Here is a 72,089-nt window from a genome sequence, read left to right on the forward strand (position 1 = left end):
GGGAGGGGGCCGGGCAATTGACGAAGCAGGAGTGTTGATCGAGCATGAGCAGGAGTACTGACTGGACAGGAGCAGTGAAAGGGCAGGAGCAGGCATTTCCCAGGGCAACTGGAAGGGTAGGGGGCTAGTTTAGTTTGGGGGGACGGGTTTTGTACAAGTGCAGGAGTTTTAAAAACACTTCGTATATTCAGCAGGTTTCGGTCAACAATACAAGTGCCAAAATAACTTTGGTGATCAATCTACCTGCTGGAGAGAGATGGGAGTATGTTTTGTCTAGTGGCTGTTTTACTCATCTAAGGTAGCGCAGAGGGGTAATATGCCTGCTGCAAAGAACATGTACCATGTATATCAAAGAGCAATATTTTATGTGCATAGTTCAGTGGGTACTGCTTTGTGTTCACTTCCCGAATGAAAAGACACTTGAATACATATGGCCTGGCAGTTCGGGCTGGACTGTTCACATTGGATGCAGGATCAAGACTGATTTGCATATGGCTGGGATCAAAGTGGAATTGCATGGTTTTAGGCCCAGATCTTTGTACTGGGGTGAATGTATGACATTTTTCAGAATTTTGTCCATCAGTTGTTCTATTTGCTTTTGTCACCTAGAGTGGGACGGGTATGCCCAGACGTCGGTCCCGTGCTCTCCATGTCACTGGAATCAAGCTATCCTGGCTGATGAGGGCTGAAAGCCCGAAACCGGTCCCAGGATTCTTGTTTCCAGTCCAGGGAGGACCTGGCCTGGCAGTTCGGGCTGGACTGTTCCCATTGGGCGTGGGATCAAGACTGATTTCCATTTGGCTGGGGCCAGACTGGAATGGCGAGCAAAGAAACGATGGAGTTAGGCCCAGATCTCTGTACTGGGGTGAATGTATGACATTGTTCTGCATTGTGTCCACTAATTATTCTTTTTGCTATATTATGATTGAGCTGCTACTTGGCTGACATGAATGTGAAGGAACCTTTGTTGGTTTCCGTGAGTCTAGATTCTCCTGAAGAGTCCCTTTCTCTTCTGAGCCCTGCTTAACACATGTGTACAGGAGGAGCCCTGTATACATGACCTCAATGTTTGAGACAAAAAATAATCATGAATTTCTGAACAATGAGAGTAAAAGCATTAAGGTAACATGTTGTTCCTGCTTATATTTCGCACGCTTTACATAAACCTGTATTCCCTATGAGTGTTTGCTTTTTCCTGAATTAAACCTCAAATAAACATGTTTATCCATTGTTTGAATTAAATAATGTTATAAGCTGTAACTGGTCAGTGAAATGCTAAACGTACTAAAAATTGGCATGTTTTGCTTTTTCTAGCCACACCTCTGACTCCGCCCACTGATTCAATCTTCGGTTATTCCCGCCCCCTGGTTCTCCACCCACAGTTCCCCTACTTTTTTTTCCCACTACGACCACTGCTGTTACGTCATAGAGCTGCATCCGCATGATACCGAGGGCATGCTGGGAATGGACTTCCGGCTTCGGCATTTCATTTCCCTTCTAGTTGAGGAATCTGACCCGTTCATTTGTATTGAGGAGGTTCAGAAGTGAAATAAATATAGACACATAATGTTGTTTAAAGTTTTGCTAGTTCACTCTTTTGATTCTGCTTTTTTTATCACCATAATGTTTTAGGTGCTGGGTACCTTGTTTTTACATATAATGGACAATAAAGTATTTTTGTAGAAAAATAGAAATATTTTACTGTATGTTTTTGTGTTTCCTTTTTTTTATTTCTCTCCACTTGCATCGTTCCCAAATAGGGGTGAAGTTATCTCATCCAATTTTGACTATGAGTATGTGGTCATGTTTTCATTGACATATATGGTGGGTATTTGTAGTGCATAGTTTATATTCTTTTTTCTGGTCATTTGAGAATGTAAGAGATATACTTTCAGCTGCGGGAATCCTATGATATTCCTGAGTATTACACAGGCCCGTTTAGTTGTATCCGTGGTGGGACATATATTTTGCTGGATTCTTGTTCATTATGTCCCGCGTAATCAAACGAGTCTGGTATCCTGGACGTCTGTAAATATAACGTTCCTACGGGAGATGGAAGGTATATTTCTAGGTGCAATAGACACCCAACAGGTGAGGTCTATGCCAGAGATGTTCATGGGATTTTCTCATTTTATCCCCTTGTGGTACTTCACAGACGGTAAATCCATTTCTGTTCTAGCTTTAGAACTGTTCTTGCAGTGGCTGGTAATTTCTCAATCATTGTCCATGTAAAATAATTTTCTGTATATCCTGCCGTTTGAAAATGACGCATCAGATTAATAAAAGTTTTCTCACATCTAAATGTGTTCCTGTGTTCGTTGATACATGTTTTGATTTCACGTGTGGTCATGCTCACGTATCTTAATTGCCATTTACATGTGATGACAGACCCAACTTTGCTACTGTTACAATTTGTATGTTTTTACAATACCATGGGGTATGTAGTCCAATCTCGTATTCTTTGCTTGCCTTTGTCAGGGAACAGATATTGCAATTTCCACAAGGGTAGTGACCTATCTCCTCGGGTAAGTTGAACTTGGTTTGCCATGTGCGGTCTCCATTGGTAATCTGTCTGGGTCGGGTGTGTACTACGAGGTCTCTGAGTGACCTGTCTTGCTTGAAAGCGAACATAGGTCTATCCATTCTAAGGGAAGCAGAATTCAGAGTCTTCCAGTGTCGCAGTGTTAATATTTTCACTGTGTTTGCTTCTGTACAATAAGCAGTGATGCACATCTGTTATTTTGGGGCTTTGTTTGTGTCTCCAAGAGTGAGTCTCTTGGGTTGTGTCTTGCCCTTTTTATGGCTCTCTTGACTAGCCTCTCAGGGTAAGATTTCTCAACCAGTTTAATTGCGAATATTTCTACGTGATCTTCAAACGTCTTTCTGTGCAGTTCCTTCGTAGTCTGAGGAACTGGCCCACCGGCAGATTGGGCTTTCGGATGAAAACTATAATAGCAGAGTAGGTTATTTACGTCAGTTGGTTTGTAAAAACACTCGGTTTTCAACTCCTCATTCTCAGGCCATATTCTCAGATCATGAATTGCAATGGGCTTTTTGCTCATAGTCTTAGTGAAATTCAGAAACTTGTCATGTGTGTTCATCCATTCAACAAATGTTGCTTCTGTTTCCGATCCCCTCCATATTATAAAGATATTGTCTTAAAATCTTCTCCATTTCACTAGGCCCGCTTCATAGGGATTGTGGTTGTTATAGATGTTTCTCATTTCAAAGTCATGTAGATACAGGCAGGCTATGCTTGGGGCGAAAGTACTCCCCATGGATGTTCCGCGGATCTGTAGAAAGAAGTCACCTTCAAACTGGAAGAAGTTCCTTGTAAAAGTCATATGTGCACAGTCCAGGATGAACGTTTTTTGGTGTAATGGAGTCCAGCCCGAACTGCCAAGCCACATCCTCCCTGGACCGGAAACAAGCATCCAGGGACCGGTTTCTGAGCCTCACCCCTCATCAGCCAGGCTAGCTTGAATCGAGTGGCACGGGGACACAGAACTCACATCTGGGCATACCCTTCCAACTTAGGGCAACAAACAGAACAAAGGATGGACACAATGCTGAAGAATGTAAACATTCACTCCCAGTCACAAAGATCTGGATTTAATCCATCGTTCTTTTGAGCACCACACCATCCCAGTTTGAGCCCAGCTGTATGCAAATCAGTCTTGACCATGCTCCTCATCAGAATAGTTCAGCACAAACTGGCAAGCCAGGTCCTCGGTGGAACGGAAACAAGCATTCTAGGACTGGTTTCAACGCATCACCTCTCATCAGCCAGGTTAGCTTGAATCCAGTAGCACAGTGAACACGGGACCCACGTCTAGAAATACCCTTCCCACTTAGGGTGACAAAGGAACAAAGGATGGATGGAATGCTGAAAAATGCAAACATTAATACCAAGTCACAAAGATCTGGATTTAATCCATCATTGTTTTCCTCATCACTCCACCCCAGTTTAAACCCAGCCATATACAAAGACCCAGTCTTGACCCTGCTCCTCATGGGAACAGCTTGCTGTGTTTACTATGTTCGCCCTAATTGGCCAAGAGTATGCCCAGACATGGGGTTCTTGCTTGCTGTGCCAGCCTGGCAGATATGGAGTGATATCCCGAAACAGGTCCCAGGATGTTTGTTTCCGGTCCAGGGAGGGGCTGACCTGGCAGTTCGGGCTAGACCATTCCCATGAGGAGCAGGATCAAGACTGATTTGCATATGGCTGAATCCAAATCTGGGTGGCATAGTGAGCAAAAGAACAATGGATTATACCCAGATCTCTTGACTGGGGTGAGTGACTGAAAAGTTTCAGCACTCCGTCCATTACATTATTGTGTTTGCTATGTTCGCCAAGGGTATGCCCAGATGTGGGTCCCTTGCTCGCTGTGCCACTGGATTCAAGCTAGCCTGGCTGATGAGGGGTGATACAGCAAACCTGTACCAGGATGTTTATTTCTGGTCCAGGAAGAACCTGGCCTGGCAGTGCAGGCTGGACTGTACCCATGAGGAGCAGGAACAAGACTGATTTGCATATGGCTGGGTCCAAACTGGGTGGCATAATGAGCAAAAGAACGATGAATGAAACCCAGATCGCTTAACTGGGGGTGGTGGCTGGAAAGTGTCAGCACTCCATCCATCACCTAGTTGTGTTATCTAAAAAAAAAAACTATGCCCAAAGGATGCATAAATGGTTTCATAAATCATGCTCACGTGACCATAGCAGCCTTGCACAAGCTCTTAAAACCTTGCCTGGTGCTTTTCCTGAAATTTGAAACTGTTGGAGGCTATAAAAAGCAGTAATCAAGATACAAAAAGAGGATATGTGGAGGGAGGCCAGGGAACAGTTGTCTATTACATGTGCTAGAAATGATGCATCCCAATTCTGGAAGGTTATCAATGCAACGGATGTATGACGTTACAACGCATACTTTTAGCACGCATACCTTTACAGCGTAATTTTTACAACGCAGGATCCATTACAACGAACTACCATTACAACGCATTTTTTTACATCGCAGATGCCTTTACAACGCATACCATTACAATGTAAGTATTGGTAAGTATGTATTATTTTTAAAAATGTAAGTAATTAAAATTAATATAATTTAATTTATTTTTAATTTATTTTATTTAAAACCCAAACCTAGCCTTGAACCCTAAAAATACCCCTGTACCCCAAAAGCCAAACCTAGCCCTGAACCCTAAAAATACCCATGTACCCAAAAACCCAAACCTAGCCCTGAACCCTAAAAATACCCCTTTACCCAAAAACCCAAACCTAGCCCTGAACCATAAAAATACCCCTGTACCCAAAAACCCAAACCTAGCCCTGAACCCTAAAAATACCCCTTTACTCAAAAACCCAAACCTAGCCCTGAACCCTAAAAATACCCCTTTACCCAAAAACCCAAACATAACCCTGAACCCTAAAAATACCCCTTTACACAAAAACCCAAACCTAGCCCTGAACCCTAAAAATACCCCTCTACCCCAAAACCCAAACCTAACCCTGAACCCTAAAAATACCCCTTTACCCAAAAACCCAAACCTAGCCCTGAACCCTAAAAATACCCCTTTACCCAAAAACCCAAACCTAGCCCTGAACCCTAAAAATACCCCTTTACCCAAAAACCCAAACCTAGCCCTGAACCCTAAAAATACCCCTTTACCCAAAAACCCAAACCTAGCCCTGAACCCTAAAAATACCCCTTTACCCAAAGACCCAAACCTAGCACTGAACCCTAAAAATACCCCTTTACCCAAAAACCCAAACCTAGCCCTGAACCCTAAAAATACCCCTTTACCCAAAAACCCAAACCTAGCCCTGAACCCTAAAAATACCCCTTTACCCAAAAACCCAAACCTAGCTCTCAACCCTAAAAATACCCCTTTACCCGAAAACCCAAACCTAGCCCTGAACCCTAAAAATACCCCTTTTCCCAAAAACCCAAACCTAGCCCTAAAACCTAAAAATACCCCTTTACCCAAAAACCCAAACCTAGCCCTGAAACCTAAAAATACCCCTTTACCCAAAAACCCAAACTTATAAAATGTTTAATATAATTATATACTTACCAATACTTACGTTGTAATGGCATGCGTTGTAAAGGCATCTGCGATGTAAAAAAATGCGTTGTAATAGTAGTTCGTTGTAATGGATCCTGCGTTGTAAAAGTTGCATTGTAAAAGTAGTCCGTTGTAATAGTTGCGTTGTAACAGTTGTTTACCCAATGCAACCTTTCTTCTTAAACAACTCCCCCAGCAGCATAGATGCTCTGATACCCGCGCATGCCTGGGTAAAGCACTTCACAAATTTATAGGACCTTAATAAATTGGTGTCCACTGAGTGTAGTAGCATCACTAAGGTTTTACTCAGCCCAGAAGTCAAAGGAGAGATAAGCTAGGGATATGAGGGATGTCATTTTGGCCCTGAATAGATGCCCAAGCAATGAAACACTGGGACATGACGGGGTCCCTGTTTATGTTTTCAAGGACAATCTAGTATTCTGGGCCCCTATACATGTAAATGAGCTTCAGAGCATGAGCCGGTTATGCCCTCCTAGATCCTGGCCTAGGGCCATCAACGTTCCAATTTTTAAAAAAGGGGGAACAAGAGTGGCCTCTATTGCTACCGGTCAATATCACTAATTGATTCCACTGCTAAGGTTTTGGGTTGAGTTTTATTGGGCCAATTGGAGGACTGGGCTGGTGAGAAATATATCCTAACTTCTGCCCAGTAAGGCTTTAGACAAAGACTAGGGAGGCTAGATCAGTTTGTGAATTTACATCTAATAGAGAGCAAATACGTGGCTGCCAAAGAAGCATGTCTCTTTTTGGTGTTCATGGACCTAGGTGCAGCCTTTGAAACTAGAGTAAAGGGGAATGTGTGGAGTATGCTAATAAGTAAGGGTGCCAACCCCAATATTGACCACCTACTATCCCAGTTGCATGTGGACATATTGGATAGCATTAGGTTTTGGCCAAATGGGGAATGCAACCTCTAACTAAAGATATGATAATGGGCCAGGCAAGGCAACCTTCCTTTTTAGTTTATATATTAGTGACCTAGATGATTGTTTGATTGGGACAGCAGCTGATCCTCCTAGGCTAGGGGTTCATCAGCTACCTACACTCATGCATGCAGATGATTGTGTGCTCCTGACCAGAATGGGGAGGGGTATACAAAGGCTTCTAGATAGCTTTGTGACTTTTAAGTCTAAATTAGCATCGCTAAGAAAAAAGCAAAAATGTTCGCCATGGTGTACGGCTGCCCCTGGAGTAGCTAACTTCCTTACATATTCGTGGCACCTCATTCACCTATCTGGGAGTTACTTTGGACGATTTAAGCACCTGAAAGCACGCATGTTTTTACATCGCAGATGCCTTTACAACGCATACCATTACAACGTAAGTATTGGTAAGTATATATTATTTTGAAAAATGTAAGTAATTAAAATTAATATAATTTAATTTATTTTTAATTTAATTGTATTCAAAACCCAAACCTAGCCTTGAACCCTAAAAATACCCCTGTACCCCAAAACCCAAACCTAGCCCTGAACCCTAAAAATACCCATGTACCCAAAAACCCAAACCTAGCCCTGAACCCTAAAAATACCCCTTTACCCAAAAACCCAAACCTAGCCCTGAACCTTAAAAATACCCCTGTACCCAAAAACCCAAACCTAACCCTGAACCCTAAAAATACCCCTTTACCCAAAAACCCAAACCTAGCCCTGAACCCTAAAAATACCCCTCTACCCAAAAACCCAAACCTAGCCCCGAACCCTAAAAATACCCCTTTACGCAAAAACCCAAACCTAACCCTGAACCCTAAAAATACCCCTTTACCCAAAAACCCAAACCTAGCCCTGAACCCTAAAAATACCCCTTTACCCAAAAACCCAATCCTAGCCCTGAACCCTAAAAATACCTCTTTACCCAAAAACCCAAACCTAGCCCTGAACCCTAAAAATACCCCTTTACCCAAAAACCCAAACCTACCTCTGAACCCTAAAAATACCCCTTTACCCAAAAACCCAAACCTAGCCCTGAACCCTAAAAATACCCCTTTACCCAAAAACCCAAACCTAGCCCTGAACCCTAAAAATACCCCTCTACCCAAAAACCCAAACCTAGCCCCGAACCCTAAAAATACCCCTTTACGCAAAAACCCAAACCTAACCCTGAACCCTAAAAATACCCCTTTACCCAAAAACCCAAACCTAGCCCTGAACCCTAAAAATACCCCTTTACCCAAAAACCCAATCCTAGCCCTGAACCCTAAAAATACCCCTTTACCCAAAAACCCAAACTTAACCCTGAACCCTAAAAATACCCCTTTACCCAAAAACCCAAACCTAGCCCTGAACCCTAAAAATACCCCTTTACCCAAAAACCCAAACCTAGCTCTGAACCCTAAAAATACCCCTTTACCCAAAAACCCAAACCTAGCCCTGAACCCTAAAAATACCCCTTTACCCAAAAACCCAAACCTAGCTCTGAACCCTAAAAATTCCCCTTTACCCAAAAACACAAACCTAACCCTGAACCCTAAAAATACCCCTTTACCCAAAAACCCAAACCTAGCCCTGAACACTAAAAATACCCCTTTACCCAAAAACCCAAACCTAGCCCTGAACCCTAAAAATACCCCTTTACCCAAAAAACCCAAACCTAGCTCTCAACCCTAAAAATACCCCTTTACCCAAAAACCCAAACCTAGCCCTGAACCCTAAAAATACCCCTTTACCCAAAAACCCAAACCTAGCCCTGAAACCTAAAAATACCCCTTTACCCAAAAACCCAAACCTAGCCCTGAAACCTAAAAATACCCCTTTACCCAAAAACCCAAACTTATAAAAATTTTAATATAATTATATACTTACCAATACTTACGTTGTAATGGCATGCGTTGTAAAGGCATCTGCGATGTAAAAAAATGCATTGTAATAGTAGTTCGTTGTAATGGATCCTGCGTTGTAAAAGTTGCGTTGTAAAAGTAGTCCGTTGTAATAGTTGCGTTGTAACGGTTGTTTACCCAATGCAACCTTTCTTCTCAAACAACTCCCCCAGCAGCATAGATGCTCTGATACCCGCGCATGCCTGGGTAAAGCACTTCACAAATTTATATGACCTTAATAAATTGGTGTCCACTGAGTGTAGTAGCATCACTAAGGTTTCACTCAGCCCAGAAGTCAAAGGAGAGATAAGCTAGGGATATGAGGGATGTCATTTCGGCCCTGAATAGATGCCCAAGCAATGAAACACTGGGACATGACGGGGTCCCTGTTTATGTTTTCAAGGACAATCTGGTGTTCTGGGCCCCTATACATGTAAATGAGCTTCAGAGCATGAGCCGGTTATGCCCTCCTAGATCCTGGCCTAGGGCCATCAACGTTCCAATTTTTAAAAAAGGGGGAACAAGAGTGGCCTCTATTGCTAGCGGTCAATATCACTAATTGATTCCACTGCTAAGGTTTTGGGTTGAGTTTTATTGGACCAATTGGAGAACTGGGCTGGTGAGAAATATATCCTAACTTCTGCCCAGTAAGGCTTTAGACAAAGACTAGGGAGGGTAGATCAGTGTGTGAATTTACATCTAATAGAGAGCAAATACGTGGCTGCCAAAGAAGCATGTCTCTTTTTGGTGTTCATGGACCTAGGTGCAGCCTTTGAAACTGTAGTAAAGGGGAATGCGTGGAGTATGCTAATAAGTAAGGGTGCCAACCCCAATATTGACCACCTACTATCCCAGTTGCATGTGGACATATTGGATAGCATTAGGTTTTGGCCAAATGCGGAATGCAACCTCTAACTAAAGATATGATAATGGGCCAGGCAAGGCTGTGTGTTGGCAACCTTCCTTTTTAGTTTATATATTAGTGACCTAGATGATTGTTTGATTGGGACAGCAGCTGATCCTCCTAGGCTAGGGGTTCATCAGCTACCTACACTCATGTATGCAGATGATTGTGTGCTCCTGACCAGAATGGGGAGGGGTATACAAAGGCTTCTAGATAGCTTTGTGACTTTTAAGTCTAAATTAGCATTGCTAAGAACAAAGCAAAAATGTTCGCCATGGTGTACGGCTGCCCCTGAAGTAGCTAACTTCCTTACATATTCGTGGCACCTCATTCACCTATCTGGGAGTTACTTTGGACGATTTGAGCACCTGAAAGCACCTGAATAATGTAAGGCTAACACAGTTGCTTCAAAGGTAGGTCTATGCCCTTAGATGCTGCTCTAACAACATATAAAGCTTGACCAATATCAATTGCCACCTATGGAGCAGGAGTTTGGGGGAACACCAAGGGGCATACTTACAAGAATTGCCTCTTAGCAGTTTTCACGCTGTTTAGTGGCAATGTTTTACTGCTGCCGATCACCAAATTCTAACGCCATGTTTGTGACGTATTTACAATATGTTGCTATGTGGCTTAGGATCAGCTAGTGGGCATGAAAAAATATGCTAACTCTAGCGTCTCGGTGATAAAAAAAATTCATATTAGCATGAAAAATTGACCGCTGGACAAATAGTGGTAAAAAGGTTCATGCTAGTCAGCCCTACGTAACTTTTCAGCATCTAACAGCAAAATGAGCTTAGAAATATGCCGCTAAGGAACTGATTTATTTTTTAATTACCTGAATGCAGATTTGAATAGCCAGGACCAATTTCAGCACAGGACAACAACACCCCCAACAGCAGGGATGACCAGCCAGAGTCCCAGGAGACAAGATAGAGAAAACTCTGATTCAGTCAGGAAGAGAATGAGATCTTGATTGTGGAGTTGATGGAGCATCGACACCAGCCCTTAATCACATCCAAGGTGTCATTGGGGACCAAAAAGGTTTTATGTGGCAGTCCATTGTCAACAAGGTGAACTCCATCACAGAAGTCAGGAGGACAGTGATGGACTGCAAGAAACGCTGGCATGATGCCAAGCACAAAACTAAGCAGAAACTGCTGAGCAATCGACAGGCAGCCTTGCAGACTGGAGGTGGCAGTCCAGTGTAGTTTGTATGAATGTTTGCACCGCAAACGGTTAAGAGTTGAATTTCCATTGACAACTCATGTAGTTTGCTATTTTTTTTATTTTGGCTATGGAAATTTAATGCTAACGTGTAATGTGCTTAATAAATTAACACTAAGTGGTATTTGACCAGTATTTGTACCATTTGTGTTAGCTGTTGAATGCCTGCCAACAGTCTATGACTTTGGCATGTGACATATGTTGTGTATGTGGCTGTGATTGGTCAGATGTCTTTGGTTCAAAATGTATCTGGGCTCTCAACATGCAAACCTTCACAGATGCATGCTGCGCCATACTTCACAATGTTTGATTGGCAATGCATGCAATGGTACAAGTGACACTGTTTTCCAAATGTTGTATGTGTGACTAAATATGTGGATAGTACTTACTCCATTCCAGTAAAGTGTCTACCACTGTCACAGGGTTAAAACACATGCATGTGTCAACCAAGTATGTACTACTTGTGTCAAAGATTTGGGGAGCTGAATTCAAGGCACAAATGCCAATGGGACAGCACAATTGTTTATGTTCTTGTGGTGTTGAAAACATCCCCATATTTACAGGGTTGCACAAAGCCAGTTAACGTTGATGTACGCCACCTTGTTCGTATTTGCCTTGCCACAGCAGTCCACTACATCAAATGGGTGGGCAATTGGTGTTGGGTTGGATGTTCCACCACAACATCTATAGCTTTTGATGCTGCTCCAGATTCACATACCAGGGCTGAGTCAAATTTGACAGCTCTGAAAATGAGACATCAGACAGGCAAGACTAGCAGACTTGTATTTGGTCTTGAGTGTTTCAGCTCATTCCATGTGTGATGCATGCTACAGCACACATGGATGAGGCAAATCCCCTTTCTAGATTATTAATGTGCTCTAAGGTGTCCCTTCATGCACAGAATAAATCACCATGCAGGCTAGTCACCCTTGCTACAAGGCACAAGTGTGCCGGCACTGGCACTGCCCAGATTTCTTGGCACCAGCGCAAGGGGACACACCATGAATGTGGTACATATGTCTCATCCCTGTGTGTTGGGATAAAACAAAGCAGCCTGCGACCAATGTTTGCACAACACCAGCCTCAGACCTTTCATCATGGATTACCCCTAACAATTCTGGGAATTTACTGTTTCTATGTGTGAGACATGGACATGAAAGTGGATGTATGGGACCCTGTGAGATGTTTTATGACACATGGCGGTGCAGTGTCCACTGTAGGGACACTACAGAGAAGTTAGTAGATGTGTTGTGAGGGGGAAACAACCAATATAATGTGGCTGTAACCATGCAGAACCTTTACCACGCATTCATAAAAATGCATGCACTTTTACTATGCAGTCATTACCACGCATTTTTTTACTACGTGTATGCATTTACCATGCATGTGTTGCATGGGTGATAATGGCTATGTGAGTAACTGACTGGTGCTATCGGCATCGTTGTGGTTGTTGTGGTAAAGGTACTGGTGTGGTGGTGTCATCAGAGGAAATGGAGAGCGTTCCTCTTACTCCTAACGATCTGTGCCATGTCTGAGAAGAGGAGCCTCTTCATCCTGTAAGGGGGATTGGGCCTCGATACAGGGCTTTAGACTGGGGGTGTTTTGAGTTCTAAAAGTACCTGGGTGGTTTTAGGGCTCAGGGCAGGTGTCGGGTGTTTTTAAAAATTGCCCGGAGGAGTGGTGGGGTCGTGCTGGGGCCTAGTATTAGGGCTTAGGGAAGGGGTTGGGTAACTATTAAAAAGAGCTTGAGGACGGGTCATTGTGGTGGGGTTCAGTCTTAGGGCTTAGGGCAGGGATCGGATCAGGTATTTTTATGTAGGCCTTTTGGCATTGTGGGGGAGGTGCGCTGGGATGTACTGTTAGGGCTCAGGGCAGGGGTTGAATATTTTAGCAAAGGGTGGGAGCTGGTGGTGGGGGGGCAACGGGGACTGATTTAAACAAGGGTGGGAGAGAAAATGTTTATCACGCATAGGGCTTTACCATAGATGCCTTTACAACAGAAATTGTTGTAAAGGCGTGTGTGGTAATAAAAGAAATGCAAGGTAAAAGTTATGAATGGTACAGGTGTTCGAGTTGTAACGCATGCGTGGTAAAGGCATGCATTGCAAAGGAATGCACTGTACTGTCATACAACCGTTGTGAGGTTGCACAGAATGATTGAACAAGTATCCTACATACACTGTAATGCAAGACACCTTGGGGCCAGGCAGGCAGTAGCTTTAACTGTAATTGGTATCCATTCATTGTGTGTCAGCACTGGCAATAGCAGTGCAGATTTCCTCTGTGACAGTCACAATATGCCCTTTGAGACATCATTGTTAGCTGTTAGGCATCCAGGACAGTGGGAGGAACCTGGAAAAGGATGTCTGTGATACTCCTGCCACTCTGGCGGTGGTATGTTGAAATGTTTCTGACACCAGCATGTTGAGGTCAGTGAGTAGCTTGGTCTGTGGATAGATGTTGGTGCAGTGCTGGGATGTGTGCTGCAGGCTGGGCGCTATCTGGTTCAGGAGGCGGACAATGGAACCCTTCTTAAGCATATAATGGGTTATGACCTCCCTTTGCAAAAGGTCAATGAGGGTGATCCTCTGACAGTAGATTATCTCCCTTTTATGGCACTACCGTGGTGGCGGTTGTCATGACCCTGCTTGCCGCTGTCCTTGCACATTGTGCGCATTCACGCTTGTCTAATGTGGAGTGTAAATAGTGCTAGTATTATGGAACTGTCCCCCATGTTGGTAGTTCAACTGTCCCAATGTATCATGTGTGCTACTGATCTGAGTAATCCCTGGTGGCAGTGGTTGCTACATCAATTACATGTTTGTGCACTCTGGATATGTCCAACAATGATTGTACACTTCAGGAGCATTAGTTACGTGAAAGACATTAGGAATGTTTCATTTGCAAACATGGCACGTCACGACACAACCGTAGACACGTTGTCATCACACCTCTACATGTGGCAGCTCTAGCACTAGGCTATAAAAGACGCTCAAACTATCTGCACGAGCTAGCCCTTGTCAATGATACCTTAACTGAGCACCTCCTGTCTTCAGCAACAATCTTGCCAGTTGGGTGTCTCTGCTCCCCAGGTGTTTCTGTTTGTGCGTCTCTCATTCTTTCATAGTTCCCGTCGGCATTAGAGAGTCTCTGGCTTTCCACGGTTCCCTGTTCCAGCTTTCTGTTGCTGATGCTCTGACCTTCCTAGGTCAACAGAAAAAAGAAAGACAAATAACAGTCTCAGGTAATCTCGACGCCGCATCTTGCGGTTGTCGTTTTGAGCTTCCTACAACATTGAGGTATTTTGAAAAATATTGACATAGAACTGTTTTGTTTATTTTGAACATTTATTCTTTTGTGGAACATTATTTTATTTGAACAGTGCACTTCTGTATGTGAATAGTATGTGTGATATGATCTTCTGAGGCACATGACTGCCTTTCTGTAGCACATGACAGAAGTTTCCTCCAACACAAAGTGCACACATTGCACAATGCAACTAGTAAAAGACATTTCCCTGTATTACTAAAAAGCAGATATTAAGGACAGAATTGCTTAATTTATTTTCTTTTTTAATTGGCTATTGTGAATCTCCTGGCATCCTCGTTCTTTATGGAAAGCAGTAGACATAGGTGTGTGTTGTTCTGGAAATTCAGACTTCAGTCAATACAGATCACATTGATTCTCCACAATAGGGGCTTTCAAGATTTGTAAAAAGTGCTACATGAAAATCTAGATTTATAACTAATGCTATGAAGAACCTTGCTTGGTATGTTTGTTTCTTGTATACATGTACAGAATATTTCACTGCACTTTGACTTCAGGGGTACTAGCCATTTCTTATTCTACTACACATTAGATTCCACCAACAAAGGAGGGCCAGTCAGAAGACCACCCCACCCTGATCCAGTGCGTCCTTGATCCAGCACCTGTCCACACGTAGATCCTGAGACCTGGATTACCTTTTTTGGATTCCTTCCCATTCACCCTTCCCTTTCCTTTGAGAACTTCCAATGGTGCTGTGTTACTATTATCACTACTACCGAGGTCATCACTTAGAGGGGATCAGGTCCAGTTGTCACCCAAAGTGAATGAAGCAGGTGTTCGGGTGAGTGACACATGACAGTGGCGATGGTGGGCTCCTTGGTGTTCCTAGCTGCAATGGCAGGAGGTCCATGGTGTTGTAGTGCATGCCAAGGATGTATTGGGCGTCCTAGCGGCACTTTTTCACCACCAAAATGTCACTTTTTAGACGTTCCGATGGCGCAATGTGCCACAGCATATTTATAAGGCCATGTATGTTTACGTGGCTTTTCATGGCCTTGTAAATATGTGCCCCTTTCACACAGAACACTGGTTTAAAGAGTCATTCCATGGGTGTTGCTGTGGATGTTGCCACATAAGATTTACAAGAAATTGTAAACCTGGTAATGTGGCAGAATCTAATGCCACATCCTTTTTCTATTGTGCAGCATTCTGCGGCATATATAGAAAGAGGAAATCACCTTTTGTGATTGAATTTGTGCGGGAAGGTGTCCCTTGCTGCACAAAATCAATGAGCCCCACAACTCAGGCACCCTGGTCCTGGCGTTGGCGCATGGCAGCCCATTGTGTGCCAGCGCTGGGGAAAAGGGCAGGAATGTTTTATAGATACAGGTCATTGCTGGCCTTTTCTTGTGATGCAGGGCAGCCCAGAAAGATTCCTTGTGGCACTGCCCTGCATCAAAACCTCATAATGGAGGCCGCTCTTATACAAGTTTGTTAGAGTCATTTTTAAGACCAAGTAATTCCTAGCGGTAAGAAATTGCCACTAATGTGACTTAGCAGCAGTTTTTTATTTTCAGCGACATACCAGGAAATCCTTGTAAATATGTCATTGTGTGTTTGCTGGAGTTTTTACGTGGGAACTCCTACCTTGTATCTCATTTTCTGTAAGACACGCTAACGGAATTGGCTCTGTGGGAAATTCTGAGAAATTGCCGCAAAACTGTGAAACTGTTGCAACAGGTCTTTGAGGCAACTTCGAAATATGCGATAAAAAAACCCGCTGTTGAGTAAAAAAAATTACGCTACGGTGGTGTTAAATCCTTTTAAATATACCAGAGTGTCCACAACTGTAAATGATTGAAAAACTGTTTTTGAGGAGACTTTGGTCACTACCCTGCAGTGTCCCTTCCATAATAGTGCATGAGGAAGTGGGATTATTTTACAATTAAGAGGCAGTAATATTGACAATTATTCTGTTATGGTTATCAATCTGGAATTGGTCAAAAGTAGCACTCACAAACATAGTGAACACATCTTTCTAAATCAGTTATGGGCGCATAAAACTAATTGGCTTATGTATGTGAAAGAGGGTCTTTGAGCAATGAATAGTTTGGTCTTGTTTGAGAATATGATATGTATAGATTCATTAGCTTAATTCCTGGTTAAAACCGAATTCTAAGGGTTATTAGCTGTAAAGAGACTCAAGGTCAAATTGAGATAGAAGATGACCATGAAATATCACCCACTCTACACAACGAGCCATACCTACTTAAGGTGTCACACCAGCAGATATTTTACCTGATTAGATTTAGGCTTGACTTGGCCCACTTTTTGGTCTCCTATCCCTCTAATGTGTAGACCAAGAAAATTTTTATATTATGGTCTTGTAACTCTGCAGTACCTCAAACCCAACTGCACATGTTTTTCTTTTGTGAACTGTGCAAAAAGCAGAGAATTTGTTTATCGAGACCTCTTTTGCGGAACCTAAATATCAGGAAATGTAAAGATGCATTGGAGCATTTACAGCTACTCCAAACTGATGTGATTTGTGTTTATAGATACCTCTGTGGTCAAGCACAGGAGAATAGTTGGGAAATAGTGGACAATTAGTGGGCGGTTTTACAATGTTACTTTATGCTTTATTTTCAAATTGTTTTTTAACTTTTGATTCCTTGTTAATGAATTGAACAGTTTTTTTCTCACTTATCTATGCACTTGGTTACTTTATCTAAGAAATGTTCTACAATCATTGATATATATATTGCGGTTGGTGGAAATGATGGATATTGTTTTAGAGGCATTTTAATGTTTTTAACTGATTTGTATTTTATATGTGCTTTTATGTTTTGTATTAAACTGAATAAAGGAGCTGATTATGATTAAGGTGGGATCCCACCGACAGCCCTTCGGTGGCGGTCCCACCGCCATTGGGACCATGTTATCCACCCGCCATATTACCATGGCGGGTGGATACCTACATGTGCGGCTGGATCGGACTGTAGGTTCCCCATCGTTACTGCCACTTATTAAGACTATCGACTACCTACGTCGTACACATTTCGACCACAATCCCCAATTATTTGCAGCTAAGCTGGGAGGCCGGCCCACCTGTGGCTCCTACCTGGTATCTCCAACCGGCGGTGCTGGAGGACCCCATGTTTCTCTCCTCACTGGAAGCAGCCCCAAAGCACTTCTTTGAGGACAACACTGGCTCCCCACACAGCACATCTTCCAAGTGGGAAGCATTCAAAGTGGTCATCAGGGGACACAGCATGGGGCTGATCTGGAATATGTGCAAGCAACTCACCCGGGAAATAGGGATATTAGAACAGCATCTTTTACCCTACGAAATCCAAGTGGCATTAGATGCGAAAGAACACAGCAACTGCACAAGAAACAAAGTGAACACATTAGCCTGTTAGAACAGCTGCGATGCCTCAAGTACAAAGCACACTATGAGTGCACACATGCATTATCAGACATGCCTGGTAGGCTGTTGGCCTGGCTGTTGTGACAGGAGCAACCTAGACTCCCCATACACGCCATACAACCTGCAGGCAGCAATTTCATACTCAGAGATGACCAAACACTGCACAGCCCTCCACAAGGCTGCCACCCAATCGGACCGAGACAGAACAAGAGTAAAGTGAGACGATGTGTGTGCCCCAAATGAACAGGAAGGGATCAGAGAATTTATAGCAGCATTAGCAACAGGGAAATCCCCTGGCTCGGGTGGGCTCCTATCAGAATTGTATACAGTGTACACAACAGCGGTGGCACAGTGCCACCAGGCAGTCTATGCCACAGCAATACAGGATTTCACCCTCCCACAAACACTGAACAAAGCGAGATTGGTCTTGCTACTCAAGCCGGATAGAAACCCTATGGAGGTGGGATCGAATAGACCTTTGGCTCTATTACACACTGATTATAGAATTTTGGCGAAACTGTTAACGGACCGGCTGGTGCCACCGGTTTAATCACTTGTACACAAAGACCAAAGCAGGTTTGTCCCAACATGAAGCACCTCTTTGAACCTCTGTGTGTTCTTCAGGGTCACCAAATATGTGCCGTATTAATTACCCCATGCAGGATGCCCGATTTTAGACCTAGAGAAGGTATTCAACACCCTAGATTGGGACTTCCTCTTTGCGGTGCTGCCACTATACGGGATTGGGGAGACATTAATTAGGATGGTCCGGCTTTTAAAAAGAGATCCAGTAGTGAGTGTACGGACAGGCCCGTGCATATCTGCTCCGGTCAAAGTACGAAGGGGCACCAGGCAAGGACATCCGTTATCCCCATTACTGTTCTCACTCGCTTTAGACTAGAGCCGCCAGCTGCGATGTTTCCGGTGAAGAGCGTGGATTGGGGGATCCCTATGGGAGGTAATATGCACATTATCTCTTTATACGCAGATAACCTCCTCCTATATCTGAGAGATGTGCTTTCAATCCCAGGGGAGGTCAAACACATTCTAGGAGAATTTGCTGCAGTGTCTGGACTTGTCGTCAATGCATCCAAGTCTTGTCTTTACCCATTTGATGAGGCATCTCCCAACCCACACTATGTACTCAACGGCACGAACATTGAGTGGCAAACACAAGCTTTCCAGTACCTTGGGATCCAGGTATTCCATCGCCCCGAGGACATACTTGCTGGAAATCTGCCACGACTGCTATATTACCTTGCTAACCTTCCCATATATCTCCCACCAGCCCTTTTCAAAACCTTAGAAGGGATGGTAAGAGGGCACATCTGGGGGTCCTACTACAACAGAGTAGCTCTCTGGAAGCTCTACGTACTGATAGGCGAAGGGGGGCTTGCACTACCCAATCTAGAGCTCTACTACCTAGCAGCCTAACTACAAGGCGTGGCTGGATGGCTCTCAGAGCAGAGTGTGGCATACATGGCAATGGGTCTTCCGGTCTCGACCCACCAAGTCCTTCTTTCCCTATCTCACCTGTGCAGCAAATAGAAACCACTGCCACAACTATTACTAAACATAGCATGTAGATGCTATCGTAGAAGCTTGCGCTTGACATGTGGCATTGAGCCATAAGCCCCCACATTCATGCTAACATGTATGCTGTCGAGCTATGGCCCCATCACCACCCGAGAGATACGATGCCTAATGGAAAGCAGAATCTAAGATGTGGGAGACCTATACCATGAAGGAAACCTAATGTCGTTTGCCTACTCTTCTCTGGGGTAGCATCAGGGCAATTCCTCATGCACTGAACAATCATAGCTGTGCTGCACAAACACTTGGGAGAAATGATAAGGGAACCCCCAACACATTTAACCATCCAATACTTACACATAATGGGCCAGGGTAGGCACCGTATTAAGTGGTTCACTGCCTCCCTTAGGTTTCATACAGCGACACCATTACTCTCTCTACGGGCGTGATGGAAGGGCGACCCGTAGAGCCCTTTTACAGATGTCGAATGGAGCAAGGTGTTGGAAGGACCGACTAACGTCCGGCGAAACATGCAATTCCTCCCCACACAGTATTTTGTCACCCAGAGGGCATCTTACCCCTGCGAAAATGAACAAATTCTATGTTGGCGCAGCCTGTACACGCAGCCGGGCTGCAGATGCAGACCTATTGCACATGATATGGAGCTGCCCGAGACTAGGAGAGTATTGGGAGTCGGTAGTGTCCACACTGAGCCTCTGTACAGATTGAATAATACCTCTGAATTGGGAGACCTGCATTCTACATCTCTACACAAACGCCAAAGCCTGAGAGTCACCTCCCGGTTCATGGCGTTTGGGCTGATTGTTGCAAAGAGACTGATCACAAAAAGATGGCTCTCACCCGAGCCCCCAGATGCATGCACCTGGGAGCGCTCCCTGCAGGTGTAGGGCAAGGCAGAAACCATAGCACTACGCAAGGACATCACATTGGGCCTACGTATAATCTTGATTGTAGAATGTTGGGATGCAATACTGCAGGAACTCCCGGGTAGGAACGAGACTCTGGAGCCTGAAACAGAACCAAAAGCAAGTTGATAGCAACAGGGCCCCCCATGCACACCTTGAAATAGTCTTTCACATACATGACACCCATACAATGCGCCTATGAAGGAAAATACTGAACATGCAATGAGTAGAACCTGCATGCCACACAAAGAATACGCGCCGGCCCCAGTAAACATTACAACTCAGCGACTATCACTTTGGTGGCTTGGAGGTGCCCCGCCAACCTAAACCCCAGCCCAGTTATTCTTAGTTATCCCTGATTTTTGAGCACCCCCCCCCCCCCACTATCATTATCACTGAACAGTAATATATGCACAATTCATCAATAGGTGAACCTTCTTTCGGTGATCAGCAACAAATTATGGGTCGCTTCCCGCCTGTTGTAAACCTGCGACCCTATTCGTTGCATGTAATAGCTGGGAAGTTAGGTTTGTACCTCAATATCCTGCATTATGTAATAGTAACAATTAGCACAGGAGATGTTATGTATTGTACTACTTATGTTGTATTTGCTTGTGATATAAGTAGTGGGGCCCTGCACACACTGCTATTACTGTGGTGCAAGCACCCTCACCATCTTCCCCGCTTATTACATACAACTCTGCAATGTTGGAGCTCAGTGCTACATTACACAAGCACATACCCTGCCTATGCAGCCAACATCCCCTTATTGGGTGTACCACTAGCAGCCGAGAGACTCACAAAACGTACTATAACGCCTTGGTACAAGAAGGAATCAGCACGGTATCTGGCTTATTTAATGATGAGCAGCTACTGGATCATGACAACTTCGTTTGGGAGACGGGGGCACTGGGACACTTGTATATGTTACATGCAGCATTAACCCACTATGTCAAAACAAATTGGACTCCACAATGGCAGGAACCCACTGAACACGAACTGATTAAAGCAGTATATTATATGGGCCATGGGAGACACCAGATAAAATGGCTATATGTAGGGATTCTGGCTCATACAGAGATCGCCCTTCTTCCATTACGTAATGCATGGTTAGATGACATAGGAAGGGCTATAGAGGACAAGGAATGGGAGGGATTCATAGAACACCCCTGGAAAACCTCACATAATGCCAAATGTAATTTTATTCGAACAATAATTTTACATAGGGCATATCTTACCCCACACAGATTGGATAGGATGTTCCCGCAGACCCAACATCACTGCCCGAGATGCCACTACGAGGGAGCTGACCTGGCCCATATGGTCTTGCCCGCACCTAGGAGAATTTTGGGATGCGGTTAGACGTTACACGCAGGAGGCCACGCATAGGAACATATCTAATTCTATGGAAGAGTGTATTCTGGGTCTCCATAAATCTTATACCAAACACTATCTTTGCTCCTGGCAACGCAGGCAATTACTACGCAATGGAAGTCCAAGAACCCCCCTTCAGCACGTGCGTGGTACAATGATCTGATTTGCTGAGGCAGTGCAGAAAGTGCGTAAATACGGAGGGAGGAGGCCAGGGGCCTGCGTAGAAATCCAATAGCGTTAGATTGGGATGTTATGTTAGAAGCCCTGAAAGCACAAGATTTGGACTCTAATACCAACCTCCCAGGACACGCAGTAAAGACAGATTGAAGAGCAAATTATAGTAACGCCCGAGCGATGTACATGCAAGTATGTGGTTATGTACCACAAACAGGTTTGAAATATATTTATAAGTTGAATGCAAAATAGTTATTTGTACAGTGCTGCTGTAAGCTAAAATTATGGATAATATGTGTACTTGGAAGATCTAAATGTAAACAAAAGGACTGTAGGGAGGGGGTTTGTTTCCTAGTTTTGTAGCAACCTGAAGTGTGAAGGGATGTGGAAGTAGATATGATCTGGAAGATGTGAGGCTTACAATCACAGATGTGATAGCTACTATAGGAGGTGTAGAACACTGAAAACGAGTATATATTGTTTTCAGCAAAGTCATCCGTTTACCTCTGTACTGATTAGCAGTATCTAATATACTTTTGTTCAAACAAGTATCATCCCACATGCTTCATGTAAAGTAACAGTTTATTAAGATAAAAGAAACTAATAAAAATGTGTTTAAAAAAATTTATTTGCTTGTTTATCAATTGAAATGATGATAAATACAATAAAAACAGATTTTTTTTTAAAACATGGAGGGCGGATAGTTGGCGGTCACAAAGACTGACCGCCACTTATCCGATGGGCTGTGGGAGGGGAATAATATTCCTAATAAGGATTATGATGTCCCTTTCCGCCTGCCTTTTCATGGCGGGCAACCCACCATGAAAAGACAGGCAGAAAGGGAATTTGGGGGCCAGTAGAAGGCCCCTGTACCCTCTGGCCCTAAGCTGTGGGTTTTAAGGGGCTCATATGGTTCCCCCTACATATCCCTGCACCATGTGGCAGACAGTGCATGGTGTCTGCCTTGTAGTGATATGTCAGGTGTTCTCTTTTTGCATTGCTGCATGTGTTGTAGCCAGCCGTGGTGACAGTCGCATTGTAATGCCTCTGTCAGGACCGGCGACAGCTTGTCGGGTGGTCCCGTTTCCGATAGGGTCCAACCAAAGTCTTTTGAAATGTACTGCGAGCATATGCAATAAAAAGGTAAAAATTAAAACATGCTGCTGCCTAAATGTGTCAGACATATTCTTGCAATAGAACTTTCCAAGGAAACAAAAACCTAATATGATTGCATATAATTTTAATAGAAGAGTGCATTGCAGCCAGGTTAGTACCTGGTACTTTTGGAGGGCACTTTAGTGACCATTTTGTAAGTGAAATAATTGTTGAACAGAGCATTGCTGTTCTGGTAGGATGTTAAATCGCAATAAAATGTTTCTACAAAAAAATAAGAGTACATTCCAAATCGGCAGTTGGACGGGTAAAGAAACCCATTTCAGTTTATTGTACTTCACAGAATCATATGACCTTTTTCGGCAAAAAAAAAAAGTGTCTATTGGGTTTGAAGTACTGTGACATGAAGGCCTAGTTTAAAAAACATGTGTGAATAAAAACAAACATAAAAGAAGGATAAAGAATGGAAAGAAACAAGCCCTGGAAGAGTAAAACATTGGCCCAGCAGCCCTTGGTACTGAATTGCACTTCTAGTACACTAACGTACACCACTGGTTATTGGAATTGTCAGGAAGGGTGTTAGCCATCCATGAAGCAAACAAGAAATCCTGCATCACTCTGGGCCTCATTTCAATTTGTTGATGCAGGGCAGCGCAATAAGCCACATTGCTGTGTCATATTTAAGAGATATGGCAAATTCCTGCCCCCTTCCACTGCACTGGTGCACAATTGACTGCCTTGCGCCAACACAGGCACCCTTGCACCAGAATACAGCACACAAGGAAAGTGGAAAAACGAGGAGAATAAAGCTATTTCTCCTTGTTACACCTCCCCTGGGGAGGTGCAGTCTTTTCACGCATTCCCTGGGAATGCGTCAAAATCCATGGGTGTTGCATGGAAACACCCACCGCGACGCTCATAAAACGCCTTTTTGACACAAAGAAAGGCAACGCAGTGACTTGCACTGCTGTGCCTTACTCCATATCTGCGAGGCCATGAAAAGCCATGTAAACTGGCTTTGTGTGGCCTTGTATGTATGGGTCAGCACTCTGCACCACCAGTGCATCGCCTAAAAAAGTGACACACCGGTGGCGCAATAGACTTGTGAATAAGCTTCTCAGTGTTTTATGAATAGCAATCCTTTTCCGAGACGAACAATGAATTGTGCTTAAAGATCCCACATGAGATGGCAAAGGGTTCATGTCACCAGTGGATCCCTGGAAAACTGGCTATATCCTCACCAGCTGTGGAGTCTAAGGCAACTGTTCTTGTGACAGAAGTTGTCCAAATGCCTTTTCGGGAAGGTCATAGAAGATATTTCACTGCCACTGAATTTTTTAGCAGTAAGCGCAGCCTGCAGTCCATATTTTTAATTTGTCTCAAGAGACTAAACCCACCCAAAACAACTCAGAATTGACCATATGCCACTCTGCCACACCACACCACATAAGTATTCAGAAATTGGGAACAATCAGCAGCTAATGTAACCCCTAAAGGTAAAATTTAGTCTTGGTAGAAAAACAAGACTAAGAGTTAACCTATGTTACTTCCCGTAGCTCCTGAAAGCTTTCCGCCATCAAATAGGAGACCATAAGGTCCATGCTACAATCCCATAATAGAGAGGCTCCTTAACTAGTTCACAGTGGCTTCTGTGCAAGTAGATCAAAGCTGTATTTACAGGTGCTTCAAAATGTTAAAAACACGGCCTTTCAGAATCTCATGTTACTCTGTCAAATATAAGAATCATGCCAATTCTGTTTTTTTGTATGGCTTTCCTATAATAAACAACAATCTCCAAGTACCAAAACGCTCTGCAATAATTCATTCCATGCTGAGATTCCAGCATCAAATAACAGTCATAACAATTAAATGACCGAGAAGAGCAAGCAAAATATAACATATTGAGGGTTTTTAGATTGTTGTTCTAATACATGAGGCAGACTAGAATAACTGTTGCATGCAAATGTTTTAAAAATTAACAAGGATTTCTCAGTCATACAATATACGTTGATTCACCAAAAGGCCAGGGGTAGCAGAAGTGATGTCACATGTCATGTGACCCACCCTGATGACCCACCCGATGATGTCACAGGAAGTGACATCACACAAACATTGACCTGATGACATCACAGAAAGTGACATCACCTGCTCTTCTTTGGACCCCCATGAAATCGAAGGAAGCCACATAGTATTACCTTTGACGTGGTTCTATCACAGGAAGTGATGTATCTCACTTTTGGTTACTTACACCACACACAGAGGCTGGAAAATCTCTACAGATACAAAAGAAGTACCCCATAAACAGAAATCCTCAATTAATATAATAATGCATTGATTAAGAACTTATCAAATAATATACAACAACGGAAAATATGCTAGTCAAGTTGAAATCAGCCATTATCAATATCAAATAACTGATAAAATGGGAAGGTTGAGGGGTCTATTATGTTAAAAACAAGTTCACTTTAGCACTTATTTTAGTTTTGGAATGTAGATAACAGTGCTATTTAATGCAGTTCAAGTTCTCCCAGCAGCCTTCCTTTTCATGACATGGTATACATACTTCTAAACCTGTGTAGTCATTGAATCTTTCCAGGTTTACTAACATTAAGTTGTTATACAGTAAAAATGCACATCATAGGGACAGTCCTTGCATTGATCAATAATATGCTTGTTCTGCATTAGCATGTTTAAAGAGTGTTAAGAAAATATGGGCAGATTTTACTCACTTGGACGAAGGTACTGGCTCTCATGTTGGTTCTGCACTACTGATTAAAAGAGAGACTGCTGTTCAGCTTCTTCGAAAAGATGAAGGTGCTGACTGGGTAGATAGAAAGAGGCTAACAGTTCACATGTCCACATCTATAATTCTATCTGTTGGTATGAGCAGCAGCCACTTATAGTGATGATTATGGCATGTTCCTATGTAGAGACTGACTTGAGGATAAGTTGTTGCTCAGCTAGTTTGAAATTCAGACTAGACTGACAGTGCCACAGATACTGTATACAGAACTCTGAATAGGATACTGGCTGGTACAAAAAATAGTTGCTGTACTGATAATTGTCAATCTTGATAAGAGAACAAATAGGTGCACTGCAAGTGCTTGGCTGCAGGAAATCAAAGTGGCTAACAATGTTTTGTAATACTGTTTTCATATTTCTACACATGACAAGATTATGTGATGAGGCTACATATCCATTGTGACTGAAAGAAACGAAATGGACAGCAAGTTGGTGCTTTGCCAATAGTGCTTTGAAGCATAGTGGCTGAATTGTTGTGGATGTTAGGTCCTCCTGCGAAGATGGGGTCGAGAGTGTGTCCTGCTCTGTGTGTGGAGGTGTTGACAAGCTGCTTCAGTCCGAGGTTGAAGAGGTTGTTGAGGAGGGTCGCTGTGGTTGTCAAGGTGGAGGTCGCTGCGGTTGTCTTTGTTTTGGATTTTGGGTCTTTCTAGTAGGGAAAGATATATTTTTATTTTTTCCTTTGTTTTTTTATTTTAACAGCCATTATGTTAATAAACAGTTTACAAGAGATGTTTTATTGCATATATTATTTTCTGTATGTTAACAATGTATTTAATTGTATTCACAACATTGAGAATCAAACTTTATTACAATAAATGAAATCACTATTTACCCAACTTGAGAGGGATTATTAAAGAAACAAGCTCAGCTATAGAAAATGCACGGGAAAGGCTTACAGTGGTTGGGATCGGGTGTTTGAGGATGATGGGTTGATTATGATGGACAGGGCTGGCATATGATAATCAAGGATGTGTATTCCATATGGCCAATACCAGTGTCAGTAAAAAGCTTCAGGGTTGCTCCAGTATGCCCTTCACAACATGTGGGATTGTGCAGCACCAACAACACTAGATATCTTTTGGGGAAAAGGAGTCTAATATGGGGGATTCCTAGAGGAGCATCAACTCTCTTCCATTCAGTGATGCAGGTAAAAACGACGTGTTGCTCTGAAAATTGACTCCTCTATTTTTTGTTTAACTCTTTTTATTATTTTTTAGCATTTGCACAGTTTTAGAAAAAATCCAGACAAAGTACAGTGTATGTGGCAGCGTTAGTCAATAGAACATGTACAAATGCGAAATCGATCAATGTATAACTTTTGAGGTACATGGTAGTCCATTGCAAGAGTCCAAAAACCACGCCCCCAGATAGAAGGAGGTATCTAGACCAAAAGACCGCATCACCAGAGTATATGAAGACAGATAGAACATGGTGCATTATGCATCAACCGTGGACATAGGGTACAACATAATGAGTACAACATAAGATAATGAGGAGTGGAAGGAGTCGTCTGTGACCTGTTTCTGCGCCTAGTAGAACCCATGGGTGTGGGGGTGGAGTGGGAGAAGAGGACTATGGTTTGCCAAACCCAGCGACACAAACAGGATGCAAGACACTTGGAAATCAGTGCTCTTCAGTCTATGTGAGGGCCAGAGTCGAGCCTTGGGTGCCAGCTTCCATCAGCTCGCACGAACCCCCTGCACCAGTGACCATCTCCTGGAGCTTCAGTTCCATCGCATCCCACTGATGTGCTATGGGGAGTTTGCGCAAGCCAAGGAGATCTTCCCCTTCGAGTGCCATCCCCTCCACCCGAGCCCAATTCAGTAGTGATCGTCACCAAACAATTGTGGGGGAGAGAGAGGGGACTTCCATCTCTTGGTTATGAGACGCTCCGCTGTTATTAGCCCCATGTCTAAAAACCTAGTAGTGGCCTTATGTTTCTTGTTTCTGCTGAATAGATGTAGGAGGTGGAACTCCCAGCGGGGGTGGATCACCCAAGCGATACAAGCCGCTAGGATAGTTGATATGTAGGACCAGTAGTCGTGCAGGATAGGGCAAGACCATAACATATGTAGAATGTCAGCGTCTATATGTTGGCAATGGGGCAGTTTGCGTCATTTCGACTGAAATACCGGTTGATTTGGGCGGGAGTGAGGTAAGCTTGGTGCAAAACAAAGAATTGTATCTGTTTAAACCATTGGTTGTGTGGCATATATGTGGGGGCTGCCCCGAACTGTGGTCCATTCTTTATCTGTGAAAGCCCTGCCCAAATCCTCCTCCCAGTGCTGCCTAAGCCGGGTGAGATCAGTTTCTGTGTGCTGTCTAATGGAAGATGTGAACCAACGTATCAGGTGTCGCCATATCCCCATCACATGAAGGTGTGTAGTGCATGGGAGGTACTTGCAAAAGGGTACCCCACGTAGATGCCAGGGAAGCAATAACTGCTAGATGTAGTAGGAACTGCCCAGGGCGTAGGTCCCCTTCTGATATGAGCTCCTGATAGGGGATGAGGGAGCCATCTAGAAAAAAGTCTCCTATGTCCACAATACCCTCCGAGGCCCAATGTTGGACCTCTGCTGTCGAGGTGTAGATGTCTCCCCGTGGAGGTCCCAGAAGTGGGATGGCAGGGGCATATGGAATAGTGGCCCTATTGATGAAAGGACATCTTCAGAAGCATCGGTATGCTACGTTGAGCAGGCGCACGCCAGGGGGTTTGAGTTTGGAGCAAGGATAGAAAATCCGTAACAGAGAGCTCTGGGACAGTGGGGGTTGCAGGGAAGCTGTGTCTAGGAGGCATTGAGATGACATCCATCTGGCAATCCACTGCAGCTGTGATGGTAGATAATAATGTTAAAAATAAGGGGCTGCCAGATCATCTAAGGCGGCAGGGAGGCAAAGCTTTCCCATGGATACTCTGTGACGCGACGCCCCCCATATGAAATCCCTCACTGTCCTTTCCCACTGCCTGAAGAAAGAGGGAGGGATGATAAGAGGTAAGGTGGTAAAGTAGTAAAGAAGACAAGGAAGGGCCACCATTTTTACAAGGTGTGAGTGTTTGATTGGTTCAGATGCTCCATCCATCACCACCCCCTTTTGTACCGCTTTGGCCGCCATAAGTGTGGCAGGGTATGCTCAGACGTGAGTCCCTTGCTCACTTTGCCACTGGATTCAAGCAAGCCGGGCTGGGGATGGCTGGAATGCCAGAAACCGGTCCTCGGAAGCTTGTTTCCGGTCCAGGGAAAGCATGGCTTGGCAGTTCGGGCTGGACTGTTCCCATGAGGCACAGGGTCAGACTGATTTGCATATAGCCATGTCTGAACTGGGGTGGCGGAGTGGGCTAAAGAACGGTGATGGATCAAACCCAGATCTTTTGACTGGGTGTGAGTGTTTGATTGGTTCAGATGCTCCGTCCATCACCACCCCCTTTTGTACTATCATTTTTACAAGGGCAATCCTTCCAGAGATCGCCAGTTTGAGAGTCTTCCACAAACTCATTTGTGACCGGATTGCCGTAGTAGCACGGAGAATGTTACCATCAAAAAGATCAGCTTTAGTTCTGTATATTTAAACTCCCAGGTAACAGAAAGGATCTACACACCATGTGATCGGAGTATCTCCCAGGGCATACCCCGGATCCAGTGTCTTCCTTATTAATATGGAGAGAATAGATTTTGCCGCATTGACCCGAAGTCCCGATGCACGCGCAAAGTGGCTCAGGGCCCTGTCAAGCGTGTTGGGAATGTCGTGTAGATCTTGTGCATAAAGCAACAGGTCATCTGCGTAAAGTGATATGGTGTGCTTGTTGTCCCCTAAAAGGATTCCCATGTCTACATGGGCGCGTATGTGAGCTGCCAGTGGCTCCACTGCCAATGCAAATAAAAGCGGGGAGAGCGGGCAGCCTTGCCGTGTCCCGCGACGCACCCGGATGGGGTCAGATAGATAGGGCCCTGTATGAACCTGAACTGATGGTCCGTAATACAGCAACTGCACCATACTAAGAAAATAAGGTCCCACCCCAAATCGGGCCAGCATGGTGAACAGGAAACTCCAGGCCAGAGAATCGAAAGCCTTCTCGAGGTCTAACATCATGCAAACTGATCGGGGCCAAGTTGCCGGGGCATACTCCGCCACCCGGAAGTAACGTCAAAGGTTTAGGACTGTGTTGCATTGGGGGACAAAGCCTTTCTGGTCAGAGTGCACCAGCTCAGGGGCTAACGGAGTTAAAACGGTTGACCAATATTATTGCGAGGATTTTGTAATCCGTGTTTAGAATCGCGATCGGATGATACGAGCTTGGGGACATTGGATCTTTGCCGGTTTTCAGCAATGAGACCACGTTGGCTGTGCGCATGGTTGGAGGCAGCGCCCCCTCTGAGACCACTGTGTCGAAAAGAGAAAGTAAATGAGGGGTCAAGTGATCGGTGTAGGATTTTAAAAACTCAGACGGGAGGCCATCTGGGCCCGCGTTTTCCCGGATGACGGAGAGCGCAGCACCTCCTTTACCTCGTCCTTGGCAAGTGGTGGGTCCAATTTGAGGGACTGGTCTATGGTAAGAGTAGGTAGCTCTCCAGTGTCCAAGAAGGACGCCACACTCAGAGAATTGCCACCCCTCCAGGCCCAATATAACACGGCGTAATGCTCTGTCATCAGTGCATGAATGTCTCTCTGGGTGTGTCGCTCACGACCGAGAGCGTCCACTAATAGCTGTAAGGGGCGCTGAGGGTGTTCCTGCCAGATCAGGTAAGCCAATAGTCTTCCCGCTGAGGAGTGTGTGTGGGCAGAGAGTGCTAGAAAGTTGTGGCACTGTAATTCCTCAAGTAGGACCACATGTTCCAAATTAGCCGATTCTAATTGGTCTTGCCGGTCTAGGCCAGCAGCCAGAGTAATCACTTCTTGATGGCAGAGAGTGAAATGTCTAGCTGTCAGCGATCGTTCCAGGTTAGCCCAAGGCAGTGTCCCCTAATCACCACCTTGAAGGCCTCCCATTCAGTGAGGAGCGAGTCCACAGAACCCTCATTAAGCATGAAGTAAAAGGCCACCGCCACCTCTAGTGTACCCCGGAAGGTGGGGTCCTCCAAGGCAGGAGTTTGTAGGCACCAGATTGAGGGCAGGAGGGGCTGCACCTCCCAGGCTAAATACAGTACCAAAGGGTTATGATCCGAATGCGTCCGCCCGAGATAGTCAACGGATTGGATCAAAGGAAGCAGCGCACCGGAGGAAAGAATCCTGTCTAGGTGTAGATGTAAGTTATGGACCGATGAGTAAAATGAGTAGGCCCGAGAGTGAGGGTATCGCTCTCGCCAGATATCTGAAAGTGCCCAGTTATCCATCCAAGACTTAAGCGAGTGTGCATTAGAGGAGGCCGTAGTGGTATTAAGAGGGGGAAAGGAGTGGTCAAGGGCAACGTCTAACACTGCATTAAAATCACCGCCGAGTAGCCACTGAACTTCCCTCCATCTAAGCAGTGCCCCTGAAAGGTCCTATAGGAAAGTGCCCTATGCAGTATTGGGTGCATATATGGATCCTAAGAACATTGGCTGACCATTCAATTTGCCTCTTACTAGAACATAGTGTCCCCTTTGGGTCAGTCAGGACTTCTTCCTCCGCCCACGGGACTCCGGCCTTGATCCAGACCACAACCCCCTGGCCATAGCTGAACAGTTGGTGCTATAAATCTGTCACGTTCAGCGGTGGCGAAGGAGGGCTGCCTCCTGGCTCGTGAGATGTGTCTCTTGCAAGAGTGCCACACTAGCAAAATGTCTTCGGAGATATGAGTATATTGCATAATGTATAGTAGGCCTGTGGACGCCCCTGACATTCCACGTCATTATGTTAAGGGTTGTCATTAGGCTTATTCAAAGCAATGTGGCCCCCTGTATGTTGCAACCCCCATGGTACGGTGTAGCCCCCGGGTGAAGGTGTGCAGAGGTACCACAGGTCGGTGGACATGGCGACTCCAGCAAGGGAAAGCAAAGAAAAATAATGCTCTGCAACTGTATTAGAGCGGATCCCCAACAGGGGGAGCTACCCAAACAATCACACCATGACATGGCAGCTAGGTATGCGTCGCTGAGTGACTTCGGGAGGAAAAAGGAGGAATCCTGGTGCAATTACTATCCACCGCAGTTACCCTGAGACGATAGGAGAAAGTTATACTCATAAGAGGCGAAGAAGCTGCGGGCCTGAGGGCCGGCCATCTTAGCCAAAGCCAGGCAGATGGTAGCAGTAGGAGGAGACGTGCCAGGGGGCAACCAGCAGCGGCAGACTGCAGAAGCACTAAATGCGCTAGCAGGGTCCTGAGTCAGACAATGTAATTCGCAGTTTGAGGAGTGAACTTTGGAAGCGGGGGGAAATCTGCATCCATGGACCATTCAGGCGTGGAATTAGAAGTCCCGGATTTTGACTGGGAGCCGGTAGACCTAGCAGGAGAGAGGGATCTGTCGGGCTGGAGGGATGTCACCATCAGCAGGGCCTCCTTATGTTCCTGTCTTATCTGGTCCGGGGATGGGGCTGCAACCGATGAGCTTGTGCCACCGCTCTTTCTCACCCCCTGCCAAGACGGGTACACCCAGGTTGATGGTGGTCTTCCATGATTCGTGGTGCCGTCCCCAGGCCCAGCCCCTCGATCCAGTCCCATGCCTCAGTGGGGGAGTTGAAGTAGGTGGTGGGACCATCTTTAATAACTCGGAGGCGGGCGGGATATAGAAGTGAGTTTTAGAAGTATAGAGCGCGCAGCTGTTTTTTAACTGCAGCAAAGGTAGCCCGTCTCCTCTAGACCCGTGCTGTGTAGTGCGGGAAGAGAGAGAAGGTGACATTCTGCACCTGGGGTCCTGGATGCTTGCCAAGTTCACGTAGGATTACGTCCGGTCCCTGAAATTCATCACACAAAACAGGAAGGGGCAGGGAGGGCCCCCGGCGGAGGTCTTCGGGAAGGCACCCAATGTGCCCGTTCCACCACAAATTGCGGACAGAGCGCCCCGGAAGGTAGGAGTTCCCTCATCCAGGATTCAACAAATGTCTCCAGCTCCCATCCCTCCGCCCCCTCTGGCAGGCTAGCCACGCGAATGCTATTGCGGCGAGATCGCATCTTGCATCGTCGACCTTCTCCTCCCGGGGCATACCTGATCAGCAAGTCCTGCAGGGCAGAGGTGCAGCTTCTGGTGTGGTGATTCAGATCTGCCAAGGTGGTCTCCATCTCTCGGACCCTGTCCGATAGCTTGTGCTGATCCGCCCTGAGGAGCGTGAAGTCTGAGGTGATGGTGTCCATTCTGTTCTCAATGGAGGCGTGGGTCTGCTCTAGCGCATTGTCGATCCGCTCTATTGCTGCGAGGACGCTGTCTAGCTCAGCTGAAATGGCAGACCGGTCCATCCCCGCTGTAGATCCTTGTGCCATGGGTGCTTCTCCGCCTCGTTCCCCGAAGGGCATGTCCTGCTGGGCAGTGTTATGAAGACGGTCCATCACAATCTGCAGAGCGCTTCGCATAAGGAGCTGCTGGGAGGCGGCGGATCCCCGTGCGCCTCTCAACCTTGATGCAGGAGCTCGGCGTGTGGTAGAGGAGAGGTCAGTACAGCTTAAGCGGCCCCCCACTCCGCATGTGACTGAGGCTAAGCCATGGTAATCGCTCTCAGGTGGTGCAGGAACGAGGGAGCCTAGGCCCGACCGACCTCCGGTCCCCCTACCTCAACTAAGATGTGTCACCACGGGCCGGCAGATTGTGACCCAACATCGGGTCCGGTGGTGAGATTGAAGTTCTCTGCAAAGGCTGCCGTAGGCCTAAAGCCTTATGAGGCATTGTCCGGGCCCATGCTGCCAGCGCGACAGTACCCCCCAAATGTTGCACACCGTTTCTTTCCGCTCAAAGCACCTGTTGCGGTGGGCAGGTAAGGTGTGTTTCCCCTCCAGGTTGGAGTGCAGCTCAGGCGGTTTGAGGCATGTCCACACAGGCACAAGATTCACATCCAAATTCCTGTCCCAGAAGAAAGGGGGGAGCCACATCTGACAACACCCGATCTCCTCTATGGCCCCTCACCTAGGGTGCAGCAGCCGCTCGGTGCCCCACAATTGGATGAGGATCCTAGGCCGGAATGAGACCCCTTGGTCCACACCTGCAGCCCAGGGCCCCAGATGAGCAATTGTAGGCTTACCGCAAGGGTAGATGTGCCGGGGGCTGGCGTCTAGACGAGGCAGCTTGTCACTGCGGTCCCTAGCATGTCAGGCACAGCACACGTAAAGGGGTCTCCAGGCAGCAGGGTGGGGAAGCAGGCTGCCGCAGAGTGCAGGACAGTTCGACCCCTGCAGGCCCCAGGGACGGAGAGGACTGGATCCGAGCACCCCCTCAGCAGCAAGCCATGCGGGTCTTTGGACAGGAAGCCGTATAGTGTATTATGTGGAATGCAAATGGAAGAGGTAAAGTTGTAGCAGGACCCTCTCTAGTGGTTCCTGTATAGCGATCACCGCAAGAATGTGAACCTTGGTCAGCTATCCACCCTCTAGACACAGAGAATTTTTGTGATGGGGAAATGACCATAGAGAATGACTGCAGTATTTGAACACACGGTTGGCCAGCACAGAGTGTTAGATACAAAACAAACACAGTTCTTACCTTTGTGACCAAGGAGAATTGGGGTGATGGTGCACAGTTGTTTCAAGCACATTGATCTATTTAAAAAGCCTTCCAAAAAGTCAAACCTATTCCTACAAATTCCATGTCATTTCAATGACCATCAAAGATGACAATTAATTGTGATTAATGAAATCACAAATGGCATAATTCTTGACAACACTGGGCATAAGAAGATCAAAAGTGTGCAAGGCAGTATCCAGTTCAAAACAACGTGTTTATCAAGATATCAACTCCAGACAGTAACACTTAGCTTCAGAGAGCAAAACACACCCTCACCAGGGATGTCCTAGCCTCTAGGAAAATAAGGCAGTGACAGATGGACAGATCAGACAGGTCAGTGTGTGGGGTGTTTTTGAGCAGTTTGTGGAACTGTTTTATGGTCTGTTGAACTGGTGTTTAGTGTTCAATCCCTGCATTACCACAAGCATTGCTGCAGCAAATACAAATGCACTTAGTCTCATATGCCTTGCAAAATACTCATAAAACATTTCTAAAAGCTCAAAGCCGGTATGATTAGCAAATGCGGGCATCATTTTAGCCATCTGGTTCACTAATGGGGCACTTTTATTTTGTGCCCTGGACTATTTTTTGTCCCAGTGCAATCCTACCACACCCATGTCCCCAAACACACTTGCGCACGCTGATTCCATCCTACCCCCGACAGTCACCAACTCGTTCGTCCAAAACCAAGTTATATCCACAGAGACCATCACTCTCAAATACACACATTGTCAATGAAGAACAGATACTAGGAGAGTGGCCACAGAGCTACATAATGAGCAAAAATAAGTCCCATGTTAATTTAATTGCTCCCCAGGGCACCCTCATGTGTCCTAGACATTTTCATATCCAATTTGATATCCCGAGCTTGATCAGAGTGGAGTTGGGTAGATTTGGGTAGAAAGGAGTATATTTGGGTGGATTGCAGTAGATAGGAGTGCCGTAGATTGAGGTAGATTAGAATGAGGTATATTGGGGTAGATTGGAGTTGAGCATGATAGAGTAGAGTGAAGTTGAGTGGGGTAAAGTGGAATGAAGTAATTTGAAGTGGAGTAGATTAGAGGGCTAGAATGGAGCGGGGTAATTGTGGTGGAGTGTGTTAGATTGGAGTGGAGTGTGGTAGATTGGAGTGGGATTGGAGTGGAGTGGGTAAATTGGGTAGAGTGGAGTGGGCCAAATTAGAGTGGAGTAGAGTTGGATAGATTGGATGATTTAAAGTAGGGGGGAGAGGGGTAGATTGGGTTGAATAGAGTAGGGTTGAGTAGAGCGGGGTAGATTGGGATAGAGTACAATATGGAGTGGAATAGAGTTGAGTAGGGTAGATTAGAGTGGAATGAAGTATGGTAGATTGAAGTGGAGTAGAGTGGGGTAAATTAGGGTGGAGTGGGGTACATTGAAGCAGAGTAGATTGTGTGGATTAAAATATAGTAGATTGGAATTTTAGATTAGAATAGAGTGGGGGAGATCGGAATGAAGTAGAGTGGAGTATATTGGAGTGGAGTAGGGTAGATTGGGTAGGGTTTGGCAGAGTGGAATGAGGTAGAATGAAGTGGGTAGAATGTTGTGGGTTGGTGGGGCATGGAGGGATGTAGAGTGGAAGGGTGTTGTGTGGCTAGCTGTGCCATAGTGTGTCGTGGAATGGAGTGGAGTGGAATGGAATGGAGTGCTGTGGTGTGGAGTGGCATGGCATAGAGTGGAAGGGCACTAAGTGGAGCATAGTGCTGTAGAGTGAATAGGTGTAGACTGCAGTAGAGAGAGGTAGTGTCAAGTGGAGTGGTGTAGTATGGAGTATCCATCGTATGATTACAGACACAGTTCCAATTGAAAAAGGCCATTACATTTACACAGACATACAGTATTACTGCACATAAACAATAATGTGTAGAAATGTGATCAGCTAATGTAATAATTTGTTTTGATCGTATTAATATATTTGTTTCCACAACACTTCAGAATTATTTTAAAAAGTGCTTAAGTTCTTCTGTTCTCATTCTGAAGTATTCAGAAATATCAGCAGAGTTCATTTTTGTTGTGTGCTAGAAAACATAACATCCTCCGACCTGTTCTCTCACATGGGTACTCATCAGGATGGATTGTCACATAAATTCTCTCACATTGGAGTTAGCGAAAGAAAAGTAACACCAAGTTCCCTCAGAATGCAAAGCCTCACATTTGACCTCAAATGAAACAAGATAAGAACAACATTTAAAGGCCTGTTTACAGGTAGGTAGGACTCACAGGAGAGATGGAGTCAAGCAGGATAACCTAAAACAATAAGCAAACAACAGAGTCAGCTGGGAAAGATTCACTCTGTGTAGTGGCTCAACAAAAAAAAAAAATAGGTCAGAAAAAGTACGAGCAGTGTAAGCACAAAGGTACTTGAGCCATGATCTAGGAGAGGGTCACATGCAAGAAGAAGGAAGTGCCTGTCACAGATCTGACCAGCAGGAAGCAAGCGAGAGTGGCTTTGAAGCACACTAATGGTTAGTTATAGAGGGCTCCAAGCCTACTAAAAGTAAACAAAATGTCTTGAAGAGACAGTGAATTTGCTATCTAGGTAACACCTAAAAAAGGTAGTCAGGAGGGATAAAGATTGAGGGTGCACTCCAAACTTAGCATGATGAACCAAAACTGCTAGAGGAAATCCTATTTCACGAGATCGACCTGAATCCTAACGTTATCACAGATTGCATTTGCTAGGCAAATATTACCAAAGTGATGCAATGTAACTCAGGGAAATGAAGCTCCAGTATGGATACTTTGGTCACAATAGAAAGAGTTGTGTAAAGGTCCAGTGGGCTACGTTTGGGGTGTAGAAAGGCAAATTTAATGCATAGTCCTGCATATATGTTGAAAGTTGAGAGTTTCACAGCAGGAAACATAATGTTTCGAGTCTGCCTCAACAACCTTGAGTGTCACAATATGGAAATCTGTGGGTATAAGAGAGAGTTATAGAGGCAATGGGTAGCTCTCATGCCCTGCATCACGACCTGGGCAGAGGAACTGCAAAACTGTGAAAATCTCCCTGTCAAGACAATAGGTGGCAAGCTAACAAGAGGGTGAACCCACAGTCTGTAGCACCCTAAGAAAAAAGATTCCTGTTCCAGCTCACCAGAACTGCCTTCACGCCTACCACCTCTGATTCTCAGTGAAATCTGAGCTGTAGGGGTTCAGCAAGCAAAACCTTGTAAAGTGACCACTCCTAAACTCTATCATTTTGAGAGACTATTAATACTATCATTACATATCTATGAGAGTAGAAAGTACACCCAACATAACTGCTTGGAACAGTCCCTGCAAATGTCGCTCTGGTGTGGCCTAAAGATAGAGCTATGCAAGTGTAAATATGTTAACAAGAAAATCAGCACCACTAAATCAAATGTCAAAAGGAATCAATTTGGTATCTCCTGTGCAACATAACACTTGAAATCAGTCTGGGAGGCACCAATACACTACAATTTAACAACATATTCTGTGTCTTTGACTCTCAATTTTAAGTCGAGCCTAGGCAGTGCGCTGTCTGCAAGACCTGCTGTATTCGGTAAAAGGACTTTAATCCATTTTATTGCTTACCATAGCTCGACTCCAGTGTTGCTCTTTGTTGCTGCCTCCTAACTAGTTCTTGCAGCTGATGCGTACCTTCTGTTCTTCGCTGAGCAGCACTGCCCAAGTGCAGTTACCTTGTGCTCCCTGTCCCCAGTGATCTTTGTGCTAGCCATGGAACCACTAGCTGTTCAGTTGTATACCAAGAGCCCAACATGGGGTATTAAGAGGGGGACTGGATTGGCACAATGTGTCTTTATATGCAGCTGATGTCTTTATATGTCGAAAGGACAATGCACTTATCCTACTGGCCCCCTATGCCCTGCTTGATCTTTTTGGTGACATGGCAGACCTCAGGGTAAATTGAGGCAAGTCCTGGGTTGCCCCTAAACTTCCCATGGCGCAGGTAGAGGGGTGTCCCTCCTGGAGCTTTGACATTTTTCATTACTTAGTTGTGAATATCTATCATACTGATAGGGACTTGATCGATGGGAGTTATGGTAGGAACTTGACCTCGCTTCATCAAGCCCCATATTTATGGACTAAACTGCCTCTCTCACCCATGAGTAGGGCTTTAATCGCGAAGATGCTTATTCTCCCGAGGGTTTTATACATTTTAGCTGCCTTGCTGGTGATGCCCCTGAGATCCTTTTTAGTCTGCTCTAGAAAGTTTTGAATCCTAGCTTGTCTAAGGACCCGCTTGGAAGCAAGTTTCGCTTCCAACGATTCAGCGTCCTATGTTCGAGGGAAGGCTTTGGGTTCCTGACTTGGAGCTGTATTTCGCAGTGGCTCAATTGCAGTGACCCATGCGCTTGCTGGCTGGTGATGAGGCTGAAGAGGGTAGACTCATTTGGGCGGACTTAAGGGATTTGAATATACTAGACTGGTTGCTGTCTCCAGGAGGTCCTGCTGGGGGTTTGGGCAGCCTTCTGCATGTGGCCAAGCTGGTCTAGATTTGTTACATGTGCCCTCGCTGCGCACTGGCCTCTTAGGCACCACAACTGCCCCTCAGGAGCATACCTGCTCTCAAAGCCTTGCTTGAGGCACACCACCCTCCCCCTTGGTGGGAGGCGGGGATTACTCAACTGAACGACCTGTATGTAGAGGGCGCTCCGTTCTTCTTATAGGGCCTAAGGGAACTCTATGGACTTGGGCTTGGCCCCTTTTTTGTATATAATGCAAATATGGCAGCAATTAGGGATACATGGTAGACAGGACAGGCCAAGCCCCCACTACATTTGGGTTTGCAATACTTCTTGACGCATGGCCTGCACCATCAGGCGGTATCTGCATTATATGTTGCACTACACTTGGTCACACTGATCTTCGGACTAAAGACAAGCCCAAGTGGGATGAGTGCTTAGAGACAGACTTGATGGGCAAACAATGAAACATGGCCTTGGAGTGGGTCAAACACATTTCCTGTAATGGCCGTCCGACAGGTACACAATTCAACTACCTGCATCGGACCTACCTTACACTGCATCGCCTCCATAGTATGTTCCCGGGACTGTCACTGGACTGTCAGCATTTTGGACATGCAGATGCCATATTTATGTACATGTTGTGGGAGTGTCCTTCATTGCTCCATGCATAGACCCAGGTGATGGAACAAGTGTCAATGATTATTGATGAGAAGGTACCACCAGACCCACTCCTGTGTCTTTTGGGAACTATGCAATGTACTAAGTGCAACAAGCACTAGCTCAAGCTGGTGGACTTGGCGCTAATCCTTTTTAAACAATTAATTGGTATGGCCTGAAATGCCCTGCAGCTGCCCATGCTTAGATGCTGGCTTCTGATGACTCACAAGAGGTATTAGGTGGAGGTAGACGCCATGATACATGATCATCGACTGAGGAAGGGAGGTAGTGCTGTCATTCTTTCGAACACATATTTGACAAACGAGATAAGCCCTCAACTAGATGACAGACTCCGATGTAATGACACTTGGAGATGGTTCAAGGACTGTGGATACCACCGCCCTTATCGTACATGCCTGGGTGCTGGGTGGTGCTGCAGCCCTGGTAGATCCCTGGAGGAGTCCCCATAGGGATACACCTTTATTGCCTCCTCCCCACACCCGCTCCCATGCAAAGATGTGTTTACAAATGCTTCTGATCAGCTCCCTGTTGCTCCCATCAAGCTGCCTCTGAGCGGCATCAGCCAAAAGGTTTTGTTGTCTCTTTGTTCTATTTTATAACCGGAAATTTGACTGCTTCTCTATCAGAGTAGATGCACTATGTCAACCGGGGTTCTTATCCTAAGTGTTTCAATTGCCACATTTCTCTGTTTTCATTGTATGAATTGCTAGCAGGATACTGTGTTTTTATACAGGATCGGCCATATTTGAGTACTCACTCTTGGATGATACCTTTGGCTGCATTTTCTCTAATGTGTTCTCTTTCGTGTATAAATTCCAATAAAGATATTCTAAAAAGCGTTTCTAGCCAAATATTTCAAAAACATTATTATGGTTTATTGATTATTATCAAATACATACCTTAACACAATGTTGGCTGAAGCTTAAAAAAAATGTCAGGGTGAGGTCAACTTTTAAACATCTTGTGCAAGTCTCAGTACATTTAACTTCGCTGCTCAAATAACAAAGCTTGCTTTTAACATTTTGAGGCCTAGTATTAATAGAAATAGTTAGATGCTACAATAAGCACATTTGAATGTCGTGTTCATAATAAATTGCACGTTGTCAATGCACAAGTCTCTTTAAATATATTAACATTTTAATAAAAGTCTTTACCAAATCTACCATCTGATGGTTATCTTAACCATCACCTTTCACATGCTATGTCTGTTCAAAGTGCACTCTCATCATCAGTTGAGTCTTGTCTCTTTCTTTTCAAACTTTTGAATTTCAATGATTCGCTATACTCCTCGTTATTCCCATCATTAAGACAATCGTTTAAAGCTATTTCTTTTTCCATTCACTTGCTCCTTCAATTAATGCAGTATCAGCAGTCTTTGAATAATGCAAATAGGAAAGATAAACAAAGCAATATAATTTGTATTGATAGAAAATTGCCTTGTAAACCAATTTCCAATTGTGTGTTTTCCTTGTGCAAAGTTTTCTAAGATACTAGGGGGCTTATTTACAATCCCCTTGTGCTGCCGGTACATCACTTTTTCCCATAGTAGAAGTGATATACTGGCAGCGCAAGGGGCTTGTAAATAAGCCCCTAGGTGCCTCTAACCCCTCTAATTCAGGTTTCAGGACTGAAATATTATTTGCAAATTCTTGAATTTTCTTACTTTCATCAGGTATGTATGAGCAGCACTCTACTTTCTCTGCGAGTAATATTTCTAATGCTAGATGATTTTGCAAACGATAGATCTAATTGCTGCAAACTCAGTGTTTACAACTAATAAAGCTCCTGATGTACTAGTTTTCGAATCATCTGATCAATGTTTATGACTGCTACAGCTGGAAAGATTGCTTCAAAAATATCTCCTATTAACTGGTTTCCATTCTCTACACTACAAGTGTGTCTGTGTGCAGGTGTCATTGTTATTGCATCTATACTGTATACATGATACATATTTGGAAACAATATGGCATAGTAGCAAACACTCTTCCAATCATTAGATAATTGGAAGTAAGCCTGTTGTCCACAAACAAGATAAACTCCTGGAATTGCATTTTCTTTCCCTTGTAAAATTTGCCATCTGCCTCCTATTAATTCAAATGCATGTTCATAGCTATTAATGTTCATGTCTGTTTCTAGTGTGTTCTTCTTTTGTAAACACAGATATTTCCCTTTTTGTCATCTTCGACAAGGTACTCTTGCTCTTTTTGATCTCCTCTGCCTATGTTGTTCTTCCTCTGTGTCACTTCCATCCCTCGACTCTGTCTTCTCAGTAATAGTTGCTGGGATTTAATCAACTGACACCCCCTTTCTTAGTCTCCTTTGATTACAGATGCATGTCCATTCACTTTACTAGTGACTCTCTTGTTTCAGTGCTTATTCCTTCACCTGTAGAGACTTCAATCTGACATTTAGATGAATCTGTCAACTTGTGTGTATCAAAGCACAGGTTTGTCTCTAAAATTTGGAAATGTGTTTGTAAATGCTGCAAGATCACCTATGCAGCACGAGACATGGACATATACTCGATCCGCTAATTGGATAAGCCGAAGCTCCATCCACATCTTATTAATCAGTCAATTATTTTTTATCTTCCCCATCTACTTCTGATTGTTTCTTTCTTTTCAAGCTTCTGGGACCATTTAATTTCTAACCTCACGCCACTTACAGATGCACTTTACCAACTCAGTTATATGTAAGCACATTCATGGTGCAGAGACAGAATATCAATGTAAAAATATAGCACTGCACAAATATCAAGGTAAAAAATATCGTGGGTCAGAAATATCGTCAGAAAAAATAGTGTGGTCAAGAATATCGATTTTCAGGTAAGTAATATCAAAGTTTAAAAATATCAAAGTGTTTAATATCATTTGAAAAAATATAGTTGTTACAAATATCGATTTTTGTAATTATTGTTGTGTATTTTAGTATATATTTTGTATGCATGTGATGTATGTTTTTTGAATAAGAATGGTGTGTATTTTTATTCTATGTGTTAAACCTTTAGTAGTTATTAATTTTTTTTATTTGAATTTTGCGTTTTTAGTACCGTCGTGGGTTGTGGGTTTATAGGGGAATAGGTTGGGAAGTAATTTCATTATATTAAATGAATTGAATATTGTTTATTTATTAATATTTGTTTAATTGAGATGTTATGGTGTTAAATGTGGAAAGTATTGGTTAATGAATTAATTAATAATTTGTTAATACTTTTTAACAAATTAGTTGGCAAAACATTACGGCAATTGTGTAAATAATTGTATGTGTGTGTTGTGGTATGTACAGGTGTAAATAGTGGGAAAGATGGGAAGTAATATATTTTTAATTGATGATTCACTAATTAGTTGTTGATTAATTTGAATTAATTAGTAATTAATTATGATAATTGTGTAAATAATTTTAGCTGTGTGTTGTCGTGTTTATAGGTGTAAATGGTGGGAAGGGTGGGAAATAATTTATTTTTAATTGATGAATTAATAATTAGTTGTTAATTAATTTAAAACAATTCATTAAAAAATAAATATGGTAATTGTGTAATTAGTTTTAGGTGTGTGTTGTGTATCTTATAGTGTTAAAGCATGTGTATTCAATCAATTTTTATTATTTTTTTATTAATCATTTCTTCATTGATTAATAATGATGTTAATTATGGAAATACATTTAAATACAACTTTTGAAAGTGTTTTTTTATTGGTGTGGTGTTATAGGGTAGGAAACAAACTAAAACATTTATGTTTTACATAATTTTTTTGCGTATTCATATTTGCTCTTTTTAAATATTGTTTTTAAATGTATTTATTAATTTATTTTATAGATTTGTAGCTTTTTGTTATCTGTAATTTATAATATAATATGTGTTCTTTTTATAAATTCCATATTTTGAAATGTATATGTGTTTAATATTGTATATTTATTTTTATGATTTTAAAAAAAAAACTATTGTTTAAATGGTATTAGTAATTTTTGTTTCTCTGCAATCCAGCACTTTCCCTACTGTTGCACTCACTGGAGTAGGAATAGTCATTTTTACCCCTCTGCTATCCAGCACTTTCCCCACTGTTGCACTAACTGGAGTGGGAATAGTACATTTTACACCTCCGCTATCCAACATTTTCCCTACTTTTGCACTCACTGGAGTGGGAATAGTAATTTTTATCCCTCCGCTACCTAACACGTTCTCTACTGTTGCACTCACTATAGTGGGAATAGTAATTTTTACCCCTGGGCTATCCAGCATTTTCCTTACTGTTGCACTCAATGGAGTGGGAATAGTAATTGTTACCCCTCCGCTATCCAGCACTATCCCTGCTGTTGCACTCATTGGAGTGGGAATAGTATTTTTTCCTCTCCGCTATCCAACACTTGCCTTACTATTTCTCTTACTGGAGTGTCAATTGTAATTTTAACCCCTTTGCTAGCCAGCTTTCCCCCACTGTTGCACTCACTGGAGTGGGAATAGTAATTTTTACCCTTCCGCTATCCAACACTTTCCCTCCTGTTGCACTCACCGGAGTGGGAATAGTAATTTACACCCCTCCGCTATCCAGCAGTTTCTCTACTGTTGCATTAATTGCAGTGGGAATAGTAATTTTTTCCTCTCCTCTAACCAACATTTTCCCAACTGTTTCTCTTACTGGAGTGGGAATAGTAATTTGTAACCCTCCGCTATCCAGCATCTTCCCTACTGTTGCACTTACTGAAGTAGGAATAGTAATTTTTACTCCTCCACTAACCAGCACATTCCCGACTGTTAAACTCATTGGAGTGGTAATAGTCATTTTCACCCCTCCCCTATCCATCACTTACCCTACTGTTGCACTCACTGGAGTGATAATAGTAATTTTTACCCCTTCGCTATCCAGTTTAAATTTTTTTAAATAATTTTATCTTTTAAATTATTATAGAATGATTTGTTTTATTTTTAAATATTAATATATTTTTATAAATTATTTTGATATAATTTTAAAGTTTACAAATTAAATGAAGATAATAGTTAAATATATGTATATGTATGAATTATGTTTGTGTGTTTATATTTTTTAAATTAAGTTTATTTGTTATATTTAGTTAAAATGCACATTAAATTTAATTCAGTTTGTTAAAAATAATATTATTATTTAATATATTTTATTTTATTGTATATATATTTTTAATTCAATATTTTTTACATCTATATTTTTACTTTGATATTTTTTAATCAATATTTTTGTACTTACCTGTTTAAGTATGGAGAGTTGATATTTTTGCGTTCTATATTTTTACTTCGATATTTAGAACATCAAAGTTTGTCACATCGATATTCTATCCCTGAACCCACATTCATGAGTAGCGCATTGTCTCAATTGCTCCATCTTCTAATTGAACCATGTAACTTCTTTGCATAGGAAAAACTTTTGAAAGGTCAACGTAAATCTTTTAGCTCAATCACTCAATTTATCATGTGTGATTGCTACTTGTCTTGTGATCTCCTTGCTTAGGTCGATTACTTATTTCTCCTGATACTGGTTCAAGTATTCAAGATCTAAACATCCCCTAATAATTTCTTCAAGTTAAAACTTTAATTTTGAAAAATACAATGGTCTCTCCTTGTTGGGCTCTGGGGTAACTTGTCGTTCTGCGCTTTCTGTCTTTCTAAATCCTGCTGTTTTTTCAGTCCATGGTGGAAAAATCCCATTCTCAAATAAATGTGTTTCTCCCTGAATGTTAGGTGTTATAATCAATGCTGGTGTTGTAAACAATCCTTCACCCATCCCACAATGACTGAATAGATTGCAGTGGTTCCAGGCAATGATTTGTGAATTTTGGGATGTTGAGATAAACCCTGTTGAAGCTAACCCTTCTACAGTTACTTAGGCTTCTCGGTCGGGACAACAATTATTGGGGCAGTCCCTTGTGGGGCAGTTACAATTGAGGAAGTCACATGTACTCTAGCCACTGCCTGTCCAGTTGCACTTTGTGGTAATTGTACCAGAACAATCATAATTGGAGTAGTAGCACCAAGTGTAATAACTGTTGGTGTCTGAACCACAGGTGGTGTGGTAATCTGAAACATATGCAATGGTCTCTCAATCTGTGTTTTACTTGGTTTAACAAGGGCAGTTGCCACTGCAGTACTTGCAGTCACATTTTTATTCGTACTAGTAGTTGGGTTTGCAGAAGGTGGTAGACGCGTGGCTCAGTGGCGGCTAGTGAAGTTTGTAAGTGGTGGGGCTTGGTTTGGTTGGGGTGGGGGAGGGAGAAGGTAACACATTAGAGGTAGGGAATGGGGAATTAACACCAGCCTCCCAGAAGACTTCATTCATCTTCAGTCACTCTAAAATAAATGACTCTTAGTCATAAGTCATTCTGTCTAAGACAATCTTCTAACATGCCCCTCCATCCACCTGGTAAAACCAATCAACCTGTGCACACAGACAGATAGTAATGGTCCTTACAGTCATTACAGGTGTAACTAAGGTAATCCTACAGTTATCCAAGCATCACTTGGCTATGTGTATCACATTGTCATCTGAAACAGCTATTGCGAGCATGCACAGATGTCATCAACTCTCTAAACAGTAATACTCATGTATCTGGCCTTGTCACAAGAGTCACCAGAATACTCAATCTGTCGAGAGTGATCTATTTTTATGAGTAGTAACGTAGTGATTTCTCATGAGGAAAGCATATTGTTCCGGTAGAAAAAAAAGAAACAAGTTGGCAAGTAAGTATGTGCTTGGTTGGACTAAGCACATGTGTAGGCTTTTCTGTTTTCAGTTTCTATTTTTGGTAAATTCTGGTGGGGTTTTTTCCAGTGTTTTTAAGTAATTTCAATATCTTAAAAAAACAGTGGTTATCAGTGGTTACACATTTTTTCGCCAAAAACAACAGATAGTGTTTTCCGGTGTTTATGGAATGTTTTGCTTTTATTATTGCTTGCTTTCTGCACTAATAGCACATGGTATATAGACAGTGTACGTATAGTGTATATGAGGTCTAAATAGATTTTTGCAAATTAACCTTATTGTGGTACATCATACAATACTTCTTCAGTGACTCTTAGACCATGTGCACTCGATCTTTCCTTCCCATGTAACATTCTGGGAAAAGGCCCACTCAACATTGGCACTTGAGACGGGCAACGCCAAAAGAGCCAGTACACAATTTGTTAACTCTGGCCACTGACATAGCTTTCCATGCCAATACTTTTGAACTTGAAGATTGCGATTCTTAGGGCAGGTTCTGCAACATTTGTGTTGAGCTGGGCGCTTATGCCCTCAGAGTTATTGAAGCGGTCAAAAATTAAGCAGCACATTTGAAACTATGAAGGAGATTCCCCTTAATGGAAGGAATCTAGAACTTGTACGGAGTACCACAGTGAGGTTTCATTGACTTCAAATGCCATTGTTCTTGAAGGGACATTTCCATGCATCATTGCAAGCCATTTCTAATACATTGTAAAATAAAAGTTCCTGAATTGCTCTTCAACATTGCTGGCAAGCACTCTAACATGGAACATGTTGCAGTCACTAAAGGTGTTGCCCAGCCTACTCTCAAGGAGATGTTTCACATCTACACCAATTATGTTGAACACGTGTTTTCAGACTCTTGTTTTTTTATTATGTCCACTACGGCAGTTATGTTATCCTGTAAAGAATGCAGTAGAGTGTACTTTTTTCAAATCACTATTAATATGCGGCCAAAGATCCTCACGTTTCTTGCCTTTGGCATCATCACTCACAAAAAATTCCGTAAATGGTTGCCACATGGATAATGTAGAATTCATAGCCCCTTGGACTGAGAACCAACAGCTAAGGGAAACAGTAGCGATGACTAGTTCTTTGATGCCACACAAAGCACAAAATGAGAGATATTTGCATTTTAGTTCCTGTGCATAAGAAAACAGTGCATCAGAATGGAATAAAAAGTCAATAGCATTCCTCATTAACCCGATTGTAAAAATGCTTTCAGCATACCATATAACCAGTGGCAAGGATCTCTTACAGGGAAGCACTTCAGCTCAGGTATACATTTTGACGGGTCATCACACAACTTTTTCATATACGTAGCTGAATCACTGCAAATACAACTAATATCACTCCAATCTTTGTTGAACGTGGAAAGAACCTTTTTGGCAGAGCATTCCAAATGACACTGCATTCCATGTTTTCCAAAAGTCTGGTGTCATGTTTTCACCACTATCCCAGATGGTTGGTGATAGTGCTCTTTTCACATATACTTGTCACTAAACCTTGCATTGAATGTTTAAAGTCTGAGGTGTTGGCAATTCACCTACTATCAATACTGTCTCACTAGAAACTAGGGGCTGATGTATTAAGTGTTTTTACCCATTCTCTGTGGGTAAATGTGATTACACATATTAGGGAAGATTCTTATGAAACCATCCATTTTCCTATGAGTGCAAGAATCAAACATAGCCAAAATATCAAATATGATTTTGATATTTCCGGACTCTCTACAGTTTGTAAAATAATTCAACAAGACCTAAACATGCTTCTAAACCCTGCATTTTTAGACCAAAGACCACAAAACTAAAAAAAGAAAAAGGAAGAAGAAACAATATTTGAGTGGCATCCCTAAACAACAAAACTCAAACAGAATAATGTTAGCCCAGTCTTTGTTATACAAGCTAGCAGGAGGAAAGTTACATTGTATTGACCCCTTCAGGAAGAAAAAAAAATGATTGTCACTTTCTTTTTCGTTTCTTTGAATGGCATTTAGTTTGTGGTTGTGCAGGTGTTTTTTCAGTGTTTATATGTTTCCACTGGTGAGGGCTATTTCTCTTCCATCAGTTTTAGCGTTTTATCAGTTATTATAGGTTCAAACCTAAAACCGGATAGCCTACACATGTGTAATGGTGTCAATCTAAGATGCTATGACTCTATGACTCTCACTGGTGACCTCAGAAGTGAATAAATGTATGTACACCATCCCTATGTCTGTCCTTGCTGTTGCTTATCTGCTCACATTCCTGTCCTCTTGCTGGTAAGCCCATGTGAGGTGATTGCCAGATGAGAGTGGCTGGCATGGGCGAGTGATCTGCAGTGAAAAGGACGCTCCAGGTGTCATCATAGCTGCTATAGCCTGAAAAGCACCCCATATCTTTAATTTCTCACCCACCAGTCCTCGCATGAAAGGCCTTGCCCTAATCTACTGAGAAGTGAAGAATGTGGTGTGACATCAGGTGAGTGTGAGTTTCTTTACCTTGTTCACTGGGGTGTAAGAGAAGGGCCCGTCCTCCTTTGTTAAGCTTTTAGTTCCAGGGTGCAGCTAAAAACTTGCACATTTAGCCAGTTTCTCCCAATTTTTTAGCACCACAACTGCGTTTTGTCACTCAAAGCAATATGATTTTGAACTCTGCTTTTTTTGACTATTAAATTGCTCACTTTAGCACATTAGTATTTGATTCATACTGGCCTCTTGTGACAGTAAATACTTTAATAAAGAAGCCCAAGCAGTTGAACAATGTTTGTCCACAAAGTTATTGGAAATTGATGCTCTAATATTTTCTAATCCTTTTCATATAGAACCTCTATCTATTTTAAGCTAAAAGCAATGCAAACCAGGCTTTCCTCAAGAAAGCTCGTAGATTCCATCAATATGCATGATAAAGTAGTCTTATCTAAATATTGCTTCTGTAAGGTTCTACGTATCCCACTATCAATTTACGGGCAGAATCACCCACGTTGCCTGGTGGGAATCTGATCAGAGCATGTCAACTCAGGATTAACTTGTGTTTCACCAAAAATCTTGGCCTAAGCAGAATCTGCAAAAAATGATGTTACTGTAAGGCGACATCCATGTACACTCATGAACCAATGTTTGCCAAAAACATGAAAGCGGGTAAAACTTCATAACTAAGTATGGGCGAAATTTGCGAATTCGCGTTCCGTGAATTTCCGCGAAAGCAAATTCGCGGTCCTCAAAATCCGCGAATTTGTGCAAACTTGCGCATTTTTTTATTTTGGCATGTTCGCTGTTTTTTTTTTCAGCACGGCTACCGCGAACTTACCCATGCGGTCGTTTTTGGGCGTGACCATCTTGTTCACGGGAGGAAAACAACTCAGCAAACTCAGAATCAAGATAAGTCAACGCAGCGCATGCGAGATTGTATTTTTGAAGCACAAACAAGCAAAAAAAAATTACGATCTTGCGAATTGCGGATTGTTTGGCAATTTGGCGCGATTCGCGGAACGCAAAATTGCCAAAAATCTGCAAATTTCACGAGCCGAACGAATTTTCAGCCCATGCTTATTCATACCTACCAGTGCAATGATTCACAAAAACTCCAATTCAGCCTTCAATAGGTGCAGTTTAAACTGCTACACTCTTGACTTGTCAATAGAATTTGATTACATGGTTAATACTTTAGATTAACAAGCTACACTCTGACTCAATTCTTCTTCCTATAACAGCTGTATGTCTTCTCCTAAACTGATCCAGGAAGATGTACCTGCTTCTTCTTGCCCATCTCCATCATACCCCTTGGTAAACATAGATAGTCTGATAAATTTAAATAACTCAATCGATCAACCAATGAACATTTGTAGAGCGCAGCTGCTTACCCGTGATTGTCTCAAGGCACTGTGAGAATCATGCTGTCTGTTCTTCTATTGGTTAAACATCCAGGTCTTGAGGCCCTTCCTGGGCGGTGATTCCTACATAGCGGGAGTTGCCATAGTTGAGCCTGCTGGTGAAAAAAGCGTGCTTGACTGTTCGCCTGGTGTTGGGTAGGAGCCATCTGAAGACCTTCCTGAGCATTCAGAGGGTGTGAAAGTAAGGGAGGAGAAGGCGCTCACCTGCTCCTTCATGGATAACTGGATGTTGAGGATGAGGCTGAGGTTGCGGGCTTGTTCAGTGGATTTGGGGGTTGGGCACAGCTCTAGGAGACGCTATTTTTTGTTCCAGAGGGTGTCCTTGCCTTTCTTAAATATGAGTACTTCTGTCTTGTTTGTGTTGAGTTAGAGACTGTTTTTGATCAGCCAGATGGCCAAATCTTTCATGGATCTTTGAAACTTGTCTTTGATGGTCGTTGGGTCATTTGTCAGAGAGAGTATGAGTTAGGTATCGTCATCCTAGGAGATGATGTTGAGTCCGTGACTCTTGATGATGTTGACCACGGGTGTCATGTATACGTTGAGGAGGGTTAGGCTGAGGGATGGGTTTTGAGGTACACTGTAGGTGAAGTTCTTAGGGCATTATGGAGGGAGGATGATCTTCAGCATTCTTCCAATCTGGTGAAGTCTGTTGGTCAGTTTGTGGTGGGATATGGTGCCAAAAGCTACTGAGAGGTCGAGGAAGCTTTGTGATGCTGGTTTTCCACAGTCTAGCAGCATTCTGATATCATCCATGGCTGTGACTAGAGCTGTTTGCTCTGAAGCTAAATTGCAAGGGGTCCAGCAGGTTGTAGGTTTCCAGATGTTTGGTGAGCTGGATGCTTGGTGAGCTAACTTGCCAGCAAATAACTTATACAGGGTACACATACCCTTGCAAGAGAACACAGTGGAACCAGAGGACAGTAGCAGTTCAAATGAGGAGCAGGCAGATGGAACGTCATGCAAAGAAAGACTGAGATCATAACATGGTGACAAATGTCAAGCAGTGGGGAACCCTCCTGCCCGATCAGCGACGATTGGCAGGAATACCATTAGGAAGGAGGAGAGGATCACCCACACAGGGCCACCTCATGGAGAGGCCCAGTTGAGGGTACAAACAGAGACAAAGGCAACTGCAGTTTAAAATTAGAAGGCACACCAGACAAGAGACAATTGAATGGGCAGCAAAATCAGACAAAAGGAATTATCACCACTAGCTCTCCACATCATGCACACTGCTCACAGCAGGTGCAGCAGCAACAGAAAAACAGTTCACAGGGGAACAATACCAGCAGCAGCTTGCTTTAAGCATCTAATGCACTGAGAGGAGGATCTGCAGCCAAAACAGTTAAGAGAAGACGGCCAAATAAGAAAGGAGGAATCTCTCGGCTCCGATCATGAGTACAACATGTCTTACCTAGCATCTAAGGAATGGAAGGAGCTGGTTGCCTCCTACACACAAAAAACAAATGGAGACAAGCCAACCTTGCTCAATACAGCCCACACCGATCTCGAGGACAAAAGCGCAACGGACACAGCATTTACTTCAGACCGCTTTTGGGTAACTTTCCTGAGCACCATGCAGCACATAGTGACTGCCTCTCAAAACTAGGCAGACAAGATGGATTTACAACTATCAGTCCTTCACTTTTTAGCATACCCTGTAGCCAGAATCAACAACAAGCTGGCACATTTAAACAAGTTGATATAAAGAGGACAGGCAGCAGCAGTATCACGAATAGACTGTACATGCGCACCAATATTAGATAACATATTCACACTACCAACTATGCTAAATGGCTTGCTAACTGATCTAAAACACACATATGGATCACGAAATTCAGCTAAAGTTTTTGGCCTGACCTTTAAGACTGAAAGGCTGGCTACAGTACCCACATTCAGAAGGAACCCAAAGATCCCAGAAACCCCTCAACTGAACCAAAAGTGCCCACAACACTTCCTTCAGCTCTGTCACAACAATCAACACAACACAAAACTAAAATTAAAACACAAATTCGACGTAAACAAAAAAGGAAAGGCAGAAACCAGAAAAACGTGACACTTGACCACCTACAAACGGTTACTGATGCATCTACCACAGCTGACCTAAACGTGGCAGACCAACAACAGACACAACCCCACTGAAAATCACAATTAAAAACAATCGAAGAGTCCTTAACCCAACAAAATACAACACAAACCAAAAAAATTACTTCTGAGGGCTTCCTCAGTGTCTGAACCAAGAAAGCAAAAGAATTCCAACCACAAGTAAAAGCCACAGGATGAGACTTTGCACAGAGGACAGCCACCAAAAAATTCCTGGAAACAACAAAAGCATTGGCAACGAAAGGAACAGAAACAGCACGATATGCCAAAATGCATCACAGCCACATTGCCCATCAACTCTAGGACACAAATATAGAGCAGACACAAAGCCAAAGTTAGTCCCAATTAAACATACAGAAAACCCCACAACAAAGGTATAGGGCAAAAGGAATTACACACCTATGCTCCTGGCTACGAAGGGCTAACTGGTCGAACGCCATACCCTGGCCTGGACATAAAAACAGAAGAGCAAAGGACAGATTATAACTTGCCAACCTTGAACAAAGAGAATATTGGGCCCGATTCACAAAAGTATTCTATAGACAAAATCCTAACTTTAAGACTTTCGGTATTTTCAAAAGGCATTTAGGAGTAGTAAAGTTATGATTCCTTACTTTAGTACTCCTCAACTGAGACAAAGACCTACCTTTACAACTTTCGGTATTCACAAAAGGTATTTAGGAGTAGTAAAGGTAGGATTTGTTAATGTTGTTCCCAGTGACAGTGAAAAAAACACTTACTTAAGTGTTTTTAGTGTTTTTCTACTGTCATTGGGAGCAGCATTAATAAAACATGTATGTTTCATATGTCCCATACTATATTGTTTCCTTTTGCTGATATTCTTAAATTTGTTTTTTCAGCAATTTTCACCATGAGTCCGTCCCTCTCTGACCCTGGAGCCTGTGGCCCCTTCTTTGTCATTTCCTTCCACCACATGCCCTGGTGGACCAAGGGTAATTATTTTGCCCATTTTTATGGATTTATTCTGTCTCAAATGTATTGTTCCATCATCTAAATGTACTAAAGGCTCCTTTCCCAATTACCTGGAGGTGCCTCCCCATGGTCCCGATGAAGACCCTTCCATAAGGAGCAGAATTTCATACACCAACCCTGGGTCAAAACATTGTCAACTCTATGTTTTGTTTACCGGATGTAGACAACAGTGATAGCTTCATCTTGTCTTTTTATTACATTCTGGTTTTGTAAATGATTTAGCCTTGGTTAAGGCTAGACAAACCTTTTTATGTGTTTGATTTATATACTGTTCACTGCCCTCCCTCTCTCACTTACCTTCACTTTTGCACATTGCTGCACTATTCCCTGCCCCCTCTCCTTTTGGGGAACCTATGCACAACTTTATTGGCAAATGTGCTGTCTTTTGAACATGATAAAATATACATTCAACTTGATTAATTATTTTCAACATGTATAAGTATGGACTGTAATTGATTTAACAGGTGATGTTGATATTTATGTGTTTCCACTGGGACCACCCATCTTTATGTACCGTATTTTACCCATGTCCTAGTGACATGTCTGGATCAGTAACATTGCTTTGTAACTCACTATATATATTGAACGCAACACAAGAAAACTCTATGGAAATTGCATTCAGAATAAACTCAGGGAAAACAAAAGCAATGGCAATAAACATGTCAGAGAAGAAAACATTCCAGTGGTTCCTGGACCCCAATGATTAGAACTGGTAAAGGAATATAAATACCTAGGAATTCTGCTTGACAATAAAGGCTCTTTCCACCCTCAGAAAGAAGCATTACGATGGAAAGGTAACATCATAACATTCACCATGAAGACCCTAAAGAAATTACTCTGCAGGCATTTACTGACACCTCTCCTTGAGGTCATTCAAACCAAGCTCATCCCTACAATAACTTATGGGAGTGAGGCAATGCGAGGAAGAGATGCAATAACTGTGGAATGGATGACAATCAGGACATATAGAGCGTTTTTCCACATTCCAAAATATACCTCTCCTGCGCAAATAAGGTAAGAGTTCAGGCTCCAAGAACAGATTCTAGCTAGAAGTCGGGCCTACATAAAATGTTGGCACACAATCAGAAGAGCAGAGAAAAACACTCTTAACTGGCATCTCTGGGTCGAACTGAAACAAAAAGGAACAACGCCAGCCGCAGTATACCTCAAAGACTCTCTAAAAGAGCTAGGCCCGGAAATTGCATGGGAATCGGCAGCGACACACACCAGTTTTAAGAATGTGGTCTCTAAATCAATTACGGTGTCGTCAACTCTAGAAGAAAAGAACGCACTTGCAAAAAGGGCCCATGGCTGGCTTGTACTCAATGACTATGTTACAGCTAAACCACAATCATACCTAAGTGCAGGGTACAACATCACGCTGAAAGAAAAATACTGAAAGTATCGGCTCAAATTAGGAGAGAAGCTCCTGCACATATCAACAAGTACAGCTGGCAAAAAGAGGTAAATGAATCAAGAGGCATTCTCCGGCGGGTTCTCTTAATCATACACATTTTAATAAAAAAAAATAAGGACTTTTTAATACATTTTAATCTGTACTATTAAGTATTTTATATGCCTTGTAAACGCAATGGTTTTAATTAATCAAGCATAACAAATTGACTTGACTTGACTGGTGAGCTGGATGGTGATAGCTTTCTTGATGACCTTGGCTGCAAAGGGGAGCTGGAAGAGTGGTCGGTAGTACTTAGTTTCTCCTAGGTCCATGGATGGCTTCTTCTTTATGTTGTCATGTTTCCATTTCTCGAGGAAATGAGCCATGGTGATCGAGAAGTTGAGGACCTTGGAAAGTTCTTTGCTTGATTGGATGATTGCTGAGGTAGGATGCGTTGTGGGGATAGCGGTATGCTGGGGCTCCAGAGTAAATGGATCTCATTATGGACGCTGTTCCCTTCTTGGTGAGGGTATTCCACAAGGTACACCAAAACACATATTTACAAAAGAGGGTCCAAGGGAAATAATATTTAACGACCCAGTAGTCTCCATTCCTTAACTTCAAATGAAACAACAAAAGAGGGGACTACCGGTCAACAACCGTAGAGACAGAAGAGATTGGAAAGAAAATCATGGAACTTAGAGCAATACAAATCCAACCTCACTGTGTTGAAATGAATCCTATCAGCCCACCACAATGGCGGAACATCGTCATCTGGGAATAAGCATTCATTCTGTGAATTCGTGCAGCCCACACCTATCAAGGGGGAACCAAACTGCACTTAATTCACAACCAGTGATCGTTCAGACAAAAATGAAATCTCAATCAGTGGTGCTGATGATTTGCAGTGCAAAAGAAAGTGAATGTGAAAAGTTATAAAATTGACTACTAGGATACAAAAAAGAATTTAATGGACGCTATCCTAGTGTCAAGGTTAAAAACACAAACTAATAGTTTAAAAAATAACTATCTATAGCAATAGGACATAGGTCGACATGTTTCAGCCTTGTTGGTCGCACTACCTGGCTTTCATCAGGACCAAAAAGTGATTACGCTACTGCAAAATTCTACAAAATCACGTGAGAAAAATATATGTAATAGGAAACTATTAAAAATTATTGTTATAATACACCCTACCAGAACCTGTGTTTCACAGATGCAAATAAGTTTTCGTTTTCACAGGAGGTGCAATTTCTTTCCTAAAATGACAAATATTGAAGTGATTAGTATTATACTCCGATATACGATAATCATACCAATCTCTGTCTCTTCTTAAATACTGTCTCGAAGAAATGTATGACAATAGATAGCCCAATCCGTGACAAAATAATTAGTACACTCTCTGAACTCAGTAAATATATTAATAAGTACTCACCCAGCTTTATGTGGGAGTATGCCTCACCTCACCTGGCAACTGCTCGGTAGATGAGGTCCCGCTCTGTATCATGGGTAAACAAGAACACACAGGAATGAGAACCTTGTGTGTCCATCTCCCATTTTGCATACAATTAAAAACCTTGATGTCAACACAAATATAGACTGAACATAGACCCACAATGAAGGCCCATGAGGACTTGGCTTCACACAAGGAATCCCATACAGTCCCCAATCAAAGAACCTTTATGCTGTGTCACAACATGCGAGAGCTATGCACTTCTCAATGCTCATACACATTATCAGCTAGCACTGTCTTAGTTTAGAGTAACAGTCTAGCGCTTTGTCCCAAATGCCTCTTGAGACAGACAGGGTAAATAGTACACATCAGTGGCAGCGGCGCACACAATCACCAGCCAAGTTAAACCAAAATAAACAAACAAGCATGGAGGCCTTTACTGACTCACCTGTCCATCCGTACTCCTGGTTGGAACCGAGCCAAAGGGGAGGTAACCAGGCGGCTGGTAGAGTATCCTTAAATAAGCCTGTTGATTGCTTTATTGGCAACAAGTGAACCCTTTGTGATTAGGCCTGAGTGAGAGTGTCAAGGGTCCGCGCATACGCGTGAAAGGGAATGCTATTCCCCGTTAGTCTTAGCACAAGTGCCCCGATCCCGGATGCTCTGCTGGCCAGATGGGAAATGTAGCCTGTCATGTTCACGTGGACTAGAAAAAAGGCATGGCGATAAGGCAGTATCAAGGAATCAAAAAGTTAAAAAGTTAAAAAGTTACACACTGGTCACTCTCGCGCATGCACGGGGACATCAGCGTAACCACACAACCAGTAAAAAAGTACATGAAGATTCAGTAGAACTGAATGATGTCAACTCGTATCGACCTTTAGTGACATATCCCACGCCAAGATTAGCTGCTGAAATTAGTGAACTGGTAGACGAAGCTAGTATGGAAGGTTGGATTAACCCTCAAGAAGCTAAATTCCTGGTTACTATTCATCCTGTTATGCCATACTTTTACTGTTTACCAAAAATTCACAAAATGCAGACACCACCGCCAGAACGCCCTATCATCTCTGGCATCGGTTCATTATTAGAAACTTTGTCGACTTTTGTTGATCATTTTTTGAGGCCCCTGGTGAAGGAAATGCCCACCTACCTTCAGGACACTATTGATGTCCAGAGATTACTCCCTGGTATCGGTTTCGACGTCACAACTGACTTCCTTGTCAGTTTTGAAGTCGAGTCACTGTATACCTGCATCTCACAAGAGGGGACCCTGGAGTCCATCAGAAGTCTCCTGGATACAGGGGATTTGAATAGCATAACTCCAGTGCATTTCATCATGGAGTGTGCACGACTGGCTATGATGGAAAAAAATCTAGACGTGAGGAGCAGATCTTTTTACAGATCTCCGGAACATCAATGGGCAGCACTTTTGCGCCTAGCCTAGCCAATCTCTACATTCATTTATTCGAACAGGAATATGTTCTCGACCACAGCAACCCCTTTTTCCACCGAGTGTTGCTGTGGAAGAGATACATAGATGACATCTTGGTAGTGCGGCGTGGCTCTATGGCTGAGATCTTGGATTTCCATGTATGGCTTAACAGTAAGAATATGTTTCTCAAATTTACGGTTGAGTATTGCAACACTCAATCACCTTTCCTGGACATCTAATTTTTACATTGGATGGGAAACTAGGATGTGAGCTTTTCAAGCAGGCCCTACGAGAGAATCTGCCTGTGGGGCAGTTCCTACGTATACGAAGGAATTGCTCAGAAAGACAACATTTTGAAAGACACGCTAAGGCACTATCAGAGCAACTCAAGGATCGAGATTATCCGAAACATCGGGTACGTCGAGCATGGAAACAGGCTGCCAATAATAATCGAGACGCCTTATTGGATGTTAGAGTTGAGAAAGAACCTTTGAATAGGCTCACTTTTGTGAACACCTTTTGCACTCTTTCTAACCAGGTACAGAAGATGGTACGGAGACATTGGAGGATCTTGAATGTTTGCGACGACAATATTCCTACTCCTCTGTTTTCCTTTAAGAAGGGCCCTAGTTTGCGAGATAGTCTGGTGCACACGAGGCCCATGCTCAAGACCCATGACGCCATGAACACACTTTGGAATCTCCCTGCGGTCCGTGGCCATTACCCCTGTGGTTCCTGTAATGCTTGTCCACAAACCCAGAAAACAGAATTTGTGGACATTGGCACTGGGAATCCTTGGTTTCTGAAGACACACACTAATTGTAATTCCGACAAAGTCATCTATATGATTACTTGTCCATGTTCGCTTAGATATATTGGTTATACTACACGGAAGATCAAGCTGAGGCTCAGCGAACATAAAAGCGTGATTAGATGCAGCAAGCAGTCCACACGCCTCACAAACCATTTTCTGACCCACAAACATAAGGCAGAGGACAAGAAGTGGGTAGTGCTCGAGCAACCCTTTGTTCCATCTCCTATCAGTGACATTGCGAGATTTCTTTTTATCAGGGAACAAAAATGGATCTACAGATTGAAATGTGATAGCCAGGGACCCAATGACGAGATTCCATGGGTGACTTTATGAGTTGACTGTTTCCCTTTGGGACCATAGCTGTATCACTTTGTCTGTATATATGAATCATGTGATTGCATATTTTGGCACTCAGTAGGTGTTGAACTACTGTTTTTATATTGACCGATTTTTGGTTTTCTCGCCACTATAACTTCTGGAGCGCTCCTATGAATACAGCAGGTTTTGATGTCCTAATTGCATCCCCTTCTTTTCATTATCTAGGCCATGGACATTCTTCTATATATTACAATAATTTGTGGTGAGCCTAGGAGCCTCTGCGTCACACCACAGGCCATTGCGTGGTGCACTGATAGGCTACAATCAATTACGAGTTTGTAGTTCTTTTTAAGTCTGTAAGCATGTGTAACTATATTTTAATAGTGGCGCGGGTTTTGATGCAGATACGATCCATTCCATGTAGATAACTTTTTGGTGATGAGTGGACAACGGCATTGAGAAGTGCATAGCTCTCGCATGTTGTGACACAGCATAAAGGTTCTTTGATTGGGGGCTGTATGGGATTCCTTGTGTAAAGTCAAGTCTTCATGAGCCTTCATTGTGGGTCTATGGTCAGTCTATATTTGTGTCAACATCAAGATTTTTAATTGTATGCAAAATGGGAGATGGGCACACAAGGTTCTCCTTCCTGTGTGTTCTTGTTTACCCATGATACTGAGCGGGGCCTCAACTACCGAGGAGTTGCTGGGTAAGGTGAGGCGTACTCCCACATAAAGCTGGGTTAGTACCTACTTATATATTTACTGAGTTCAGAGAGTGTACTAATTATTTTGTCACGGATTGGGCTACCTATTGTCATGAATTTCTTCGAGACAGTATTTAAGAAGAGACAGAGATTGGTATGATTATCGTTTATCTGAGTATAATACAAATCACTTCAATCTTTGTCGTATTAGGAAAGAATTTGCACCTAATGTGAAAACGAAAACTTATTTGCATCTGTGAAACACAGGTTCTGGTAGGGTGTATTATAACAATAATTTTTAATAGTTTCCTATTACATATATTTTTCTCACGTGATTTTGTAGAATTTTGCAGTAGCGTAATCACTTTTTGGTCCTGATGAAAGCCAGGTAGTGCAACCAACAAGGCTGAAACATGTCGACCTATGTCCTATTGCTATAGATAGTTATTTTTTAAACTATTAGTTCGTGTTTTTAACCTTGACACTAGGATAGCGTCCATTAAATTCTTTTTTGTGACCTAGTAGTCAATTTTATAACTTTTCACATTCACTTTCTTTTGCACTGCAAATCATCAGCACCACTGATTGAGATTTCATTTTTGTCGGAATGATCACTGGTTATGAATTAAGTGCAGTTTGGTTCCCCCTTGATAGGTGTGGGCTGCACGAATTCATAGAATGAATGCTTATTCCCAGATGACGATGTTCCGCCATTGTGGTGGGCTGATGGGATTCATTTCAACACAGTGAGGTTGGATTTGTATTGCTCTGAGTTCCACAATTTTCTATCCAATCTCTGTCTCTATGGTTGTTGACCGGTAATCCCCTCTTTTGTTGTTTCTATTCAACAAGGTGAGCTGGTGTGGGTGGGCATCGGTTGGCGTGAGAAGGTTGATGCTGTTCTCAGAAAGGGGGTCAGGAGCAGAGTCTTGGTAGATGGTGTTGATTTTGTCGTGAAAAGAGTCAATGAGGGTGTTAAAGAGGGCTTGGGAGGGTGTGATGTTGTTTTTGGTTGCTGAGAGGTTCACTGCGTTGAAAAGTTCCTTGCTGTTGTTGGAGCAGTCAATGATGCGGGTGACTTGAGCTGTCTTGGTTTGCCAGGAGGTGGTGCTATTGGTTGAGAGCTTTTTAAAAGCATTTCCAGTCCTCAAGGGTCTTAATGGTGCGGCATCTTCTTTCCCTTCATCTGCAGTCATGTTTTCGGTTTTCCAGTTCTGCTGTGAACTAGTTGAGGCATCATGTTGTTTCTTGGGGTTGTAAGGTTTCCTCTGTGCAACTCTGCTGTGCTTGCCGTGACCCATTTTGCGAAACTGTCCGCCGCATGTTCTGTCTCTTCAGTGGTGCTGCATATGCAGGAGTTGGGGGCATTGGTCCATTGTTGCTCTGATGACCAGATGTGTCCTGTCTCACGTGGTGGAGGATTCTAAGATGATGAAGTGGACGCAGTGGTGGTCAGTCACGGTGAGCTTCTTGGTGTGGGTGTATTTTACTCTGTTGCTGAATGAGAAGATAGGGTTGAGCATGTGTCTTGCGGTTTGGGTGGGATCGGTGACCAGTTGCTTGAGTCTGATGTTGGCCATACTTTCAAGGCGGTCAGCTGTGTTGCATTGTCGTTGTTCTTAAGGTGAAAGTTGAGATCTCCTAGAAAGATGTACATATTCGAGTCAATGGCGATTGGGATGATGAAGTTGGGGATAGCATTGCAGAAGGCAGGGCGGCATCCCGGAGGTCTATAGGTGAGGGTGCCTCTGATGGATGTTTTGCTGTTTGTTCGGTGTTGGAAGCTGAGGTGCTCCATGAAGGGGGTGGTGTAGTCTGTGTGGGTTGATCATTCAATGTTCTTTTCGTAGATTATGGCTATGTCGCCTCCACTTTTGTTGGATTGGTCCCAGTGCACAATCTTGTATCTATTGGGGCAGGCTGTGGCGATGTCCAGTGCAGATACGCGGTTCAGCCAAGCCTCTGTGATGAAGATGGAGTCCTGGACATGGGTTGCGATGGTGTCTCAGACTTCCATTATGTGTTTTACGAGTGAGCGAGTGTTGATCAGCAAGCAGTTGATATCTGCAGAGGTGTTGGTATTGGCCTTGTGGGTGGCGCACTGGCTACTGTTTTGTGTCATGTATTAGCTGTGCTGGGAAGAGTGTTTTATGAATGCACTGGGGGTTCTGTTTAGAATTCTACTGGGAGAGGAATTCTATTAGGAGATTCTGTAAAGAGTCAGTTGACAACAGGTTGGCAAACCTGGAGCAGTATACAGCCTTTGGGATTGAGTCTGCAATAAATTCTCCTTTCAGTGTTACCACATTGTGTGGTAAATGAATGTAACAATTTTGGCGATGAGCTCAAGCTCAAGATGGAACCATGCATGTAACACTACTGGATTTGAAGGTGTAACTATAGCTCTCATTGTAAGAAATACAATGTCAGTCCCAAACCTCTGGCGAGGCTTGTTTCAAGGCTGGTGGAGCACAAATGTGACACAAGTGTACAAGGAACTGAGGACCGCCGCTGCTACAAAGCTGTTTTAACCAGATATCTTACTGGCAACATCTGGGCTAGCGTGCGCCCAGTTGTAGTTAAATGCGAGGAGATACACGTGAGGATCGACTATAGCAATTTCTAGAACTTCTGTAGTGTTAGGAGTACGTATGATGTGCGCACCTCAATGGGTATTACATGTATGCATAGGTTCAACCGCCATTTTGGAGATGTAAACTATACTGATATCACTGGAGACCTTGCCGGAACCCTTCAGAGTTTGACTTGCGCATGTGCTTTGACAGCATGTGTGCATATGTCATTCTACAGATTGGTGCCATTTTATGGTTTTAATTCAATGTGCAGGCAATTACCAGACAGTCCACGGGTTGCGATTGTGGTATCCTGATGCAGAAAACGGTGAAGATTGTTTGTTTTTAAAGAATACTGTAGGTAATCGAACCTTGAAGATTATATCAAATTCTTCACAGCTTGGGAAACTTTAATGCTGTATTGGAGGCTGTCCACATCCTGGGTTTAAGTAGTCCGCCTGTCTGTTGCCACCTAGAGTTACCTTGCTAAGGCATACACAATACTATGGCTTCTTTGAACCTGCATCCTCCTTAACCATTTATGATTACAGAAGGAGAACCCATCATGAAATGGGAAGAGTGGAAGGAGTACTTCATTAACTATTGACCTTCTTAATATGATGAAGATTTTTCCCCTGAAAGAAAGAAGGAAAATACTTTGATATTGCATAGGTCTTGGGGGTTTGAAAGTGTATAATTGCATTTTGAGAAAAAAACAAGAGCTGGGGATGTAGGATATGTATTCATGTGTGCTTTAGAGGATTTAGATACATATTGTTTACCTACTTTAGATGTGTGGCCTGCACAAGGTATAGGCCCACAATTCTCATTACTGGGAACCAAGACCCCATTGTTGCTCTTCACTCTCTCAGGGTGATGAAGGAAAGCAGTCCAAGGCTTCCTCAGCGGAGGTGGTGTTGGTTAATAATCACTGTTTGCTGGCACCCAATAAACGATTGTCCAGTCTGTACCGGAGAAGTACATTTAATACAAACACTACTAAATACTATGCAGCAATTAACCACAATCATACCTAAGTACAGGGTACAACATCACGCTGAAAGAAAAATACTGAAAGTATCGGCTCAATTTAGGAGAGAAGCTCCTGCACATATCAACAAGTACAGCTGGCAAAAAGAAGTAAATGAATGAAGAGACATTTTCCAGTGGGTCCTCGTAATAATACACTTTTCAATTAAAAAACAAACAGGACTTTTTAATACATTTTAATCTGTTCTAATAAATATTTTATATGCCTTGTAAACGCAATGGTTTTAATTAATCAAGCATAATAAATTGACTTGACTTGACTGGTGAGCTGGATGGTGATAGCTTTCTTGATGACCTTGGCTGCGAAGGGGAGCAGGAAGAGAGGTCGGTAGTACTTAGTTTCTCCTAGGTCCATGGATGGCTTCTTCTTTACGTTGTCATGTTTCCATTTCTGGAGGAAGTGAGACATGGTGATCGAGAAGTTGAGGACCTTGGAAAGTTCTTTGCTTGATTGGATGATTGCTGAGGTAGAATGCGTTGTGGGGATAGTGGTCTGCTGGGGCTCCAGAGTAAATGGATCTCATTATGGACGCTGTTCCCTTCTTGGTGAGGGTATTCCACAAGGTAAGCTGGTATGGGTGGGCATCGGTTGGTGTGAGGAGGTTGATTCCGTTCTCGGTAGGGGGGTTAGGAGCAAAGTCTTGGTAGATGGTGTTGAATTTATCGTGGAAAGGGTCCATGAGGGTATTGAAGAGCGCTTGGGAGGGTGTGATGTTGTTTTTGGTTGCTGAGAGGTTCACTGTGTTGAAAAGTTCCTTGCTGTTGTTGGAGCAGTCAATGATGCGGGTGACTAGAGATGTCCTGGTTTGTCAGGAGGTGGTGCTATTAGTTGAGAGCTTTTTAAAAGGATTTCCAGTCCTCTAGGATCTTAATGGTGCGGCATCTTCTTTCCTTCTGTCTGCAGTCATGTTTCTGGTTTTTCAGTTCTGCCGTGAACTAGTTGAGGCATCCTGTTGTTTCTTGGGTTTGTAAGGTTTCCTCTGTGCAACTTTGCCTGTGCTTGCTGTGACCCATTTTGCGAAACTGTCCGGCGCATGTTCTGTCTCTTCCGTGGTGGTGCATATGCAGGAGTTGAGGGCATTGGTCCATCTTTACTCTGATGACCAGCTGTCTCCTGTCTCACTGGTGGTGGAGGGTTCTAAGATGATTAAGTGGACGCAGTGGTGGTCAGTTACGGTGAGCTTCTTGTTGTGGGTGCATTTTACTCTGTTGCTGAATTAGAAGAAAGGGTTGAGTATGTGTCTTGCGGTTTGGGTGGGATCGGTGACCAGTTGATTGAGTCTGATGTTGGCCATACTTTTCAAGAAGGTCAGCTGTGTTGTCATTGTCGTTATTCTTGAGGTGAAAGTTGAGATCTCCTAGGAAGATGTACATATTCGAGACAATGGCGATAGGGACGATGAAGTTGGTGATGGCATTGCAGAAGGCAGGGCAGCGTCCCGGAGGTCTGTAGGTGAGGATGCCTTTGATGGATGTTTTGCTGTTTGTTCGGAGTTGGAAGCTGAGGTGCTCCATGAAGGGGGTGGTGTAGTCTGTGTGGGTTGATCTTTCAATGTTCTTTTTGTAGATTATGTCTACGTCGCCTCCACTTCTGTTGGATTGGTCCCAGTGCACAATCTTGTATCTATTGGGGGAGGCTGTGGCGATGTCCAGTGCAGATACACGATTCAGCCAAGTCTCTGTGATGAAGATGGAGTCCGGGACATGGGTTGTGATGGTGTCCCAGACTTCCATGACGTGTTTTACGAGTGAGCGAGTGTTGATGAGCAAGCAGTTGATATCTCCAGAGGTGTTGGTATTGGCCTTGTGGGTGGCGCACTGGCTACTGTTGTGTGTCATATATTAGCTGTGCTGGGAAGAGTGTTTTATGAATGCACTGGGGGTTCTGTTTAGAATTCAACTGGGAGAGGAATTCTATTAGGAGATTCTGTAAAGAGTCAGTTCACAACGGGTTGGCACACCTGCAGCAGTATACAGCCTTCAGGCTTGAGGCTGCAATAAATCTTCCTTTCAGTGTTACCACATTGTGTGGTAAATGAATGTAACAATTTTGGCGATGACCTCAAGCCCAAGATGGAACCATGCATGTAACACTACTGGATTTGAAGGTGTAACTATAGCTCTCATTGTAAGACATACAATGTCAGTCCCAAACCTCTGGAGAGGCTTGTTTCAAGGCTGGTGGAGCACAAATTTGACACAAGTGTACAAGGAACTGAGGACTGCCGCTGATACAAAGCTGTTTTAACCAGATATCTTACTGGCAACATCTGGGCTAGCGTGCGCCCAGTTGTAGTTGAATGCGAGGAGATACACGTGAGGATCGACTATAGCAATTTCTAGAACTTCGGCAGTGTTAGGAGTACGTATGATGTGCGCACCTCAATGGGTTTTTCATGTATGCATAGGTTCAACCGCCATTTTGGAGATGTAAACTATACTGATATCACTGGAGACCTTGCCGGAACCCTTCAGAGTTTGACTTGCGCATGTGCTTTGGCAGCATGTGTGCATATGTCATTCTACAGATTGGTGCCATTTTATGGTTTAATTCAATGTGCAGGCAATTACCAGACAGTCCACGGGTTTCGATTGTGGTATCCTGATGCAGAAAACGGTGAAGATTTTTTTTTTTTAAGAATACTGTAGGTAATCGAACCTTGAAGATTATATCAAATTCTTCACAGCTTGGGAAACTTTAATGCTGTATTGGAGGCTGTCCACATCCTGTGTTTAAGTAGTCCGCCTGTCTGTTGCCACCTAGAGTTACCTTGCTAAGGCATACACAATACTATGGCTTCTTTGAACCTGCATCCTCCTTAACCATTTATGATTACAAAAGGAGAACCCATCATGAAATGGGAAGAGTGGAAGGAGTACTTCATTAACTATTGACCTTCTTAATATGATGAAGATTTTTCCCCTGAAAGAAAGAAGGAAAATACTTTGATATTGCATAGGTCTTGGGGGTTTGAAAGTGTATAATTGCATTTTGAGAAAAAAACAAGAGCTGGGGATGTAGGAGATGTATTCATGTGTGCTTTAGAGGATTTAGATACATATTGTTTACCTACTTTAGATGTGTGGCCTGCACAAGGTATAGGCCCACAATTCTCATTACTGGGAACCAAGACCCCATTGTTGCTCTTCACTCTCTCAGGGTGATGAAGGAAAGCAGTCCAAGGCTTCCTCAGCGGAGGTGGTGTTGGTTAATATTCACTGTTTGCTGGCACACAATAATAATATCCAAGAAACGATTTTCCAGTCTGTACCGGAGAAGTACATTTAATACAAACACTACTAAATACTATGCAGCAATTAACCACAATCATACCTAAGTACAGGGTACAACATCACGCTGAAAGAAAAATACTGAAAGTATCGGCTCAATTTAGGAGAGAAGCTCCTGCACATATCAACAAGTACAGCTGGCAAAAAGAAGTAAATGAATGAAGAGACATTTTCCAGTGGGTCCTCTTAATCATACACATTTTAATTAAAAAAAATAAGGACTTTTTAATACATTTTAATCTGTTCTAATAAATATTTTATATGCCTTGTAAACACAATGGTTTTAATTAATCAAGCATAATACATTGACTTGACTTGACTGGTAAGCTGGATGGTGATAGCTTTCTTGATGACCTTGGCTGCGAAGGGGAGCAGGAAGAGAGGTCGGTAGTACTTAGTTTCTCCTAGGTCCATGGATGGCTTCTTCTTTACGTTGTCATGTTTCCATTTCTGGAGGAAGTGAGCCATGGTGATCGAGAAGTTGAGGACCTTGGAAAGTTCCTTGCTTGATTGGATGATTGCTGAGGTAGAATGCGTTGTGGGGATAGTGGTCTGCTGGGACTCCAGAGTAAATGGATCTCATTATGGACGCTGTTCCCTTCTTGGTGAGGGTATTCCACAAGGTAAGCTGGTATGGGTAGGCATCGGTTGGTGTGAGGAGGTTGATTCCGTTCTCGGAAGGGGGGTTAGGAGCAAAGTCTTGGTAGATGGTGTTGATTTTATCGTGGAAAGAGTCCATGAGGGTATTGAAGAGCGCTTGGGAGGGTGTGATGTTGTTTTTGGTTGCTGAGAGGTTCACTATGTTGAAAAGTTCCTTGCTGTTGTTGCAGCAGTCAATGATGCGGGTGACTAGAGATGTCCTGGTTTGTCAGGAGGTGGTGCTATTAGTTGAGAGCTTTTTAAAAGGATTTCCAGTCCTCTAGGATCTTAATGGTGCGGCATCTTCTTTCCTTCTGTCTGCAGTCATGTTTCTGGTTTTTCAGTTCTGCCGTGAACTAGTTGAGGCATCCTGTTGTTTCTTGGGTTTGTAAGGTTTCCTCTGTGCAACTTTGCCTGTGCTTGCTGTGACCCATTTTGCGAAACTGTCCGGCGCATGTTCTGTCTCTTCCGTGGTGGTGCATATGCAGGAGTTGAGGGCATTGGTCCATCTTTACTCTGATGACCAGCTGTCTCCTGTCTCACTGGTGGTGGAGGGTTCTAAGATGATTAAGTGGACGCAGTGGTGGTCAGTTACGGTGAGCTTCTTGTTGTGGGTGCATTTTACTCTGTTGCTGAATTAGAAGAAAGGGTTGAGTATGTGTCTTGCGGTTTGGGTGGGATCGGTGACCAGTTGATTGAGTCTGATGTTGGCCATACTTTTCAAGAAGGTCAGCTGTGTTGTCATTGTCGTTATTCTTGAGGTGAAAGTTGAGATCTCCTAGGAAGATGTACATATTCGAGACAATGGCGATAGGGACGATGAAGTTGGTGATGGCATTGCAGAAGGCAGGGCAGCGTCCCGGAGGTCTGTAGGTGAGGATGCCTTTGATGGATGTTTTGCTGTTTGTTCGGAGTTGGAAGCTGAGGTGCTCCATGAAGGGGGTGGTGTAGTCTGTGTGGGTTGATCTTTCAATGTTCTTTTTGTAGATTATGTCTACGTCGCCTCCACTTCTGTTGGATTGGTCCCAGTGCACAATCTTGTATCTATTGGGGGAGGCTGTGGCGATGTCCAGTGCAGATACACGATTCAGCCAAGTCTCTGTGATGAAGATGGAGTCCGGGACATGGGTTGTGATGGTGTCCCAGACTTCCATGACGTGTTTTACGAGTGAGCGAGTGTTGATGAGCAAGCAGTTGATATCTCCAGAGGTGTTGGTATTGGCCTTGTGGGTGGCGCACTGGCTACTGTTGTGTGTCATATATTAGCTGTGCTGGGAAGAGTGTTTTATGAATGCACTGGGGGTTCTGTTTAGAATTCAACTGGGAGAGGAATTCTATTAGGAGATTCTGTAAAGAGTCAGTTCACAACGGGTTGGCACACCTGCAGCAGTATACAGCCTTCAGGCTTGAGGCTGCAATAAATCTTCCTTTCAGTGTTACCACATTGTGTGGTAAATGAATGTAACAATTTTGGCGATGACCTCAAGCCCAAGATGGAACCATGCATGTAACACTACTGGATTTGAAGGTGTAACTATAGCTCTCATTGTAAGACATACAATGTCAGTCCCAAACCTCTGGAGAGGCTTGTTTCAAGGCTGGTGGAGCACAAATTTGACACAAGTGTACAAGGAACTGAGGACTGCCGCTGATACAAAGCTGTTTTAACCAGATATCTTACTGGCAACATCTGGGCTAGCGTGCGCCCAGTTGTAGTTGAATGCGAGGAGATACACGTGAGGATCGACTATAGCAATTTCTAGAACTTCGGCAGTGTTAGGAGTACGTATGATGTGCGCACCTCAATGGGTTTTTCATGTATGCATAGGTTCAACCGCCATTTTGGAGATGTAAACTATACTGATATCACTGGAGACCTTGCCGGAACCCTTCAGAGTTTGACTTGCGCATGTGCTTTGGCAGCATGTGTGCATATGTCATTCTACAGATTGGTGCCATTTTATGGTTTAATTCAATGTGCAGGCAATTACCAGACAGTCCACGGGTTTCGATTGTGGTATCCTGATGCAGAAAACGGTGAAGATTTTTTTTTTTTAAGAATACTGTAGGTAATCGAACCTTGAAGATTATATCAAATTCTTCACAGCTTGGGAAACTTTAATGCTGTATTGGAGGCTGTCCACATCCTGTGTTTAAGTAGTCCGCCTGTCTGTTGCCACCTAGAGTTACCTTGCTAAGGCATACACAATACTATGGCTTCTTTGAACCTGCATCCTCCTTAACCATTTATGATTACAAAAGGAGAACCCATCATGAAATGGGAAGAGTGGAAGGAGTACTTCATTAACTATTGACCTTCTTAATATGATGAAGATTTTTCCCCTGAAAGAAAGAAGGAAAATACTTTGATATTGCATAGGTCTTGGGGGTTTGAAAGTGTATAATTGCATTTTGAGAAAAAAACAAGAGCTGGGGATGTAGGAGATGTATTCATGTGTGCTTTAGAGGATTTAGATACATATTGTTTACCTACTTTAGATGTGTGGCCTGCACAAGGTATAGGCCCACAATTCTCATTACTGGGAACCAAGACCCCATTGTTGCTCTTCACTCTCTCAGGGTGATGAAGGAAAGCAGTCCAAGGCTTCCTCAGCGGAGGTGGTGTTGGTTAATATTCACTGTTTGCTGGCACACAATAATAATATCCAAGAAACGATTTTCCAGTCTGTACCGGAGAAGTACATTTAATACAAACACTACTAAATACTATGCAGCAATTAACCACAATCATACCTAAGTACAGGGTACAACATCACGCTGAAAGAAAAATACTGAAAGTATCGGCTCAATTTAGGAGAGAAGCTCCTGCACATATCAACAAGTACAGCTGGCAAAAAGAAGTAAATGAATGAAGAGACATTTTCCAGTGGGTCCTCTTAATCATACACATTTTAATTAAAAAAAATAAGGACTTTTTAATACATTTTAATCTGTTCTAATAAATATTTTATATGCCTTGTAAACACAATGGTTTTAATTAATCAAGCATAATACATTGACTTGACTTGACTGGTAAGCTGGATGGTGATAGCTTTCTTGATGACCTTGGCTGCGAAGGGGAGCAGGAAGAGAGGTCGGTAGTACTTAGTTTCTCCTAGGTCCATGGATGGCTTCTTCTTTACGTTGTCATGTTTCCATTTCTGGAGGAAGTGAGCCATGGTGATCGAGAAGTTGAGGACCTTGGAAAGTTCTTTGCTTGATTGGATGATTGCTGAGGTAGAATGCGTTGTGGGGATAGTGGTCTGCTGGGACTCCAGAGTAAATGGATCTCATTATGGACGCTGTTCCCTTCTTGGTGAGGGTATTCCACAAGGTAAGCTGGTATGGGTAGGCATCGGTTGGTGTGAGGAGGTTGATTCCGTTCTCGGAAGGGGGGTTAGGAGCAAAGTCTTGGTAGATGGTGTTGATTTTATCGTGGAAAGAGTCCATGAGGGTATTGAAGAGCGCTTGGGAGGGTGTGATGTTGTTTTTGGTTGCTGAGAGGTTCACTATGTTGAAAAGTTCCTTGCTGTTGTTGCAGCAGTCAATGATGCGGGTGACTAGAGATGTCTTGGTTTGTCAGGAGGTGGTGCTATTAGTTGAGAGCTTTTTAAAAGGATTTCCAGTCCTCTAGGATCTTAATGGTGCGGCATCTTCTTTCCTTCTGTCTGCAGTCATGTTTCTGGTTTTTCAGTTCTGCCGTGAACTAGTTGAGGCATCCTGTTGTTTCTTGGGTTTGTAAGGTTTCCTCTGTGCAACTTTGCCTGTGCTTGCTGTGACCCATTTTGCTAAACTGTCCGGCGCATGTTCTGTCTCTTCCGTGGTGGTGCATATGCAGGAGTTGAGGGCATTGGTCCATCTTTACTCTGATGACCAGCTGTCTCCTGTCTCACTGGTGGTGGAGGGTTCTAAGATGATTAAGTGGACGCAGTGGTGGTCAGTTACGGTGAGCTTCTTGTTGTGGGTGCATTTTACTCTGTTGCTGAATTAGAAGAAAGGGTTGCGTATGTGTCTTGCGGTTTGGGTGGGATCGGTGACCAGTTGATTGAGTCTGATGTTGGCCATACTTTCAAGAAGGTCAGCTGTGTTGTCATTGTCGTTGTTCTTGAGGTGAAAGTTGAGATCTCCTAGGAAGATGTACATATTCGAGTCAATGGCGATAGGGACGATGAAGTTGGTGATGGCATTGCAGAAGTCAGGGCAGCGTCCCTGAGGTCTGTAGGTGAGGATGCCTTTGATGGATGTTTTGCTGTTTGTTCGGAGTTGGAAGCTGAGGTGCTCCATGAAGGGGGTGGTGTAGTCTGTGTGGGTTGATCTTTCAATGTTCTTTTTGTAGATTATGTCTACGTCGCCTCCACTTCTGTTGGATTGGTCCCAGTGCACAATCTTGTATCTATTGGGGGAGGCTGTGGTGATGTCCAGTGCAGATACACGATTCAGCCAAGTCTCTGTGATGAAGATGGAGTCCGGGACATGGGTTGTGATGGTGTCCCAGACTTCCATGACGTGTTTTACGAGTGAGCGAGTGTTGATGAGCAAGCAGTTGATATCTCCAGAGGTGTTGGTATTGGCCTTGTGGGTGGCGCACTGGCTACTGTTGTGTGTCATATATTAGCTGTGTTGGGAAGAGTGTTTTATGAATGCACGGGGGTTCTGTTTAGAATTCAACTGGGAGAGGAATTCTATTAGGAGATTCTGTAAAGAGTCAGTTCACAACGGGTTGGCACACCTGGAGCAGTATACAGCCTTCAGGCTTGAGGCTGCAATAAATCTTCCTTTCAGTGTTACCACATTGTGTGGTAATTGTATGTAACAATTTTGGCGATGGGCTCAAGCCCAAGATGGAACCATGCATGTAACGCTACTGGATTTGAAGGTGTAACTATAGCTCTCATTGTAAGACAAACACTGTCTGTCCCAAACCTCTGGAGAGGCTTGGTTCGAGGCTGGTGGAGCACAAATTTGACACAAGTGTGCATGGAACTGAGGACTGCCGCCGCTACAAAACTGTTTTAACCAGATATCTTAATGGCAACATCTGGGCTAGCGTGCGGTCAGTTGTAGTTGAATGTGAGGAGATGCACGTGAGGATCGACTATAGCAATCTCTAGAACTTCGGCTGTGTTAGGAGTACGTATGATGTGCCCACATCATTGGGTATTATATGTATGTATAGGTTCAACCGCTATTTTGGAGATGTAAACTATACTGATACCACTGCAGACCCTGCCGGAACCCTGCAGAGTTTGACTTGCGCATGTGCTTTGACAGCATGTGTGCATATGTCATTC

The sequence above is a fragment of the Lissotriton helveticus genome, chromosome 3_1 (assembly GCF_964261635.1).
Source record: "Lissotriton helveticus chromosome 3_1, aLisHel1.1, whole genome shotgun sequence".
NCBI classification, from domain to species: Eukaryota; Metazoa; Chordata; class Amphibia; order Caudata; family Salamandridae; genus Lissotriton; species Lissotriton helveticus.